The sequence below is a fragment of the Zingiber officinale genome, chromosome 11A (assembly GCF_018446385.1).
Source record: "Zingiber officinale cultivar Zhangliang chromosome 11A, Zo_v1.1, whole genome shotgun sequence".
Classification (NCBI taxonomy): Eukaryota; Viridiplantae; Streptophyta; class Magnoliopsida; order Zingiberales; family Zingiberaceae; genus Zingiber; species Zingiber officinale.
Window position 1 is genome coordinate 47,396,224 of NC_056006.1, and position 72,089 is coordinate 47,468,312.

Here is a 72,089-nt window from a genome sequence, read left to right on the forward strand (position 1 = left end):
AGCTAGGCTCCGAACGAAGTAAACAAACTTGTCTTTTTATATTTTCCGCTGGTTACTCGAATTGTTTTGAAATACAAAAAGAAAATTTTTTAAAAGAGCGCGATATTCACCCCCCTCTATCGCACTTTATCGATCTATCAATTGGTATCAGAGCCTGGTAGATCTGAAATTACTTAACCGTTTTTCGAGCAACTTAAAAAACTTTTTCTTTTGCTTTAAAAGTGTTTTATTTAATTCTTAAGTTTTTTTCTTTCTTTATCTCACACTTCTAATTGTTACGTTCCGCAAGTGTACGAAAAAGTCACAAGTAATATAAAAGATTATCGTATCCACAGGGACTGGAATAAGTATTAGAAATATCTCAAAGCGAATTAGCTAAACAACTAATCAATTCGTTTCAAATACTAAGGATGAAAAACAAATCTATAATGAAAGATTAACAAACAAGAGTTTGGGGTTTGAGTTATGATAAAGGGAGGTTCTAGGAGTTTTGATTTCTTTGTAAGATCTCTTGAATGTATATGGTTTACCAATTCTTATTTCTCAATTGTCTAATATTTGTAGAAAGTTACCGGTTCTCTCTTGCAATAGATAGTTGGCTTAGGACTGAAAAATGTACCTAAATGTGATCAATTAGATATAAACCTACGTTGTTCTTACACAGGATTGCACCTATTACTATGCTTCCCTCGGATATCAACATAGAAGTTCATAGCTTCTTAACCCATAAAAATACAAGGATTGAATCATAAAATCTATCCTACCCTCTTGAATATTCTCATTTCCCCTTCTAGGTTATCTCTCAAACGTCCTTACACGGGCTTGCACCTGTCACGTGGATCCCTCGGAAAATCGAGTGAGAGTTAATCTCTACAAAGTCTATAAGATATCCAAACAATCAATCAAGAATGAGAATTAAGCCCTAATCACAATTAATCATTCAAGATCCAATCGATACAAACTAGGCAACATCATAGAAACAAAGAAATAACAAATCCAAAAGAGTTTACATCAATTTATCTCACAAATACTCCCTACATCCTAGAACAAAAAGATCTACTCCATAAAACGAAGAAAGACAACCAAAGATAAGAAGATTACAAGCATTTCTTCAATCCCAATCCAAGAATAGGAGAGAAAGAAAACTTATCTACAATATAGCTCCATCTTTGGATCCAATCCTCGCTTCCGGAGTCGAATTCGCCAAGATCTCCCTTTAGATCGCCCAAAAATCCTCCCAAGAATGGGAGAAATCTACCAAATCTTGCTTTCTCCCAAAGGGGAGAAAATCTCCTTTCAAATCTTCAAAGAGGCTTTAAATAGAGGGGGCTTTCAGGCGCCACATGGCCCCGAGGCATGGCCGTGTGAGGTTCACACGGCCAAAGCCTTTCCCTTCTCTGCCATCCATACACGACCGTGTGGTGTACACGACCGTGGACAACTCCCATCAAGACCTCCAAGCACGGCCGTGTAGATCCACACGGCCTGGACTGCCCCAACTTCTGGAAACCTGGCACGGCCGTGTGGTGCACACGGCCAGAACACTTTTAAGCGCTGGGAACCCTGCACGACCGCGTGATGCACACAGCCAGGGCCTTCTTGGTCTCTGGAAACCTTACACGACCATGTAGATCCACACGACTATATAAGGATTGAACTCTGATTTGCTTCAAAACTTGGCACGACCATGTGAAGTTCACACGGCCAGGCCAAGTTCCTTGTCTGTGTCTCCTGGTTGACCACACGACCAGAGCACTCCACCCAGGCAGGGTCGTGTGTGGCACACGGCCAAGTGCTTTCTCCAATGCTTAGCTCATAAGTTTGTCCAAGAATGTAGAATCTTCACCAAATTCGACTCTTGTGTACAAAAAATGCACAAAAAGCAGATCTCCGAACAAAAAGAGTAAATATGCTAAAAGAAAAGCTGGAAGTATAAAAATGCATAGATCAAGCAAGCTCAAAGTATGTAAATGTACGTCAAAACATGCATAAAAGTATATAAAACTTACGCACATCACACCCCCAGACTTAATCCTTTGCTTGTCCTCAAGTAAAATGCTACAATCTAAATTCATATGTTCTACAATGCATTCATAAACCCTAATGTACTTTCCTAACTCTATCAAAGAGTTCCAATAACAAGCATAATCATGGAAACAAATCAAGTATGACTCAAGCTTAAGTATCCTGTGCACAGTGTAAAAGTAACTCAAAAACCCTTCAAGTTTCAATCTATGTCCTATTCAAGTCGTCATCAAATTTGAATTCCTAATGTTTCCGGTGAGAGACAAGTAACCAGTGATAGGCACTTACTTGCCACTCACTTGGTTCATATTTCTCAACCAACCCAAGGTCTCAAAGGTGTGCTCAATCTCAAGAGAAGCTAAGCAGTCATTTCCCCAGTAACCTAACTCGGTCTCAAAGGGATGACTTGCTAGATTCCACTCACGATAACTGTTTTTTATATCCCTTATTTTTTATTTTTTTTCATTGCTTTTCTTTTTCAATTTTTTTTCATAAGTATTTGCATTGGGCAAATCTTATTTCACAAGTGTACTTTTAGCACAAATGTTGGGATATTTTGATTTTTCCAAATGAGCTTGCATGAGTTGAGCCTCATCTAGTAACCAAAATGAAGTTTGAAAAATTACCATGGAAACCAAGTACTAAGCAAACAAGATGAATCATGATTATTTCAATGATATCAACCATTCAAGCATCAAGTCAAGGTGTAGTGAAAGTAAGATTCTTAAGGTCAAGCCAAGACTAAAACTCATCTCCATATGATTTTTAGCTTGTTTCATGCTACCCAAAATAGAGAAAAGAAGTACATAAAGCTTATTACTAGCATCATTTACAATATCATGAATCTAGATAATAAACGTGCTAGTATTTTGCATTAAGAAACAAACAATCATGATATGATGAATGATGTAACTAGCAAAAAAAAAAATTTATTATGCAAAAACTAAACTAAATCAAATGCATCTAATGCATCTCCCAGACTTAAACTTTTCATTGTCCCAATGAAAACTAAAAATAATGTGGAGAAGATTTATGAAATTTAGAGAAGTTACCAAGTGATGAGCTCCAAATGGTTGACATTCATGTTTTAAAAATACTCCTCTATCCAATGCTCACATTCCTCCACAACTTTGAATTCTATAAAAATAAGATAGACAAGAAAGATTAAGTAGAGGATACATGTTTATTATAAAGAAAGAACTAAAGACATAAAAGAAAATAAGGAAAATGAACTTGGGTTGCCTCCCAAGAAGCGCTTGTTTAAGGTCATTAGCTCGACCACCTCATTAGATTCATCGAAATCTCGCTCTTGGAGGGGTAAGATATTTTAGAACCCTCCTACCAAGGGCTCTTATTATGAAGAGAGCTTTCATTAAAGGAGCTACAAAGTAAAGTATAACTCTCTCCATCTTCGTCTTCTTGGAAATTTTTTCAAGTGGTCGAAGACGGTTCAAATTGAGCTTCCAATTATTGGCTCATGTGAAATCTGCACATCCAAAAGAAAAACAAATCTCCCACAAGAATGTTATATAGTATAGAGATAGAACCATATCAAGATAAGATGAATACGTAATAAAAACTGAATCACATCCAACAAAGTCAATTATAGGTACCTCCATAAAGTTTTCCAAAAGATCACAAGAAATACTAACCTTACTTTGCTGAGAAATACCTGATATTTCTAAACATGTGGATGTGATCTCCTCTGAATCAAATGATGGTTCTGGCTCTGGCTCAAGTGTTGGCGATATCAAAGATGGTGATTCTTGAGACTCTGCTAGCTCTGCATAAGTCCCTACACATTGTTCCACAACATGATCAATTCTTAAAACCTCTAAGGGTTGTGTTGACAAAGGTGGTGATCCTTGAGATGTTGCTTCCACAACACATCTCCCTACACATTCTTCCATATCATCATCATCAACACATACATCAAAAAATAAACCAACATCTATGTCCTCAATAGGAGAATCAATAACAAGAGGATCAATAACTTCACTTGTAGTTTTAAGTTGATCTACCACATCACCTTCATCATCTGAAAATTCAATGTCACTATAACACCCTATAAAATTTTGAGGTAGATCTGAAAACTTATTTACCACTGCATTATCAATAAAATCCTCATCTGAAAAAACCTCATCTTCATATACATTCAAAAATCTGCACTCAACCATATTAGTGTCACAGGATTTGCCGAAGTCTTTATTTTCATTGACCCCCACTAACCTTTGTGGAAAAGGAACCCTTAGTGAAGGTCCTGGGATAGACTGAACTTCCTTTTTCCCAAATTCCCTTTGAGCTTTTGGAGGAGGTCCAACTTGCTTATCTAGTGTTGGTGTGATTAATCGTTGAGGGAATGGTACTTGTGGCCTTTGGGAACTTCTTAGAGAAATGGAACTGAGTTCTTGTGACCTTTTTATTATTCTTCTCCTCAATTCTAAACATGTCATTCTTTAGAAGTTCTTCATGATTTTTGCCACTTCTCAACCCAACATCATCATACTTTTCATTAGATCTTGACTGTGTAGGAGGGGGATCTTCTTTAAACCATTTTGAAATAATACTATCAAGCTTTGCCCCCAAATGTTTGAAATCCTCACTCTGTGACTTGTGAATTTCAACATTTTTAGGTGGTTGAATTTCATTTTGTTTGACAGGCTCTCTTACATTTATGGCTTGCACTTCTTGAATATCTAAGGGAAATTCCATCTAACTTTTGTTCGACCATTCATGGAGGTTCAATGTCACTTGATCAATTAATGAATAAGCTTCATCTACACTTTTGTCCATAAAAAAACCTCCAGCTGATGAATCTAATAAACTCTTGTCTGAGAAAGAAATTCCCCCATAGAATATGTGCAAAATCAACCATTTTTCAAAACCATGATGAGGGCATTGTCTTTGAAGACTCTTGAATCTATCCCATGCTTCAAATAATGATTCTCCATATGCCTGAGCAAAATTTGTTATGCAATTCCTCATATACACTGTTCTACTTAGAGGGAAAAAATGATTCAGAAATTGCTTCTCCAATTGTTCCCAACTTGTGATGCTTTGAGGACAGAGAGAATATAGCCAAGTCCTTGCTTTATCCTTGATACTGAAAGGAAATGCCATCAATCGAACTGCATCTGCTGATACTCCTTCACATTTCACCAAATCACAAATCTCTAAAAATATTTCAAGATGCAGATAAGGACTTTCTGATACTTCTCCTCCAAATTTGTGACCTTGTATCATGAAAATTATCTCTGGGTCTAGTTGGAAACTTTCTGCTTTAATTTGAGGTTGCATAATGGGAGATAAAAATCTTGTAGAAAAGGGTGTAGAAAAATTTCTCATGGGCCTGCTTGACATATTAGTGCTCATGGATATTCAAGAGAAATGAAGAATCGAAGACAAGAAATAAAATGCAATATGAAAAGAAAGAAAGAAAATGCAGAATTTAAATTGCAAGAAAGAAAGTGCATAATGAAAACAAGAAAGAAAAGATAAAAGGAAAAAGAAAAATGTCTAGAATAATTCATATGCTAAAAATTGCAAGATATGTTTACAAAAGAAAAGAAGAAAGAAACTAGATCAAAAGAGAAAACAGAGAAAAGTTAGATTAGAGTGCTAGAAATCAAGAATGCAAAGTTAGAATTAGAATTAGAATTGCAACAAAAAGAATTGTCAAGAATGTTATTCAAGAAAGGAAAAACTTATGAAAACAGAATTCTAACAATTAGTTATAACTATGCAAATCAAAAGAAAGAAAGAAAAGTTATGTTTAGTCTAACTCAATTGATAATCTCCAATGTTATAGCGCAACCCCCGGCAACGGCGCCAAAAACTTGTTACGTTCCGCAAGTGTACGGAAATGTCATAAGTAATATAAAAGATTATCATATCCATAGGGACTGGAATAAACACTAGAAATATCTCAAAACGAATTAGCTAAACAACTAATCAATTGGTTTCAAATGCTAAGGATGAAAAATAAATGTTGAAAGATTAACAAACAAGAGTTTGGGGTTTGAGTTATGATAAAGGGAGGTTCTAGGAGTTTTGGTTTCTTTGTAAGATCTCTTGAATGTATATGATTTACCAATTCTTATTTCTCAATTTTCTAATATTTGTAGAAGGTTGCCGGTTCTCTCTTGCAATAGATAACCGGCTTAGGACTGAAAAATGTACCTAAATGTGATCAATTAGATATAAACCTACGTTGTCCTTACACAGGATTGCACCTATTACTATGCTTCCCTCGGATATCAACATAGAAGTTCATAGCTTCTTAACCCATAAAGATACAAGGATTGAATCATAAAATCTATCCTACCCTCTTAAATATTCTCATTTCCCCTTCAAGGTTATCCCTCAAACGTCCTTACACGGGCTTGCACCTATCACGCGGATCCCTCGGAAAATCGAGTGAGAGTTAATCTCTACAAAGTCTATAAGATATCCAAACAATCAATCAAGAATGAGAATTAAACCCTAATCATAATTAATCATTCAAGATCCAATCGATACAAACTAGGCAACATCATAGAAACAAAGAAATGGCAAATCCAAAAGAGTTTACATCAATTTATCTCACAAATACTCCCTACATCCTAGAACAAAAAGATCTACTCCATAAAACGAAGAAAGAAAACCAAAGATAAGAAGATTACAAGCATTTCTTCAATCCCAATCCAAGAAGAGGAGAGAAAGAAAACTTATCTACAATATAACTCCATCTTCGGATCCAATCCTCGCTCCCGGAGTCGAATTCGCCAAGATCTCCCTTTAGATCGCCCAAAAATCCTCCCAAGAATGGGAAGAATCCAACAAATCTTGCTGTCTCCCAAAGGGGAGAAGATCCCCTTTCAAATCTTCAAAGAGGCTTTAAATAGAGGGGGCTTTCGGGTGCCACACGGCCCCGAGGCATGGCCATGTGAGGTTCACACGGCCAGAGCCTTTCCCCTCTCTTCCATCCATACACGGCCGTGTGGTGTACACGACCGTGGACAACTCCCATCAAGACCTCCAAGCACGACCGTGTAGATCCGCACGGCCTGGACTGCCCCAGCTTCTGGAAACCTGGCACGGCCACGTGGTGCACACGGCCAGAACACTTTTAAGCATTGGGAACCCTGCATGGCCATGTGATGCACACGGCCAGGGCCTTCTTGGTCTCTGGAAACCTTACACGGCCATATAGATCCACACGACCATGTAAGGATTGAACTCTGATTTGCTTCAAAACTTGGCACGACCGTGTGAAGTTCACATGGCCAGGCTAAGTTCCTTGTCTGTTTCTCCTGGTTGACCACATGGCCAGAGCACTCCACCCAGGCAGGGTCGTGTGTGGCACACAGCTAAGTGCTTTCTCCAATGCTTAGCTCATAAGTTTGTCCAAGAATGTAGAATCTTCACCAAATTCGACTCCTGTGTACAAAAAATGCACAAAAAGCAGATCTCCGAACAAAAAGAGTAAATATGCTAAAAGAAAAGCTGGAAGTATAAAAATGCATAGATCAAGCAAGCTCAAAGTATGTAAATGTGCGTCAAAACATGCATAAAAGTATATAAAACCTACGCACATCACTAATCCCAAGACAAAAGTCTTGGAAATTCTTTTTGTTTCTCAATTTTTGGTGCAAGAACAAATGGCGCAATCCGAGGGATATTCGACCGTGCGTCCTCCACTATTCGATGGAAGCGATTTCTCATACTGGAAAAAAAGAGGATGGAAGTTTTTCTCAAAACAGACATTGATCAATGGCTTATTATCCGATGTGGCTACACATCACCAGTCAATAATCCAGAGGAATGGACAGAAGAAATAAAGAAGAAAGTACAAATTGATTCAAGGGCACTCAACACTCTACAATGTGGATTATCAAAAGAAGAATTCAAACGAGTCGGCCCCTTCGACAATGCAAAAGATTTGTGGGATAAGTTAAGTAAACTACATGAAGGGACAAATGATACAAAGGTAATAAAGCGTGATCTTTTATTAAATTCATTACTAAATATTAAAATGCAAGATGGTGAGTCGGCAAGCCAACTACACATGAGGATTAAAGACATCCTAAACGAACTGCATATCATCGGCCATCAACTTGAGAATTGTGATATCATCAGGTATACACTTAACTCATTCCCTCGAAACTCCTTATGAGCATCTATTATAGATGCTTATAAAGTTGCGAAGGATCTTTCTATTATTAAATTAGACGAACTATTTTGTGAATTAACATTACATGAGCAGACTAACTTGAGTCAAGCCAAGAAAGGGTTAGCTTTGTATGCAGGGCCAAACAAGGAAGCTAAGCCCCGAACAAAACCAGAACCAAAGCACTTGAGTCATATAGCATTTATGGCAAAGACTGAAGAGTCCGAATCCGAGTCTGCAAATGAATATGAGTTAGAGTCTGACGACGAGTCTGAGATAAACCATGGATTTGCATCAGTTTCAAAAGGACACGATAAGGTAACTTTTAATTCGAAATCTGAAATGTTGAAAGTAATTAAATGCTTGTTTAAAAAATTAACAAAATCCGAAAAACAAAATAACTTGCTACTTAAGGAAATAGACCACCTTAAGGAACAAGTTAACTTGAGTAACTCGACTAATCAAGTTCAAGTTAGAACTTTGACTCAAGTTACAAAACTTGAGGAAGAAAATTCCAACTTGAAAAGACAAGTCGAGCAACTCAAGGAAATGTTGGAAAAGTTCGAACTGGGATCCAAGTGTCTAAATATGGTACTTGGGTCGCAACGAGCCGTGTACAACAAATCAGGACTTGGCTACAACCCTAAACAAACAAACAAATCATATTTGTCTTTAATTAGTCAAAAAGTTAGAAGTCAAGTCCAAGCATGGGCCCAAACAAAATTTTTAATCAAATAAATTGAACCAAATCTATACTTGGTCCCTAAGAGTCAAATCCATTACTTAGATAGACCTTATCTAAGCTATGACTCAGGGAGAGTAAGTAGAAAAATAATACAACCAACTTGATTAACCAAACTCAATACGTAGGACTAGGTTTATTTCTGCTTAGAACGGTTAGATGAAAAATGTTTACCAAACCCTATAACATAGCATCGGAATGGATTGGGATGATAGTACGTCAAGGAAGCTTTATCGAAGGCATGTCTAGGCTGAATATGAAATTCTACCTGGTGCACTAGACTTAGTGGATCTGACCGAAGCTACCCCAGTCAAACATGCGCTAGTTAGACCAAAATTTAGTATTAAGTTTTTTAGGCGGGAACAGTTTGGAAAGCCTTCAGCAAGTGGTCTAATGATATCCAAGTAGGCCGTATGCCTCACCACTGAACTGAAAGCTTATCCTTAGGACGTCTGCTTCATTAACCCAAAGCTAAGTTTGAATCTAACATGGGTTCAATAATCTTTCTCGAATAATTAATTATCAAACCTAATTCAAACTTAAATTCATAATTAATTATCAAACTTTAATTCAAACTTAAATTCAAATTTAATTATCAAACCTAATCCAAACTTAAATTCATAATTAATTATCAACTCTAATTCAAACTTAAATTCATAATTAATTATCAAACTTTAATTCAAACTTAAATTCAAAATTAATTATCAAACCTTATTTTTAAAACTTATTAAAATTATTTTAAACTTTTTAAAACTCATTAAAATTTATTAAAAATTATTTTAAAACTTATTAAAAAATTATTTTAAACTTTTTAAAACTTTTTAAAATTTATTAAAAATTATTTTAAAACTTATTAAAAAATTATTTTAAACTTTTTAAAACTTTTTAAAATTTATTAAAAATTATTTTAAAACTTATTAAAAAATTATTTTAAACTTTTTAAATTTTTTTAAAACTTATTAAAAATTATTTTAAAACTTATTAAAATTAATTTAAATTATTTTAAAACTTAATTAAAATGATTTTAAAACTTAATTAAAATTATTTTAGAACTTAATTAAAATGATTTTAAAACTTAATTAAAACTATTTTTAAACTTTATTAAAATTATTTTGAACTTAATTAAAATTATTTTAAAACTTAATTTAAAATTATTTTAAACTTAATTAAAATTATGTTTTCAACTTAATTAAAATTATTTTTAAACTTAATTAAAAGTTATTTTAAAATTATTTAAAATTATTTCAGACTTAACTAAAAACTTAATTAAATTTTTTAAAATCTTAATTAAAACTTAATTAAATTATTTTAAAACTTAATTAAAATTATTTTAAAACTTAATTAAATTTCTTAAAAACTTAATTAAATTTCTTTTAAAACTTTATTAAAACTTATTTTATTTTTTATAGAAATAAAACTTTGTTAAAACTTAATTAAAACTAAAATTAAATTAACATTCAATTAAACTCAAACTAATTTTTGAAATTATAATTAAAACTTGAAATCGTAAACTTAAAGACAAACTAAATCAACTCTAAATTCATAACTAAATCAATTAATTAAACATGAAATCACAAATTAATTAATTAATTTTCTTTAACAATTAATCTTGAAATTTGTAAACTAAAACATAAATTAATAAATAAATTTAATAATAATAATAATAATAAACTTAAAATAATTAAAACTTAACTTAATTTTAATTTATACAATAAATTATAAATTAAATAAATCAATAAATTTTTAATCTCAAACTTAATTTATTTTAATTTAATTAAAACAATAATTAAATCATTAATTAATTTGTAGTTAATTAAATTAACTTTACAAATCTAATTAACACAAAATTCAAAATAATCGATATTTAATTCTCAACTTAATCAATTAATTTATAAATTCTCTAATTTAATACGTAAATTAATTCACGTTTAAATAATCTTAATCTAATCTAATTAAAAATCAACATTAATTAAATTTAATCAATTAATTATTAAGTTGCTTTAATTAATCTAAAATTGATTAACAACTTAAACTAATCACAGTATTTTATTAATTTAAATTTAATCCTAAATTAATTAATCTTAATCAATTCAAAACTAACCTTAATTAAGTTTAACTTAAATAATTAACTAAATTACTCCAAAACGTTTGTCTAACATATATTTTTCATATCTCGCTTGGTCTTTAGATTATTTAATTAAGGGGGAGCATCAACATCATTTCTAAACCAATCTTTCCTAGAATTTTTCAAAATTCATATTTTCAAAACTTATTTCTTTTAGACTTATGGATTTTAAAATATATTTCAAAATTCTCTTTCCAAAATATTTCAAAAATTCTATGCTTATTTTCCTAAAAAAGTATAAATGTTTTTGATTAAAAATATTTTTTTGCTTCAAAGTTTCTTCTTCAAAATTTGACTTAGATTTTTAAAAAAAATGTAAAGACTAATTTAAAAACTTAGTTCACTATTTTCTCTTAAAAAATTTTTTCTAACTTCCAAAGTTTTTCTTAGATAATTTTTCAAAAGTACATTTTCAAATAGTTTTAACTTTATAATTCAAAGCTTAGATATTTTAGGGATTTTTATATATATAAAAAAAACCTTTTTTACTATCGAATAACTTCTAACTTATACTTAGAGAACCTTGATTTCAAAAATTTTCAAATGAGTTTTCTAACTCAAACTTAGTTTTTCTCTTAAACTACTTCAAACATGTTGTTTGGTATTATCCCTATTTTTGATGTGTGTCAAAGGGGGAGAGATAGTAAATTTAGGAGGAGTTATTGAACTCAGGGGGAGAGTTAAATGTTTGTTTACTTAACTCTGCATATTTTAAACTTAACTGTGAACCTTGGTTGCCAAACATCAAAAAGGGGGAGATTGTTGGTGCAAGGTGCACCAGAATCAAACCTGAGTTTTGATGTTGTCAAAGGTTCAAGTTAAGTCTTGTTATGATCTGATGATTTGGCTAAGTGTGCAAGCTATTTACTCAATCAGGAAAGCCCTAGTCATGGCCAGACAGTAAAGTCCAAACAGGTCTGGAGGACCTAACGTTTGGCAGGTAGGTTGAGGTAAATAACTAGAGGAGCAACAGTGTAGTCGGGTTCCTGAAGGGAACAACGTAAGGTCGCTGATCCAACTGAAGAAACTAGGAAGGTTTCCAAGTTGAGATCAAGACAGTCCTAACTGTTATACTCATGCATATTACTATTCATGTATTATAACTGTGCTAACTTTGTTTTGCAGGAATATTATTGTTATATCGAACTAACTTTGTGTTGCAGAATCATATGACCCCTTGGACTTCAAATGGTCATAACTTTTGACTCAGAACTCAGAATCAGGCTCTGTCAGCGGCCACGCGACCAACACTCAGAAACCTTCAATTTACCAAGGGTTCAGTCGACTGAACAGGAGGTTCAGTCGACCGATCAAGGTATTTTATCAGTCGACCAAAAATGAGGTTCGGTCGACCGAACCAATAAAAGCATTAATGGAGCATTAAGTGTGAATCTCGGCGAGAAGGGAAATTCACTGTTCGTTTGATCGAACAAGGTTATCGGTCGACCGAACCATTAAAGATTAGTTAATGCTCGAAGATCAGATCTCAGTGAATCTTAGCACAGAAGGAATGGAGCGGATTCGGTCGACCGAACCCAGGGATCGGTCGACCGAACGTTGACGGTTCTTATAAAAGAGAGCTTGAGGTCCAGGGTTGTATAATACTGTTCGGGTTCGAAGTCAATCTCTATGCTAGCTGCTATTGTTCATGCTACTGCTCTACAACTCTTCTACACGCAAGCAAGTGCCTACCGAGCTTCAACTTTCACATACTGTCGGTATACTTTACTTTTGTATTGCACTTAAACTCATATAAGATAGTAGGCTTGTTACTATCTTATATTATTGTATTTTGTATGCTTTACTTCTTTCCGAGGTTTTCGGGAAGAATCTTAGTTGATTGCTCATTGGTGCAAACAAGGACTGCGAGCCTTCGAGTAGGAGTCGAGGTAGGTTCCGAACGAAGTAAACAAACTTGTATCTTTATATTTTCCGCTGCTTACTCGAATTGTTTTGAAATACAAAAGAAAAGTTTTTAAAAGAGCGCGATATTCACCCCCCTCTATCGCACTTAATCGATCTATCAATTCCTATATGTTTATAAAGGCATTTCTTTATGATTATTATATTTACTTATATTGGTGCCAAATAACTAAGTATAATATCGTCCTTGAGTAGAAGGTTCTTATCTATATCAATCGATTGGTTGAATCGATAGTAAGATGATATAGAGAGCACTACTCTTAATCATTTCTAGTCAAGTATTAACATTTAGGGACAATGTTAATGCGACGAGACTAGCATGTAGGTCAACTCGATGACTTGATCTCACAAGTCATGGATATAGAGATATCAAGTTGACACATGGGTATGAATTGGAGAATGTATACTGAATGATCCGCCATGAGAAAGTATCATGGATCGTTATATGAGTGTCATATACTTTCTCATGTGACTATTAGTATGACTATCAGTCCTTGGATCTGAAGTCACCATGGTTCCCTACATAAGGAGTTACATACTTTGGCTTTGTTAAACGTCACCCGTAACTGGGTGGACTATAAAGGCGATTACTGGGTATGTAACAAATTATGTGGAGGGATGTGAGTGATGTAGATGGGATCTATCCCTCCTATATGACGGGAGTGACATCATCATTCTTGATAGAGTGAGACCACTAACTGCATGACCATGCCCAAATGAGTCAATATGAGATATTGAGCTCATTTGTTTAGAGTGAATCTACTTGGAGTTCAAGATATAAATTGATTAGAGGATGACACGTTCTATGCATCAATTTAATCAATTTAGATGTCAAGGATAGAAGGGCATTATCATATATTGTGAGGGTCACAATTAGTAGTCACAAGGTGATGTTGGATCTCAACATTCTTGTAACTTGGGTAGTAATGATGTGTTGCTAGATACCGCTCATTACTTATGCTTCTAAATGGGTTTAGGAGCATTGCCAACGTTACAAGAACCTATAGGGTCACACAGAAAGGGCAATTAGATGGAGAATGAGTTCATATGATGAACCAAGAGGATAAGTTCATATGATGAACCAAATTAGATTAAGAGTAATCCAAATTAGACTAATTGAGTTAGACTCAATTTGATTCATGTATTGAATGAGTCTAATTTAGATTATGACTCATTGAATCAATTTAATTTAATGGATAGAGATCCACTAAATTAAATTGACTTGAATCAAAGATTGGATTTGATCAACCATGGGAGAATTTAAGTCAAGTTTGACTTGACTTTGACTTGACCAAAGCCACCTCATTTGTGAGTTGGCATAAGGCTGGCCAATGATGATGTGCCACATCATCAAGGCTTCTTTACTTGGTCAAGATTGACTTGACCAAGTGCCACCTCATGAGGGAGAACAAGAGCCATGACTCTTGGTATCCCATGGAGGTTTAAAACCCTCTAAATGTGGCCGGCCACATTATGGTGCTTGAATAGCATTGTGTGCTCATTCAATCCATCTTCTTCCTTCCTCTCTTCTTCTCTTCTCTCCCTCTCATCCTTGCCGAGACTCCTTGGGGTGCTAGCACACTCTAAGGTTTCCTCTCCATCTCTTGTTCGTGTTTAGATATGAACTAACAGTGTCGACCGCCGACTTCCGCCTCTGAGCGTGAACCACCGGATGCCATCTCCGGGCGCTGACTGCCGGTTGCTGCCTCCGGGCACCATCGTCGCCTCTGGGTGTCGTCGCCGGCCACCGCCGTCGCCTCTGGTTGTCGCCTCTGGACACCACCTGCGGGCATCGCCGTCAACTACCACCGCCGACCACTGGCCTCTGCCGCCGACCGCCACCTCCGAGCACCGTTGGCCACCACCGCTGACCACCGGTCACTGCCGCCGGCCACCACCTTCAACTCCGGTTGAGGTGCGGCGGCGACCGCCATCGATGGTCGCCTCCGGCAGAGGTCGCAGGATATTTTTATCATTTTATAATAATATGAATTACATTACTTATAAAAAATACACCAAATAAAAGAATGTAATGACCCTAGTAATCAAAGATTACATATATTACATTACCAAACTTAGTAATGTAATCAAAATTATATTACATTACATTATATTACAAATTAGATTATATTACAAGCTAGATTATATTACGCCTAATCAAACGCAACCTTGATGTATACTTGTTATGTGTTAATAACTTGATGTTTATGTGAAAATCAAGTAGTTGCTAGTATAATGTGATAATTGCATATAAGCGAACAACCTACCGCTATAGATAAGGATGACTTGTTAGCCAAAGTCAAGGTTGTTCTTATCTATGGTGGATATCAACCCACTTGGAGAAAACCTACCATCTCCCGAATTCAAAATAAGGATGTTTGAATTTGATAAATAAGCAGACTTTTATTATTACATGTAAATAGTTTACATAAATAAAAGCATGTCTCTCATACATTCTAGTTTTTATATTTTTAGGTTAATCATTTAATTATGACTTCTATTATGTGTTCAATTTTGAACTCGAACATACTGACTGGAACGAATTTCTTGGATTGGTTTCGATGTTTGAGAATTGTTTTCAAAGTTGAAAACCTAGCTTATGTCCTTGATGAGCCTCTTCCCATAAGTCTTGATGCTGACGTAACTGCGGACTAATTGTTGGCCCATCAGAAACATAAGGAGGATATTGTACTTATAAGTTGCATCATGCTAGCCACTATGACTTCTAAACTACAAAAATAGCATGAGCATTTGGATGCTTATGATATTGTCTCTCATCTTTGTGAGATGTTTGATGAGCAAGCTAGATTTAAAAGGTTCAAGGTCTCTAAGTTTCTCTTTTGCTCCAAGATGCAAGAGGGGTCATCTGAAGTATAATTTGTATGAAAGATGAATGGCTACATAAGGCATTTAGCATCACTCGATTTTGCGATGGATCATGAGTTAAGTATTGACTTAATTCTACATAGTTTGCCAAAAAATTATTCACACTTTGTGATGAATTATTAGATAAACAATTTAGAATCAACTATCCCCAAGATGATTAATATGCTCAAGATTGTAGAGCCTTCTATTAAAGGTGAACAGAAAATTATGATATAGTAGACTCCTCCAAGAAAGGTTCTAAGAGGAAGCCAAAATATCATGCTAAGGGGAAGACCAAAAAGGCCAAGATAGTAGAACCAGCACAAAAGGGTGCATGCCATCATTGTGGCATAATGGGACACTGGAAAATAAACTGTAAGATTTATCTTGAATCCATAAAGAAGAATAAGGCATCTGACGTGCCATCCTCTTCAGATATTTTTGTTATTGATTGTCATGCTATTTTCTCAGATACTTAGAAATTGGATGCTAGGTGTGACTCACATATATGTAATAACATACAGGGGTTAAGGAATAACATAAGACTCATCAAGAGAGAATCAAGTCTGCGAGTTGGGAGTGGAGTAAAGGTTGCTACAATCGCCATCGGACATACTTGTTAAAGCTTCCTAGTGGACTTGTTTTAGAAATGGATAATTGTTATTTTGTTCTTGCATTAATAAAGAATATTGTTTCTAATTCTTACTTAAATAGAAAAGGTTTCTATTTGACTTTTAGTAACAATTATTGTTATATAACTTTGAATGATGTTCTTTGTGGCACTGAAACTTTATGCAGTAACATCAACGCGTTAGATATATCTAGTGATGTATTCAATATCAAAATAAGCAATAAACATGCTCAAATACATAATCAATTAACCTCTTACTCGTAGCATTATCGCCTTGGCAATATAAGCAAGAAACACATATCCGAATTACAAAAGATTATAGTTCTCGAATCATTTGAATTAGATACATTTGATACATGTGATTCATGTTTAAAAGGAAAGATGACAAAGTTACCTTTTTCTGGAAAAGGTGAATGAGTTGATGAGTTACTTGGGTTCATACTATAACGCCCGTCCCTCCTGCTAGTGGAGGCGGGGTTACTTTCTACATACATAACATACGTACATGAATTTCAAAAACAACGGAAGTAATCATTTTTTTTCTTTTACTTTCATTTAAATCACAACTAATCATACGAGCATGCTTATCATAGTTATGAACTTAAAGCGTCATAATATCCATTTCTAACATAAGCATAAGTAAAATGATCATGCAAGTCATCAACATAAATTAAGCATAGTTCATATCAATCCTAAATCAACGTAAGCAGGTCTTTCTTTCTTAGCCAAGCCACCACCACACACATCTCCTGCCCCTCCTGCTGCTCCTTTAGTTTATCCATCCTTTACCTTTATCTGTGGTACAAGGAAAGTAACTATAAGCACACAAGGCTTAGTGAGATTCTTTCCTACTCACAAAAAAAAAACACATGTCATAGCAAAATCATACAACATATAGCATGGACACATAAAACATCTAAACAACATATCATGCAAGAGTATCATATCACATTTTAACATAGCATAAAAGATAACATCATATCATACCATATCATAGCATAAAAGAACATCATGACATATCATATCATAACATAAAAGAAACATCATGTCATATCATATCATAACATAATTGAAAGCATCATGTTATATCATATCATAATGTAAAAGCAAGCATCATGACATATCATATCATAGCATAAAGAACATCATATCATAACATAAGGAGAAACACCATATCATATCATAAACATATATGCAAGATGTCCTTTAAAACATGGGTAATATCATGTGCAAGATGCTTTTAAAAAAAAACATATCATATAATACTTGAACATAATATCATCATGAGGGCCCGGCTTGTACCACATACATACATAAATGCGCGCAATCCCTAGGATAGGGTAGCTAGCCTCGAACCTACTAGGGAACTAGGTCCGTACTACGACCATCGACCTAGGGGCGTACTAAGGAGCCCATCCCTTTTTACTAGACCCGTTCATAGTCCGTCGGCCTAGGGGCGCTTATGGAGCCCACCCTTGGTACAAGCCATACAAAGTAAAATAACATGCCATATAATCATAGTATATCATGTTCATGTCATTCATAGCATATAATGTTCATGTCATTCATAATTCATCATGTTCATGTCATTCATAACTTAACTTAGCATAAAGAGTGCTCTTAGTCCCACTTGATAGGGAAGCAACTCTTAGGCCTTTCACTTAGCATATCATAAAGAGTGCTCTTAGTCCCAACAAATAGGGAAGCAACTCTTAGGCCTTTACTTGTCATTTCATAAGCATACATACTTGAGCATATAGCACATCATAGGAGACATTTTAAATGCATGATTCATAAGCATACATAAATGAGCATATATCATATCATGGGAACATAATCATGCATGGAACATAAGTTAACATCTCCTAATTCATATCATGGCATGTGAAGCACATAAAGAGTCATAATTGGGTCTCACTCATCAACCTATCATAGGTGGCCGAAACATGCAAGGGATCACCTAGGTTGAAAGCAACATACAAGCATATGAACCCTAAACCAATTTCATGACATTTATCATAAGGAACATTATGAGCATATTTAGTTTAGGTTCTAAGCTTCCTAGGTCTACAAATCATGTTGTGGCCGAAACATGCAAAGCCTAAACCTAGGTTACAAATAGCATATCAACATGTGAACCCTAAATCAATTTCATATCATTTATCATAAGGAACATCATGAGCATATTTAGTTTAGGTTCTAAGCTTCCTAGGTCTACAAATCATGTTGTGGCCGAAACATGCAAAGCCTAAACCTAGGTTACAAATAGCATATAAATATGTGAACCCTAAACCAATTTCATATCATTTATCATAAGGAACATCGTGAGCATATTTAGTTTAGGTTCTAAGCTTCCTAGGTCTACAAATCATGATGTGGCCGAAAGTCATGAAGTGTGAAACTAAGTTCTAAACCAAAGACAAGCATAAGAATATCATGTTAACTTCATATCATATCATAGGGAAAAACATGAGCATGTTAGGGTTGAGTTTAAGCTTGCCTAGCCCTTTTTAATCCTATCTTGGCCGAAAGTTCAAAGCATGAGTACCTAGTTCTAACCAACATGAAATCATAAGTACATCAAGTTATCTTCATACCATATCATGAGGAAGATCATAAGTAAGTTGGATTTGTGTTTAAGTTTTCCTAGGCTTTTAAACTTGTCATGGCCGAAACCCTAAGGTAGGGTTCATCTAATTCTAAGTAACATACAAACATGAAACACCAAGGAAATATTCATATCATGTCATAAGAAAGATCATAAACATGTTAGATTTGAGTTTAAGCTTTCCTAGGCATTTAGTCTCCTCATGGCCGAAACCCTAAGGTGGGGTTCATCTAATTCTAAGTAACATACAAGCATGAAACACTAAGGAAACATTCATATCATGTCATAAGAAAGATCATAAACATGTTAGATTTGAGTTTAAGCTTTCCTAGGCATTTAGTCTCCTTATGGCCGAAACCCTAAGGTGGGGTTCATCTAATTCTAAGTAACATACAAGCATGAAACACCAAGGAAATATTCATATCATGTCATAAGAAGATCATAAACATGTTAGATTTGAGTTTAAACTTTCCTAGGCTTTTAAACTTGGCATGGCCGAAAGTTGCAAGAACCTTCCTAGGTTTTTAAGCCATTTAAATTTATGGAAAACCATGAGCTACTTGTACCACAGGTGAGGGAATACTCACATCCTTTCACTTGTGGTTCCTAAAGAAAATGGTACCCTTGTGAGGAGGAAGAAGAGAGCTTCTCCTTCTAGCACTCCCTTTTTCTTCTCTTGCTTGGAAGGGGTAGATCTTGAAGGCTCCTTCTTGTGGATTAGTATTCTTAGGAAGAAAAACCTTAGGTTGATTTTGGAATTAGGAGAGGGAGAGCTTTAGGTTTCGGCAATGGTGAGGAAGAGGAAAAGAAGGAAGAAAAATGAAATCTCTTTCTTTCTTTCCTCCTTATGCTAAGTGGGAGGAAGAAGCAAAGATGAACTTTGCATTCCCTTTCTCCTTAACTCATTTATATTTTTCCCTAATGAGAAATATGTCCCCATTCATCCCCTTAATTCTTATAATCCCATCTCCTCCTTCATCCTCACGAAAATGAAAGGAAGAAAGAAGGGAAAGACAATTTGTCTTTTGCTTGTTCTTTTCTTAATCAAGAGAAGGAGGAAGAAAGTTACTTGATATTTTCTTGTTTCCTTCTCTTAACCATACTCTTACTTTATCTAAAATTTCCATCTCCCTTTCAACAATAATTCATCATGGCCTATTGGTCATTCCATAACTCCTAAAGTTTGCCATTTAATTAAAAGGTTCAAGGTTCAATCCTTGTCCTCACCTCTTTTCTTTTTATATCTTTTTGGTTCTATCTCCCTTTTTATTCTACAAAAAAAAAAAAAAAGGATACTCACATATATATAACTACTAGATTTCGTGGGTGTTACACATACATACCGATGTATGTGGACCAATGCCAACTCACACACTAGGAGGTTATAACGACTCATTGCTTTCATTGATGATCACTCTCATTATGGAAATGCGTATCTAATGAAACACAAGCCTGAAGCCTTCGAAAAGTTTAGATAATTCAGAAGTGAAGTAGAGAAATAACTTGGTAAAAGTATTAAGATACTTCAATCCAATCAAGGTGGTGAGTATTTAAGACAAGAGTTTCAAGATTATTTAAGGGACAATGATATATTATCTCAATAGACTCCACCTTATATGCCACAACATAATGGTATATCAGAAAGGCATAATCGAACCTTGTTGAACATGGTTAGGTCAATAATGGATCATGCAAATCTTCCTAAAATCTTTTGAGCTTATGTACTCATGACAGTTGTTTACTTATTAAACTAAGTCCTGATGAAGGCAATCTCAACTACTCCATATGAGGTATGGACTAGTAAGAAACCTCTCATATCTTATTTGAAGATATGGGGATGTCCTGCTTATGTGAAGAGGACTGTATCAGACAAGTTGGATTCTAAATCTGATAAATGTTTATTTATTGAATATCCTAAGGAAACTAAGGGATATCAATTTTATCACCCCTTGGAACAAAAGGTATTTGTTTCAAGGCATACTGCATTCATAGAGAAAGAATTTCTCTTGCAGGAAGCAAGTGAGAGTATAGTTGAACTTAATAAAGTTCAAGAGACTCCAATAGACACTAATGAGATGCCTCATCAGTAACCATAACTGATTATTGTTGGAGCAATCGACCTATGTTGATCGATATGATCATGGCTTTGATGTGTGTGCCAAAGAGTTTAAGTTAGGATTTCATATGTGTTTGATATGTGTGTTTGAGTCTTGCAGGACTTGGTGAAACACACATGAGAAGCTTGGTGCAGCTAAGCTTGGGAAGCTCATCCTAGGGCTCAGATCCTTGAGTCAGTGAAGGATAGTGTGGAAGACATCCGAGGGACCGCCGGACGAGGAGCAACGGAGTGGAGCCGAGGGAAGCGGACTTCAAGGCAACGTGAAGGATAACACGGAGAGGAGCCACGGGCTCGGGTGCATCTGAGGAACGAAGGCCGAGGAAGAGGACTTCAAGGGTGACTTTGGAGAGGATGAGTGTGAGTGTGTAACAAGTGCAGTCCAGTCGGTTGCAACTTTTAACAGTCAACTGCACCAGTCGATTGCATATTTTAGCAGTCGACTGCACCAGTCGACTGCTAATTTTAGCAGTCGACTGGCTGAGAACAGAAACATTCTATTCGCTCAGCAAACAAGTACCAATCGACTGCTAGTTTTATCAGTCGACTGGTAAATGACCGTTGGCAGACCTTTGGTGCAGCAAAGTAGCCGATGACTACCTACCTCTAACGGTAGTATCAGTCGACTAATGGTTTTGCCAGTCGACTGGTGCCGAGATGAGTTGATATGATGATTAACTCTCTCCTCTTATTTAAGGGAATCATTGGGGCTTGAAGGAGGTTACTGATCATTGTTGAATTATTCCTTAGCATTGCTCAAAGCTTCCAAGACATTCTCTTCCTCCCAATCTAAACTCCATCTTGTAAAGAGGAAGAGATCCTTTATGAGAGGTTGTACTCCACCGAGAAGGAGTAAGAGCTAGCTGGGGATTGATCCACCAAAGGATCAAAGGTTCGTCCACCTCAAGGACACGCCGTGGAGTAGAAGCAAGCAATCTCTGAACCACGTAAAGGAATCCTGTTAGCGTTTGTATTCTTGTTTATATTCATTGTTTTAGTTTTTGTATTTCCGCTATGCACTAATGTCTTGTAGAGAAGAAACGAATTGGGGGTGGCCTAGCTATCCAACCCCCCTTCAAGCCGACCATCGATCCCTTACAAGTGGTATCAGAGCGAGGATGCCCTTAAATCGACTAATCGCCGAGAAGAGCACTTCATCAAAATAGCCGGCTCAAACATTCATCCACCCAAATTCGAAGGGGACTTCTCTTGGTGAAAGAAGAGAATGGAGGTATTTTTTGAAACCAATTTGACATTATGTTAATCATGGAAAATGGTTTCGAAATGCCTAGGGATCAAGACAATAAGATACTTGAGAAAACAAGGTGGAGTAAGAAGCAAAGGGAAGAACATTTAGCGAATTCTAAAGCCATACATCATCTACTAAATGTCCTTCCCCAACAAGAAGTAACAAGGGTTGGAACCTACTCAAGCGCAAAGGAGTTATGGGAAAAGCTAGTGGAGCTTCATGAAAGGACATCAGAAGCGAAATTGGCAAGAAGAGACCTCCTTCGAACTCAACTCACCAATATCAAGCTTGAAAAAGGGGAAAAGGTATCAATTTTACATTCTAGAATTAAGGAAATTTTAAATGGACTAACAAGTATAGGTGAGACACTTACAAATCGAGACATCATAATGAAAGTCATCAATGCTTTCCCAAGAACCTCAACATGGAGCTTCATTCTACATTTCAAAGGATCTAGAGAAGAGCTCGCTAGATGAATTCTTCTCAACTATGGAGCTTCATGAGACACGAGTTGAAGGGCTAGATGGAGAAAGATCAAAAGGAGTAGCCCTTGTGGCAAACAAGGGAAAGGGGAAGAAGAAGAAAGCTCCATCTCCATCATCTTCCGATTCCGAAGAATCAAGCGCTTCAATAGATAGCGACCAAGAGGCATATATGGTAAGAAAAATGAGAAGAGCATTTAAAAAGTTTTCAACTAACAAATCTCATGTTAGGAAAAGCTCAAGAAGCAAAAGTAGAACAAGGAGGATCATTTGCTACAATTTCCAAGGAGAAGGACACATAAGAGATGATTGTCCTCTCTTGAAAAAGAAGGAAGGAAAGAAGAAGGAAGAGAAAAAGACAAAAGAAAAGGGGAAGAAAGTGAAAAATCTAAAGGCTACATGGGATAATGCATCATCATCGGAGGAAGAAGAGCACCATGTAGTCAATTTTGCTCTAATGGGAATTGATGATGTAGCCTCCACCTCATCCGAACAAGATGAAGGAAGGAGCTCAAGTGAAGATGAAGAGGGGAGCTCAAGTGAAGGGGGAGGTCAAACTTCGGATTCGGACTTCTTGGTAAGTGAGGTACATAACCTTCCTCCCCATATTTTAATTAAAATTATTTCAAGTACAAATGATGATTTGTTCAAGGCTAAAAGGAAAAACAAGTCTTTGGAACATGATATTAGCTTGCTTGAGGAAAAATTAGAATCCATGTGCTCTAAGGACAACAATATGCATGCTTCTTCTAATTCTTCAAATGATTCATGTTTAGAAGAAGAAAATAAGAAATTAAGGGAAAAGGTAGAATACCTTACCAATGCCCTTAGGAAATTTGAAATTGGCTCTAAAATCCTAAATATGATCATTGGGAGCCAAAGGGCAAGTTTTAAGAAAAAAGGGTTAGGATACAATGAACCCAACAATGAAAAGACTTACCATTGTCTACTTGCTAGGGGGAAATCAAAAACCAAGACCATAGATAGAAAATCGATCCTCAAAGAATATTTGGTTAACCCAATTAGAAAGAATTTCTATTGGGTGCCAAAATCAATCCTCAAGGGTTAGAGGATTTTAGGTCAAGTCAACCATAGAAATCATAATTCAAATCCTTGAAAAATGGTTGACTTGAGATCTTAAGGGGGAACACTTAGCCTTGATAGAAATTCATGATCAAAAGAGATAAGTAGAGGTTACCTTTATCTCACAATGATTTTCATTATTTTCTAACCATAAATGTGAGATGATAGGATGATACAAATAATTCACTTATGCTTATGACATTTTGATGAGATATGAAATGTATCAATTTTTAGTGATCATATGCCAACTATGGGTAAAACAAATGTTTAATTAATGAACATCTTGCCCATAGATCATAGTTGGATATTTCAAATGTTTGAAGACAATTCTATATTTTATTTACAGTGGATAGTTATTTTAAAACATATGAATTCAAAACTAGGGTTTAATTTGATACAAACTTGAGTGTTTTTCAAAGTATTTTAGTTTTTATTAAAACTTCAAAAATATGATGAATTTTCATGAAAACATATTTTTCTTGTTAAAGAACATTATAAGAAATATATGTTCAAAATTTCATGATTTTTTGACTTTTCTGAAATTTTTTATGCATTTTTGAAATTGGCCTCAGAATGTTGAAAATCAATTTGGGTTTGTGCCAGTCGACTGGTGGCTCTTTTTCAGCACCTTCAAGAGCTGGTTTTGGTTAATTTTATGTCCACATTGATACCTTGGTATGTGTACATGTTTGGTACAATTTTTGATGGTGTCAAAGGGGGAGAAATGGGAAGGGTTAAGTCAGAAACCTACTTGTGTGCAAACTTGAAACTTAAGGTTGAGAGCATATGTTAAGGGGGAGCTCGGGTATTATGCTTCATGTTTACATATTGCTCTTCATTTTCATGTTGTTATTTATGCCTAACTTAAACATATTCCCACACATCAAAAAGGAAGAGATTGTTGGTGTAATCGAGCTATGCTTGATCGGTACGATCATGGTTTTGATGTGTGTGTCAAAGAGTTTAAGTTAGGCTTTCATATGTGTTTGATATGTGTGTTTGAGTCTTGCAGGACTTGGTGAAACACACATGAGAAGCTTGGTGTAGCTAAGCTTGGGAAGCTCATCCTAGGGCTCGGATCCTTGAGTCGGTGAAGGATGGTGTGGAAGACATCCGAGGGACCGCCGGACGAGGAGGAACAGAGTGGAGCCGAGGGAAGTGGACTTCAAGGCAATGTGAAGGATGACACGGAGAGGAGCCGCAGGCTCGAGTGCATCTTAGGGATGAAGGCCGAGGAAGAGGACTTCAAGGGTGACTTTGGAGAGGATGAGTGTGAGTGTGTAACAAGGTACAGTATGATAGATCGAATGCTAGCGATAGAGGGGGGGGGGGTGAATATCGCTTCTTTAAAACTTTTCTTTTCCTTTTTGAAATCAGAAATGTGTAGCGGAAAGTAAAGAGAGAGACACATTTGTTTACTTCGTTCGGAGCCTAGCTCGACTCCTACTCGAAGGCCCGCGGTCCTTGACCGCACCGATGGGCAAAACACTAAAACCCTTCTTTTTGAAATCCTTCGGAAAGAAGCAGATCATACAGATACATAGATATAAGATAGTAACAACCTTACTATCATATATGAATTTAAGTGCAATACAAAATATACTGACAGTAGTAAATGAAGGTTGAGGCTCAGTCGGTGCTTTTGGATGAAGTAGCTTGCTGAGCTGATGAAGACTTGTAGCACGAGTAGCAAGACAGAAACGAACTTGAGTCAATCAGAATTTTTTTTGTGAGCTTCTGACTTCGAGCACTTTTTATAGGTGTACTGGAGGTTCGGTCGACCGATCCCACTGTTCGGTCGACCGAACCCACTCCCTTCCTTCCTGGCTGAAGTCCGAAGCTGGCTCGATCTTTTGTATTTACTGGTCTTTAATGGTTCGGTCGACCGAACCATCTTTTCGATCGACCAAACCATCTTTTCGATCGACCGAACAAGCCTTTTCCTTGTTCGTCAAAATCTGCAAGAGATCTTCTTTTAATGCTGTTTAATGGTGATTAGATCGGTCGACCGATCCCTGGTTCGATCGACCGATCAAACTTCGATCGGACTGTGCTTCGCATTGGTCTGAACTGATCTCTGGTCTGAGTCAAGCTGGTTCGGTCGATCGATCCTCCTGTTTGGTCGACCGATCTAGCCAAATCTGCAAAATAGAGTTAAATAGTATTCCTGCAAAACAAAGGTTAGCACAGTAATATAATGCATGAGTAATATAGACAGTAGAACTGTCTTGATCTCAACTTGGAAACATTTTCGATTTCTTCAGTTGGATCAGTGACCTAAGATTGTTCCCTTTAGGAACCCGACCTCACTATCACTCCTCCAGTTGTATACCTCAACTTATCTGCCAAACATTGGTCCTCCAGACCTGTTTGGACTTTTGCCTGCTCAGTGTCTGATCGCCCGATCCACTAAGACTTTTTCTGCAATACTACATTAGCCAACAACAATAATAGTAATATAGAATACAATGCTAAACCTAAACCTAGATTTACTGAGATCCGTTGGTCCGGTCGACCGCGCATGGTCGACCGGAAACCATCCAATCAACCTTGCTTGGAGTTCACTCCTCCAAGACTTCTCGTTACCTAAGGTTACCATCCTCTAGGATTTTCTCCACTTGGCGTCACTCACCAAGACTCAGTATTCGGCTACCCAGGGATCAAGTCCTCCAGACCTATCCACCTGACTTCCACGATACACTGAGATTTTCCTTACCTAGCCTACAACTAGGACTCAGTATTAGGCTACCCAGGGATCAAGTCCTCCAGACCTATCCACCTCACTTCCACGATATACCGAGATTTCTCTCCTTGCCTAGCCTCCAACTAGGACTTCCCTTGCCTAGCCTACAACTAGGACTTCCCTAGATCAAGCTCCATACTTAAACATACTTAAACATATTTGTCTGACATTAAAATCTTGGAGGTCGATTGCACCAACACAGTCCAGTTGGTTGCAACTTTTAGCAGTCAACTACACCAGTCGACTGCATGTTTAGCATTCGATTGCACCAGTCAACTGCTAGTTTTAGCAGTTGACTAGCTGAGAATAGAAACATTCTGTTCGCTCAGCAAACAGGTACCAATCGACTGCTAGTTTTATCAGTCGACTGGTAATTGATCGTTGGCAGACCGTTAGTGCTGCAAAGTAGCCGTTGGCTACCTCCAACGGTAGCACAGTCGACTGATGGTTTTGCTAGTCGACTGGTGCTGAGATGAGTTGAGATGATGATTAACTCTCTCCTCTTATTTAAGGGAATCTTGTTCGCTCTCCGCAAGTAATATAAAAGATTATCGTATCCACAGGGACTGGAATAAGCACTAGAAATGTTTCAACACGAATTAGCTAAACAACTAATCATTGGTTTCCGAAAGCTAAATGTAACTAATGAAAAGTAAATATAGAAATGAAAGATCAACAAACAAGATTATGGGCTATGATAAAGGAATGTTCTAGGAGTTTTGGTTTCTTTGTAAGATTCCTCAATGTAAATGATCTACCAAATCCTATTTCTCAATTGTCCAATATTTATAGAAGGTTGCCGGTTCTCTCTTGAAATAGACAACTGGCCTAGGACTGAAATCTATACCTAAATGTGATCGATTAGATATGAACTTATGTTGTCCTTACACAGGCATGTTCCTGTCACGAAGATCCTTCAGAAAATCAACACAAAGATCATACTTCTCAACCCATAAGATATAAAGATTAATTCCTAATTCTATCCTACCCTCTTGAATTACCCTATTTTTCCCTAAATCTTATCCCTCAAACATCCTTACACGGGCTTGCACCTTTCGCGTGCTTCCCTCGAAAAATCGAGTAGGAGATAATCTTTATAAGATCCATAGGACATTCAAACAATCAATCTAAAATGAGAATTAGATCCACAACACAACAATTCATTCAAGATTGAATTGATACAAACAATACAATATCATAGAAGCAAGAAAATGGCAAATCCACAAGAGTTTACATCAATTCATCATACAAATACTCCCTTATCCTAAAACAAAGATATCTACTCCATGAATCGAAGAGAGGAATCCGAAAATACAAAGATTACAAGCATTTCTTGATCCCCAATCCAAGAAGAGGAGAGAAGGAAACCTTATCTAAGATGAAGCTCGGTCTTCGGATCCAATCCACGCTCCCGGAGTCAAATCCGTTGAAGATCCTCCTTAGATCGCCCAGAAATCCTCCCAAGATTAGAAGGAAAGACCCAAATCTCGCTCTCTCCCAAGAGGGAGAAGATCCCCTTTCATATCTTGAAGAAGGGTTTAAATAGAGGTGAAGTTTGGGCGCCACACGGCCCCGTGGCACGGCCGTGTGAGGTTCACACGACCCTGCCCACTCTCCTCTCTGCCAACCTTGCACGGCCGTGTGTGAGATATGACCGTGGCAAACATCCGCCAATGGCCCCTTTACATGGTCGTGTAGATCTACACGGCCTGAACTGCCTTAGCCTCTGGAAATCTGGCACGGCCGTGTGATGCACACGACCTGCTTCCTTCCCTGCCACTGAGAACCTCACACGGCCGTGTGAGACACACGACTGAGGCTTCTCCTGTCTCTGGAAAACTCACATGGTCGTGTGATCCACACGGCTTAGGCTTCTTCTCATGTCTGGGTTCTTCAGATCCTTGCACGGCCGTGTGAGGTTCACACGGCCATGACCACTTCATTTCTTGCTACAGCCTTCTGGCCCGTGATCTCCACACGGCCTGGGCAACCCCCCAGAGCAGGGCAGTGCGTGGTTTAGGTAGGGCACCTTCCTCCCTTGCTTTGCTCACAGATTTGGCTTCGAACACGAAATCTTCACCAATTTCAACTCCTGTGTACAAAAAATGCACAAAAGCAGATCTCTGAACAAAGAGAGTAAATATGCTAAAAAGGAAAGCTGAAAGTACAAAAATGCATAGATCAAGCATGCTCAAAGTATGTGAATGTGCGTCAAAACATGCCAATAAGTGTATACAATCTACGCACATCAAATCTTTGGGGCTTGAAGGAGGTTACTGATCATTGTTGAATTACTCCTTAGCATTGCTCAAAGCTTCCAAGACATTATCTTCCTCCCAATCTAAACTCCATCTTGTAAAGAGGAAGAGATCCTTTGTGAGAGGTTGTACTCCACCGAGAAGGAGTAAGAGCTAGCCAGAGATTGCCGGGGATTGATCCACCGACGGATCAAGGGTTCATCCACCTCAAGGACATGCCATGGAGTAGGAGCAAGCAATCTCCGAACCACGTAAAAGAATCGTGTTAGCGTTTGTATTCTTGTTTATATTCATTGTTTTAGTTTTCGTATTTCCGCTACACACTAACATCTTGTAGAGAAGAAAGGAATTGGGGGTGGCCTAGCTATCCAACCCCCCTTCACAGACCACTGATCCCTTACAAGATTATGACTCAACCTCCTCATAGATCAGGTAGGACATGCAATATTTCTGAGAGATATGAATCTTTTGTAAGAGAATCGAATGGCATGTTACTCATTGAGGATGAAGAACCTACTGATTATAAAAAAGCTTTGAATAGTTCAGAGAAGGACAAGTGCGCTGCAACCATGAAGTTGGGAATAGATTCCATGTAAGAAAACCAAATTTGGAATTTAGTAGACCCATCTGAAGGCATTACTCCTATAGGATGCGAGTGGATTTTCATGAAGAAAACTGACATGGATGGAAATGTAATTACCTATAAGGCATGGTTGGTGGTGAAAGACTATCGTTAAAGGTAAGACATTGACTATGATGAAACCTTCTCACCTGTAGCCATGCTTAAATCAATTCAGATACTCCTGGCCATATCAGCTCATCATGATTATGAGATATGACTAATGAATGTGAAAACATCTTTCCTTAATAGAAACATGCTCGAGGACGTGTATATGATATAGCCCAAAAGCTTCACATCTGTTAACAAGAATAAAGTACGCAAGCTTCAACGATCTATTTATGGACTAAAGTAAGCATTTAGGAGTTGAAATATCTATTTTGATGAGGTGGTCAGAAAGTTTAATTTCTCATAAAATATAGATGAACCTTGTGTGTCTCAAAAGATTAGTGGGAGTGTGGTCATATTCCTAATATTATATGTTGATGACATATACTTATAGGAAACTATGTGTTAGTTCTACAATCAGTTAAAGTTTGGTTGTCCACAACATTCTCCATGAAAGACATGGGAGAAGCAACTTACATCTAAGGGATGAAGATCTATAGAGATAAACTGAAAAGGTTTCTTGGTCTTTCACAGTTGACATATATAGACAGAGTGCTAAAACAGTTTAGTATGTATGAATCCAAGAAAGGTTTCATACCTATGAGGCATGGAATTCACCTTTCGAAGTCTTTGTGCCACGTATAAAAGATGAGAGAATTTACATAGATAAGATTCTTTATGCATCCGCAATAGGATCTATCATGTATGATATGTTATGTACAAGGTCCGATGTATCATATGCTCTGAGTGTTATAAGCAGATACTAGTCAGATCTAGAAATGAATCATTGGCTAACTGTCAAGATAATCCTTAAATACTTGAGAAGAACTAAGGATATGTTCTTGGTATATGAAGATGGTGATACGATCATACGTAGGTATACGAATGCAGTTTCCAAACGGACAAGGATGACTGATGTACGTAGATATTATGAACATTTATGCATCTTTTAACGCACATTCACTTTCTTAATTTGCATATATTCTTTACACGATCATCTCTCCTATTGTTTATTCTACATTAATTACTCTTTTGTCGGAGATCTGCTCTTTGTTTGGTTTTGTGTTGACAAGGATAACTTTTGGAGTGAAAACAACGATTGTCGAAACATCGGAATAAAGCAGGGAGCCACTTGACACCAGCCGTGCAACCCTGCACAACCGTGTGGCCATTCCCGAGAGAGAGCAGCACACGACCGTGCAATCTCGCATGGTCATGCCTCACGACCAGTAGCCAAGAAGCACACAGCCGTGTGAACCTTACATGGTTGTGCAATGTAGACCTGAGTTGAAGGAAGAGACGACCGTGCGGATCTCGCACGACCATGCCACTCAGCCTGAAGGGAAGAGGAAGTTGGCCATGCGGATCTCACACGACCGTACCACTCCACCCGAAGAGAGGGAGGAGCTGGCCTTGCGGATCTCGCACGGTCGTGGCACGGGCCGTGTGGCGCCCGTGCCCTAGCCTATAAAAAGGGCCTTTAACCCTTCTCCGAAGGAGGGGGGAGGGCGAGCCATCAAAGAGAGATATACCTTGGTGTCGTTACACGCCGTCCCAGACCTCCGTTCGACGATCCAAGATCACCTCCATCACTGCATCAACTCCAGAAGCAAAGGGTTGGATTCGAAGATCACTGGACGACATTAAATAAGCATCTCTTTTCCCTCTCTCCTTGTTTGGGAGTATATGTCTAATTGTACTATGCCTTCGGGGTTTTCTCCCACGTATATGGAGTAGATTCTTTGTTCTAGGATTAGGGAGTAGTTGTGGATAGATATTGATGTAAGACTCATGTTTATGCCTTTTTCTCATTGAATGATTTCACTTGTCTTGTTTTTATTTGATATGCATGAAACTTGCAGATTATCATGTCGTATTAATTGATTGTGTAGGAATTACTAATTTCGTAAAGATAGGATCTTAGATCATATACCAGAGGGGCCCTAGTGACAGGGGTAACCCGTTCACGGACATCTAGGATACTCCCTTGAAAGGAGATGTAATTTCTCACAAGGAAGTAGGAAACCAAACCAAACCCCTATCTCTATCCTTAATGATACTGATCAGATTCACATTCTTGTGATCTACCGAGGTGCCCTAGTGATAGGGGTTAATCGTAAAAGGATTTTATAAAAATCATCTCTATTTAGTGCTTAAGGGTAGTAACTTGAACTTTCGATGAGTACGTGTTGATTGACAATGAGGAAATGATAGAACATGAAAATCAACTACCACCACAACGAAACCGAATTCCTAGAGCTCTTCCCAAGCTGAGTAAAACTCTCTCTTTCTCTCTCACTAGTTCTCACATTTACTTCCCAAGTTCTTTTCTTCTTAAGAAATAGATCACCTACAACCATCGGTAGTTTAACTAATTCTACGTGAACAATCGCTAGTGCTTATAAGCAGTCCTCGTGGGATCGATAATCTTTTATTACTGATGACGTATCCGTGCATTTACGGAAGCGTAACAAGTTTTTGGCGCCGTTGTCGGGAGTTGCGTCTATAACATTAGTGATAATCATATTGGATTAGACTAGACTTTGTTTTTTTTTTCGCTTTACTTTCTGCATTCTTATTAAAACATAAAAAAATACATAATTTTTTTTTAACTCTTTCTTTTACTTTATACTTGGATTATTCAATACTTGTTCTTGCATGCGAAGAGCTAATCTTTTAGGAAAACTATTGTCGTTCGATCCGGAAATTGATAGAACTTACCTGAGGAGAAGAAACTTGCAAAAACTCCAAACAGAACAAGAAACTTCCAAAATGGCTGATAATCTTTTGAAGGACTACGCAGCACCTTATGCACGAGGGCTTCGGTCTAGTATCACCCGACCACTAATTGAAGCCAACAATTTTGAAATTAATCCTGCAGTAACTCACATGGTCCAGCAAAATCAATTTGGAGGAGGACCACACGATGATCCAAATCATCACTTGGAGCTTTTCTATGAGATTTGTAGCACTATGAAAGTGAATGGGGTCCCGCCAGAAACAGTAAGGTTACTTCTTTTTGGATTTTCCCTGAAAGATAGAGTCAAGAAGTGGCTTAATTCATTACCAGCAAACAACATTACATCTTGGGAGCAGTGTGAGCAGAAATTTCTGGACAAATTCTACCCACCGAGTAAAAATGCGCACATGAGGAATTTAATTGCAAGCTTCAAATAGATTGACCTGGAATCATTGTTCGAAGCATGAGATAGATTCAAGAGTATGCTGAGACAGTGCCCCCATCATGACCTCGAGAAGTGGTTGGAGCTACACACATTCTACAATGGAATCAACTATTATACGAAGGTGCCCCTCGATTCTGCAGCAGGAGGGGCGTTGATGAACAAGAGCCTTGATGAAGCTGAAGAGATAATAGAGAATATGGCCCAGAACCATCATTAGTGGGCAACCGAGAGATTTGGAGGTTCCTTCACTAGGTATCCAGTCAAGGCATCAGGAAAATTTGACGTAGATGTAGTCACGCTCATGTCTGCAAAGCTAGATGCTCTGACCAAGAAGTTTGAGACCATGGGGAACAACAAAGCCAATGCAATAGTGTGTGTATGCGAAACTTGTGGAAGTTCAGATCATGCTCAAGATACTTGCCCCCTAGGGCCAATACAAGCACAAATAAACCAACTTGAGCAATGCGATGCGATAGTCGGATATAACCAAAGACAAAACAATTCCTACTCCAACAATCCTGGGTGGAGGAACCATCCAAAATTTTCTTACCAGGACAATCAAGATCAAGGACCAACAAAGCCAAGCTACCAACCTAGGCAACAAAGCTAACAATCTGGACAACAGACTCATCAACAACAACAATCCTCTCAACTATCCAGAATTGAAAAGATGCTTGAAGAAGCTCTCTTGGAGTAAAAAGAAATGAAGAATTAAATTAAGCAATTGAATCAAAGAATGGAGAATTCTGAAAAGCATCAAAAGATGCAAGATAGCCAGATCGCCCAGTCCTTTTCAAGAACACCAGGTGCATTTTCGGGAAAGCCCAACATAAACCCGGTGGAACATTGCAACCGCATTGAGCTAAGGAGCGGATGGACTTTGGGAGATCTCCAGATGACTGCCCAGAAAGGAATTGAATTAGAAGAAGAGCCCTCTCCTCTTATCCCTAATTTGGTCCAGAACAAGGATAGGGGGGAGATTACCAAGAAAGTTGAAGGGACTCTTCCACTTCCCCCACAAAACCAGACGATTCCTTTCCCCCAAAAGCTAATAACATCCCAAAAAGATGAAGAGTTCCATCGATTCCTTAGGAAGATTAAAGAAATTTGCATTGAAGTACCTCTGATAGACGCACTACACCAAATGTTGAAGTTCGCCAAATTTTTAAAAGGTATTCTATCTAACAGAAGACAAAAGGGTCACTTTGAGACTATAACATTGACGGAGAAGTGCAGAGCTCTACTCACGGCAGACATTCCCCCGAAACTCCAGGACCCAGGAAGTTTTTCTATATCGTGTAAAATAGGCTCTGAGCTCATACATAGGGCTTTCTGTGACTTGGGAGCGAGTGTTAGCCTACTTCCATACTCGTTATGGGTGGATGCATCATTCCCACAGATTTTGTTGTCCTGGATATGGAGGAGGATCCCAAGATCCCAATCATCCTTGGAAGGCCATTCCTTGCCACCGCTGGAGCCCTCATTGATGTGAAAAGTCACAAATTATCCCTGGTGATCGATAAAGAAAGGTTAAAATTTGATTTATCTAATTCTCCTAACTGCATCTCGTCTTCTCAAGGAAATTCCAACAAATCGAATATACACAAAGCTGAGGAATGCAGTTTCCATGGGAGGCCGCCGGACATGATGCGTGATTTGGCATAGCTTGAGAGATTGCCTTCAACAAGCAATGAGAAGTATATTTGTCCTGCATGAGCGAAACTAAAGGAGCAAACTCAAGCATTAACCCTAGGAGGAGAGACGTGCCTCCATGGGTTTAGTCCACATTAACTGATACGGGGTCGAGCTAAAGACCTAAAACAAGCGCTTCTTGGGAGGCAACCCAAGGGTTTCATTTTAATTCGTTATCCAATTGTCCTTCTATTTTTTTTTAGTTAGTTCAATCGAGTATTTTTATTGTTATGTCTTTGTTTTCAGGGTGTGCATTAGCCTCCACAAGCTGGCCGTGATCGTTTCATGGGTGTGGGGGCGTCGGAGGGGTCAAAAAGGAGAAAGGCGAGGCACTACACGTGCAAGGGAATCGACCGTGTGATTCTACACGGCCGTACGAAGCCACCCGAGGAGAAGAATGCACGGGCCATGTCGATTGACACTACTGTGCGTTCTTAGCCGAGAGTAACAAAGGAGGGGTCATGCCAACTGGCACGATCGTGTGAAGCCACTTGAGGAGAAGAATGCATGGGTTGTGTCGATTGACACGACCATGCGATCTCGGCTGAGAGGAGAAAAGAAGGGGTCGTGCCAACCAGCATGACCGTGCGACGACCCAGTCACCAGACCTTGTCTTAAAGCACACGACCGTTCCTTACCCGTGTGCGCCGACAACCACCTTAAAAAGCCCTAATTCCCATCTCTTCCTCTTACAAAAACCTTTCTTTCCCCACTACGCCTCATCAATCTTCATTACCTACATCTAAGACTCATCTTTACCAAGATCTAGATCTAGATCTAAGTTTCTTCGAACCCCAAATCCGAAAAGAGAGGAACAATTCCACTATTCTTCTTCTTTCTCCTTCTCCATCTTCAAGATTCACCTCCTCTATCCCCAAGATCGACCTCCACCCAATTCACCATGCATATCATGTCTCAAATCCTGAAGAGACTCCAATGAGGAAGCGACGGATCTAGAGAAGGAGATGCGCCGGGAGGAGATAAAGGTATGGGAAAGGCTTCTTCTTCCAAGGGCAAAGGCAAAAGGGTGGCACACAATGAAGGTAACGACAACGAATTTAATATTATTTTTAGAAATCGAGAACATAAAGCTAGATATGATATTCTTGTTGTTAGAAAAATCGTGTGCACTAGATATATGGATCCAACTACCATGGATAGGTTAGGAATTATGGATGACATAGATTGGATGATCAACTCCTTAGAATGGAATGACATTATGTACACACATTTACCAACTTACCCCCGCCTAGTCCTTGAGTTTTTAAGTTCAATTGATGTTAAATTTTCTTTTGAGGATGGCTACATAGGGGTCATAACTTTTAGGTTGATGAACAAAGAAATTCAGTGGATGTTTAGTGATTTTACTACCTGTTTTGGTTTACCTACTGGTGGTGCCCGTGGATTTGATAGTAATATTAACTAGAATGAATTTTGGACTTCAATCATTGGATCAAAGAACCCTTATGAACCCTCTAGAGCAAAGGTATTCCGCATGCAAAACCCCACTTTTAGATTTCTTCACCGTGTAATGAGCAAAACAATCTTTGGCCGAGGTGAGAGTGATGGGGTTGTTAGGAAAGTGGAGCTTTATTCTCTTTGGGCGATGCTAAATAAAATCAACTTTGATTCTGGGTTTCATTTCATACAAAACTTGTTGAGGGCAGGTAAAACATCTTCGGGGATGATAGTGTTTGGCGGTTTAATCACTCAAATAACAATAAATCTGGGTTGTGAGCTTGATAGGCTGGAGGTCATTCATGGTAATGATAAGATCGACATCGATTCTTGCCTTGCAATGAAGATGATCTGTCGGGATGAGAATGAGTTTGCTTTTCCTAGGAATGATGGTTTCCCATTACTCCTTCCTTGTCCTGAGTGCACTTAAGTTCGTAACCCCGCGAACTGGGTGATCGTTGATTCAGAACCCGAGTTTGTTCCCTCATAGGAAATACTGAGAACCACCAAGAGCCCTCGTCATCAGGACTCCCACAACCCTCCAGATATCCGGAACCCAATAGGCACTCTTTTACCTATGGTACGGGACCTTCCAGATTTGATTTTTCTGATTTTCCTATTTTCCTACCTCCTTAGACTCACTTCATGAGAAGCACACTACCCAACTGTTGGGTTCGTCGGGCCGCGAAAACCGCTTTTTCGCGTCGCGGAAACCCCGAGTAACCCAAAGCCATATCTCGTGCAAAGATTCGTAAACAAAACTTTTCGAAAAACCTTTTTTCTTGTACGAGTTTGTAAAAACTTTAGATCTACACTAAAGTTAAGATCATTACCCTTGTAGCGAAGCCCTTCGTGTTCCCGCTCGTCCAAGAAGTTGCCGGATCTCTAGACCGTCAAGCGTCGGTCCTCTAGAAGTATCCACACGAACAATTCTTGATGGAGAAAACCTAAACAAAGGTGTGCTAGCACCTTGATAGGTCACGGCAAGGAAGAGGAGGGAGAGCAAGGAGAGAACACAAGGAAGAAGAAGGAGTTACACCACTTGAATGAAAAATGAAATCCACACTCATCACAAAGTGGCCGGCCACTCTACCTTGTAAAACTCCCAAATTAATTGCATTAATTGCAATTAATATGAAGTTATTATGAAAATGGCTTTGTAACTTCCATGAGGTGGCACCCATGATGATGTGGAACATCATTATTGGTCCACCTAATGCCAACTCACCAATGAGGTGGCAAAAAGTCAAGTCAAAATTGACCTTTGGTCTTCCTTCTCAAGTCAAGTCAAACTTGAACCAATCTCTACCATGGTTGATCTAATCTAACCATTTGATTCGAGCCAACTTAATATAATGAATCTAAATCATTAAATTAAATTGATTCAATGAGTCAAAATCTAAATTAGACTCATTGAACACATGAATCAACTTGAGTTGAACTCAAGTTAGCCCAATTAGGATTACTCTTAATCCAATTTGATTCATCAAATGAATCTAATCCTCTTGGTTCATCATATGAACCTAATCTCCATCTAATTGTCCTAAGTGTGTGACCCTATAGGTTCTTGTAACGTTGGCAATGCCCTAAACCCATTTAGGAGCATAAGTAATGAGCGGTATCTAGCAACACATCATTACTACCCAAGTTACAAGAATGTCGAGATCCGACATCACCTTGTGACTACTAATTGTGACTCCTCACAATATGTGACATTGTCCTTCTATCCTAGACATCTAGATTGATCAATATGAGGCATAGACCGTGCTATCCTCTAATCAATCTAAATCTTGAACTCCAAGTAGACTCACTCGATCAAATGAGCTCAACATCTAATGTTGACTCATTTGGGCATGGCCATGCACTTAGTGGTCTCAATCTATCAAGAATACCGATGTCACTCCCGTCATATGGGAGGGATAGATCCCATCTACATCACTCACATCCCTCTACATAATTCGTTATATACCCAGTAATCGCCTTTATAGTCCACCCAGTTACGGGTGACGTTTGACGAAACCAAAGTACATAACTCCTTATGTAGGGATCCATGGTGACTTCAGGTCAAAGGACTAATAGTCATACTAATAGCCACATGAGAAAGTATATGACACTCATATAACGATCCATGATACTTTCTCATGACGGGTCATTCAGTATACATTCTCCAATGTATACCCATGTGTTAGCTTAATATCTCTATATCCATGACTTGTGAGATCAAGTCATCGAGCTGACCTACATGCTAGTCTTATTGCATTAACATTGTCCCTGAATGTTAATACTCGACTAGGAATGATTTAGAGTAGTGTTCCCTATATCATCTCACTATCGATTCAACTAATCGATTGATATAGGTATGAACCTTCTACTCAAGGACGCTATTATACTTAGTCTATTTGGCACTAATATAAATAAGTATAATAACCAAACAAATGCCTTTATTAATATACAAGAATATGATACAATGAGTCCATACAATCATCAAATGATTGGCTCTAGGGCTCTAACTAACACCAACAACAATTGTTGGAGGGTCGCTTCAAGTTATCGGACGACCAGTTTAGGGAGGTACAGGACCATTTTCAGTTTACTAGGGACTTTTATAGCTAGGTGACAGGATTTGTTCAGGATTATGAGGTTGACCAGGAAAGAATGAGGAATTTCTTGGATAATATGAATATTACTAGAAAACAAGTAGATGCTCTTTACCAATATCATCAGTACATTGGTTACCTCCTTGGTATGCCTAGATTTCCCTCCAACACACGACGAGGACCCCCTTATCCCCCTCCCCCGCCACCATTTTGACTTTCATTGGGATGATGAAAGTCTAACTCTGGGGGGGTGTTGTGTTTGCACAACCTGAGTTGAGTTGAGTCCTTTTCTTTTTCTTTTTGTATATTTATCTAGTATGCTTTATCTACTTGCATTTCATTTTATCTTTCAGTCTCATATTGCATGTTCTTTTCTTACTTGTAGTTTTTCATTGTGTTTATTTTGAAAAAAATGAATGAAAAAATAGTTTTGAGGCATATTTGAGAGCATCAAACCTTCTACTTTTTCTGTTGACTTGTCCGATAACAAAATGACTAGCATGTGTATTTTCTTAGTTCATGTGTTGTACAGATAGTGTTAGTATATTTGGTGTATCTCCTTTCTCTATCTTTAGTAGCATGAAATAAGTTAAATATTATATGGAGTTTAATATAAGTCTTGGACTAACATTAAGGATCTTACTTTCACTTCACTTAAGCTTGAATAGTGGAAATATTTGTTGGTGCAACGGAGGCCGGCAAGAGGAGGGTGAATTGCCTGCAAAATTAAACTATACCCTCCTCAAAGCTTTCAACTCAAAAATACAGCGACAATAATAAAATTAAAACATAAATAAAAGAGGAGACCGAAGTTTAACTTGGTTACAACTAAGACGGTTGTTAATCCAAGGTAGTCGAAGATCGCACTAGCAAAGTCTCCTTCACTGTAGGCGGAGAAGCCATTTTACACACTTAGAATGCTCACAAGTTGCTAGGAATTGATTACAGAGTTGAATATTGAGTTGATGTTTAATTCCTATCTTCAGGGGCCTTTATATAGCCTCTGGAAAATCCATCTCGAGGGTTTAAGGCGCCTCTAATAGGGGTCAAAGGCGCCTCCATCGAGTGGGTGGATAAAAATTTATCCGAAAGCTCAATGACCATTTTGGCCTAGTCCAAGACACCTCCAACAGGCATTGAAGGCACCTTCAAGGTGAAGGCGCCTTCAATGCCCAATGAGGGCACCTTGAGCTTGAACTCCAGCACACTTCTTCCTTCGCTTTGACTTCTGAAGCTCCATTCTTTTGGGTGATTCCGTTCAACTGAAATAGGGCTCACCCGAACCCAATTTCCAGCCTTCTCCCTGAGCAGTCTTTCTCCCTGGCTTAACATCCCTCGAACGCCGTGCACGTTCTTCTCACCCACCGGTGTACTCTTCCGCAGCTCTCTCATCCTTCAGATGCACCGAGCCCGTCGGCTCCCTTCCTGTGTCATCCTTCTCGCTAGCTGTGCCTTTCGCTCGACTTCCTGTGCTCCTAAGCTCTTGCACACTCAGACACAGGGATTAAATACAAAGTAGGACCTAATCAACTTGGTTGATCACATCAAAACAACCATAGGGTTCAACAATATTTTGAAATAGTTATGATTCATCCAATTTGTTTAGTACTTGTGTTCCCATGGGGATTCCTTAGTTACATTTTGGTTACTAGATGTCCTCGGATCATGGAAGCTCATTCAGAAAAATCTAAATCCCAACATTTGCATCATGCATTTGTGATTAGTGCTACACTTCTATGGCGCTTAAAAAAAAGAGTTGAATAAGGGATAAAAAATAGTTATCGTGAGTGGAAACTAACAATTTACCCCTTTGAGATCGAGTTAGGTTACTGGGGAAATAAATGTTATGTTTCTCTTTATTCCGAGTAGTATTCTTTGAGACCTTGTGTAATTTAAGGAAAATGAACCAAGTGTGTGGCAGGTAAGTGCTGATCACCGGGAACATTAGGAACTCAATTGTATGATGACTTGACTAGGACAAAAATTAAAACTTGAAGAGTTTGAGTCACTTATTGCACCGAGCACAAAGAACTTATGCTTAGGCCATACTTGGGTTACTCCACAATCATGCTAATCAATGAAACTAATTGATAGAGTTAGGCGAATACACTAGAGATTATGATACACTATAGGAACTCATGGACATAGATTGCAACATTTTTCTTGAGGACAAGCAAAGGTTCAAGTTTGGGGGTGTGATGTGCGTAGATATTATGATCATTTATGCATGTTTTAACACACATTCACTTACTTAATTTGCATATATTCTTTACACAATCATCTCTCCTATTTTTTATTCTACATTAATTACTCTTTTGTTGGAGATCTGCTCTTTGTTTGGTTTTGTGTCGATAGGGATAACTTTTGGAGCAAAAACAGTGATTGTCGACACATCGGAGCAAAGCAGGGAGCCACTTGACACCGACCGTGCAACCCTATACAGCCGTGTGACCATTCCAGAGAGAGAGCAGCACACGACCGTGCCTCACGACCAGTAGCCAAGAAGCACACGGTCATGTGAACCTCACACGGCTGTGCAATGCAGACCCGAGCTGAAGGAAGACACGGCCGTGCGGATCTTGCACGACCGTGCCACTCAACCTGAAGGGAAGAGGAAGTTGGTTGTGCGGATCTCGCACGGCCGTGCCACTCCACCAGAAGAGAGGGAGGAGCTGGCCGTGCGGATCTCGCACGACCGTGGCATGGGCTGTGTGGCGCCCGTGCCTTAGTCTATAAAAAGGGCCTTTAACCCTTCTCCGAAGTAGGGAGGGGGGGGGGGGGTGAGCCGTCAGAGAGAGATATACCTTGGTACCGTTCCACACCATCCCGGACCTTCGTTCGATGATCCTAGATCACCTCCATCACCGCATCAACTCTAGAAGCAAAGGATTGGATTCGAAGATCACTGGACGACATTGAATAAGCATCTCTTTTCCCTCTCTTTTGTTGTTTGGGATTATATGTCTAATTATACTATGTCTTCGGGGTTTTCTCCCGCGTCCTTGGAGTAGATTCTTTGTTCTAGGATTAGGGAGTAGTTGTGGATAGGTATTGATATAAGACTCATATTTATGCCTTTTTCTCATTGAATGATTTCACTTATCTTGTTTCTATTTGATATGCATGAAACTTGCAGATTATCATGTCGTATTAATTGATTGTGTAGAAATTGTTAATTTCATAAAGATAGGTTCTTAGATTATATACCCGAGGGGCCCTAGTGACAAGGATAACCCATTTACGGATATCTAGGATACTCCCTTGAAAGGAGAGGCAATTCCTCACAAGAAAGTAGGAAATTAAACCAAACCCCTATCTCTATCCTTAATGATACTGATTAGATTCGCATTCTTGTGATCTACCGATGTGCCCTAGTGATAGGGGTTAACCATAACAAGATTTCACAAGAATCATCTTTGTTTAGTGCTTAAGGGTAGAAACTTGAACTTCCGACGAGTACGTGTTAATTGACAATGAGGAAATGATAGAACATGATACATCAACTACCACCACAATGAAACCGAACTCCTAGAACTCTTCCCAAGCCGAGTAAAACTCTCTCTTTCTCTCTCACTAGTTCTCACATCTACTTCCCAAGTTCTTTTCTTCTTAAGAAATATTTCACCTACAACCATCGGTAATTTAGCTAATTCTACGTGAACAATCGCTAGTGCTTATAAGCAGTCCTCGTGGGATTGATAATCTTTTATTACTCACGATGTATCCGTGCACTTGAGGAAGTGTAACAATGACTTCAAATCCTAATCTGAATTTATATTCATATTAAATAGAGGCACAATTAGTTGGAAGTGTTCCAAGCAAGATACTATTGTAGATTCTACTTGTGAGATAGAATACATTGCAGCTTTGGAAGCAGCAAAGGAAGCAGTTTGGATCAAGAAGTTCATTATTGAACTTGGTGTGGTTTCATTGACTGTTGAAGCATTACCTATTTGTTGTGACAACACTAGAGTCATTGTGTAAGCAAAGGAACCTAGGTCTCATTAGCGATCCAAACACATGCTTCGCCGCTATCATCCAATCAGGGAGATCATTAGTAGGAAAAATGCAACTCGAGAAAATTCTCGCTAAAAGGAACCTAACGGATCCTTTGACAAAGGCTCTACCATAATGCAAGTTTAAGAGTCACGTTCATGTGCATAGTTTAGGACACTGTGGTGATTGACATTAGGCCAAGTGGGAGTGTTAGATTTTTAGGGATGCCCTAAAATAATCACCTTATGATTTTACTATTTATTTGATAAATATAGATTCACTATTTGAGTACATATTATATGTTTAAATAGTCTTAAATTTATTTACTGAATATTTGTAATATAATTCATAGCATGAGAGAATTTGTAATTAGATCACAACTTATGATTATCTCTACATGTGCAATTATATTGAGAGAATGGAGTGACAATCCTTTCAGGAGAACTATCACTAGCTATCACCTTCCCCATTCTCTTTTCCTTTATAGGGGTTTCTCCAGAGGATTCTTGAAGGGTTGCTCTGCGTCCACCTTGTTCCAAAGGTGTTTAAAATTAAGCTTTAGGACGACGAGTGGGAGAGAGAGGAGCAGAGAACAGATGAGCTGGATCTCTTCCTTTAATCTCCCTTTCTCAATGGTGGGAAGTCACTGACATCGCCGAAGGTGGCACCACAGGTAACGTGCCACTAGTATTCACTTGTTGTTACTGTTGGTATAGTATCTTCTGTGCTCTGGTGTTGATGAGCAACTCCAGATCATCTTGCGATATAGTGATGGTGTTGGGTTTACCAGCTTCCTCCATCTTCGTAGTCTCAGATCTAGGTGAATAGTTCCCACATACGGTGCCAAATTTGATCCTATCTGAGATCTGCAAGGATGAACACTAGTTCTGATGAATGATGATGACCTCCAATGAAGATGAACTCCGATGATTTGAAGAAACTCCTCCTCCTACGCACAATGAGATGGGCCAACAAAGCGTTAGCTATCTAAGAGCAGGGTGGGGATCCCTGGCTAGGCCCTCTGATGCTCAAGTCAGTTCCTCTCAAAGATGGAAGAAGAAGAAGAAGAACAGTAATTGAAGTGAAAACAGAGTTCAGATTCTAGAACTTGCGTACCTGCTAACTGAGAAGATCCCCCTTTTTATACCACCTCACGTGACCTCTGTAGTCATGAGGTGGCCTCCGGTTCATTAGAGTTTGTTTAGGAGATGAATTCATCTTCTATACTTTGTGAAATAATCCTTTAAGGAATCTTTTCTGTACCCTAGATGTACTCATTTTGTCGTTTATGATTAATATTAATAATGAGGGCTCATCATCATAATTGAAGAAGCTTTTAGAAGATATTTCCCGCCAAATAATCTATTAAGCACGTTTCGTTCGGTCGTTTAGGTCGGCCGCATATACTGTTAGGAATGCCTTTTGCTAAATATATTTTAGCCAATTGTTTAAGTCGGTCGTATATACTGTTCAGATCACCTCCTGCTGAATATACTTCAACCAGTCATTCAAGCTGGTCGTATATACTGTTTAGATTACTTTCTATTGAATATGCTTCGGCCGGTCGTTTAAGTCAGTCGTATATACTATTCAGATTACTTTCTGTTGAATATGCTTCGACCGGTCGTTCAAGCCAGTCGTATATACTGTTCAGATTACTTTCTGCTGAATATGCTTCGATCGGTCGTTCAAGTCAATCATATATACTGTTCAGATTACCTTCTATGAAATATGTCTCGGCTGATCGTTCAAGCCGGCTGTATATACTGTTAATAATACCTTCCATTGATCCTTTCCTTATACTCGGGTGGGCTTTGCCCGACTGAGCATATATGGGCGCGAGGGAGCTCGCTCGGCCTATGGTCAGCTGGTAAGATGATAAGAATATTATATAGGGCTAAATGTCTTTATGCCCAGGCGGACTTCGCCCGGCCGAGCATATATGGGCACATGGGTGCTCGCTCGGCCTGTGATCGGCTAGTAAGATTATGGGAATATTATATAAGGCTAAATGTCTTTATGCTAGGGCAGATTTTGCCCGGTCGAGCATATATGAGCGCGGGGGCACTCACTCGACCTACTGCCGGCCAGTAAGATATTGAGGATATTATACAAGGCTAAGTGCCTTTATGCTCGGGCGAGCTTTGCCTAGTCGAGCATATATGAGTGCGAGGGTGCTTACTCGGCCTGCTATTGGCCGATAAGATAATGAGAATATTATATAAGGCTAAATGCCTTAATTCTCGGGCGAGCTTTACCCGATCGAGCATATATGAGCGCGAGGGTGCTTACTCGGCCTGCAGTCGGCCGGTACTAGGCTGAGAATATTATATAAGGCTAAATACCTTTATGCTCAGGCGGGCTTTGCCCGGTCGAGCATATATGAGCGCAGGGGGGGGGGGCGCTCACTCGACCTACTATCGATCGAGCATAAAGGCCGAGTGAGCGCCCCCGTGCTCATATATGCTCGACCGGGCAAAGCCCGCCCGAGCATAAAAGTATTTAGCCTTATATAATATTCTCAGCCTAGTACCGGCCGACCGCTGGCTGAGTAAGCACCCTCGCACTCATATATGCTCGGCCAGGCAAAGATCGCCCGAGCATTAAGGCATTTAGCCTTATATAATATTCTCATCATCTTATCGGCCAATAGCAGGCCGAGCAAGCACCCTCGCGCTCATATATGCTCGACCGAGAAAAGCTCGCCCGAGCATAAAGACACTTAGCCTTATATAATATCGTCAATATCTTATCGGCCGATAGTAGGCCGAGTGAGTGCTCCCGCGCTCATATATGCTCGATCGGGCAAAGCCTGCCCGTACATAAAGACATTTAGCCTTATATAATATTCTCATCATCTTACCAGCCGATCACAGGCCGAGCGAGCACCCATGTGCTCATATATGCTCGGCTAAGCGAAGTCCGCCCGAGCATAAAGACATTTAGCCCTATATAATATTCTTATCATCTTACCGGCTGACCATAGGCCGAGCTCCCTCCCTCCCACTCATATATGCTCAGCCGGGCAAAGCCCGCCCGAGTATAAGGAAAGGATCAATGGAAGGTATTCTTTACAGTATATACAACCGGCTTGAACGATCGACCGAGACATATTTCACAGAAGGAAATCTGAACAGTATATATGATCCACTTGAATGATCGGTTGAAGCATATTCAGTAGAAAGTAATCTGAACAGTATATATGACCGGCTTAAACGACTGGTCGAAGCATATTCAACAGAAAGTAATTTGAAAGTATATACGGCCAACTTGAACGACCGGTCGAAGCATATTCAACAGAAAGTAATCTAAACAGTATATACGACCAGCTTGAATGACTGGTCGAAGCATATTTAGCAGGAGGTGATCTGAACAGTATATATGACCGGCTTAAACAATTGGCTGAAATATATTTAGCGAAAGGCATTCCTAATAGTATATGCGGTCGACCTAAACGACCGACCGAAACATGCTTAATAGATTATTTGACAGAAAATATCTTCTAGAAACTTCTTCAATTATGATAACGAGTCCTCATTATTAATACGAATCATAAACGACAAAACGAGTACATCTAGGGTACAGAAAAGATTCCTTAAAGGATTATTGAACGAAGTATAGAAGATGAATTCATCTCCTAAACAAACTCTAATGAACCGGAGACCACCTAACGACTACAGAGGTCATGCGAGGTGGTATAAAAAGGGGGATATTCTCCGTTAGCAAGGTACGCAAGTTCTAGCATTTGAACTCTGTTTCACTTCAATTACTGTTCTTCTTCTTCTTCTACCATCTTTGAGAGGAATTGACTTGAGCATCAGAGGGTCTAGCCAGGGATCTCCACCCTGATCTTAGATAGCTAATGCTTTGTTGGCTCATCTCATTGTGCATAGGAGGAGGAGTTTCTTCAAATCGTCGGAGTTCGTCTTCATTGGAGGTCATCATCATTCATTAGAACCAGTGCTCATCCTTGCAGATCTCAGATAGGATCAAATCTGGCGTCGTCTGTGGGAACTATTCACCTAAATATGAGACTACGAAGATGGAGGAAGCTGGTAAACCCAACACCATCACTATATCGCAAGATGATCTGGAGTTGCTCATCAACACCAGAGTACAAAAGATACTATAGCAACACTAACAACAAGTGAATACTGGTGGCAAGCTTCCTGTGGTGCCACCTTCGGCGATGTCAGCGACTTCCCACCATTGAGAAAGGGAAATTAAAGGAGGAGGTCCAGCTCATCTGTTCTCTGCTCCTCTATCTCCCACTCATCATCCTAAAGCTTACTTTCGAACACCTTTAGAACAAGGTGGACGCAAATAAGCCCTTCAGGAATCCTCTGGAGAAACCCCTGTAAAGGAAAAGAGAAAGGGGAAGGTGATAGCTAGTGATAGTTCTCCTGAAAGGATTGTCACTCCATTCTCTCAATGGGTGTTAGATGATCCGCTGCCAAAACATTATCAGAACTTAAATGTCAAAGAATATTCGGGGGCAACTGATCCTGAAGATCATCTTCTCAAGTTTGAGCATGCAGCGCTTCTCCAACAATTCACTGATGGAGTCAAATGTCAAATGTTTCTTACTACTTTTAGAGGAGCAGCTCAGAGATGGTTTAAGCGACTGCCGGAGAATTCTATTTGTCGATTCAAGGATTTTTGCAAGGTATTCTTGCATCATTTTTCTAGCAATCGAAGGTGCCACAAAATTCTATGGAGTCTCTTTTCTATCAAGCAAGGTTCTAAAGAGTCTATCAGGGCTTATATTAAGAGATTTAATCAAGTGGCTATTAATGTTCCATCGACCACTATAGAGATCATGGTAAGCACCTTCTCTCAGGGGTTTAATGATAATGACTTTTTCAAGGATTTGGTTAGGAATCCTCCTACTAATTTTGATATATTAATTGAACGAGCTTCAAAATTTATCAATGTGGAAGAAGCTCAAGCTCCCGCAGGAAAGAGGTTAATGCGCCTGTACCGGTTCCAGTAGTAGCTCGCCTGGGAGGACCAGCTCAGCCTCCTAAAGGACCTCGGGTGGACCTGCCCCATCGTCATCTCGAGCCACAACCCTAAGCAGTGCAACACGTGCGAGTTCCTCAACATTTTCCTCAAAGATGATGTACATATCATCTGACTAATACTCATGATTTAGAGAATTATTTCACTTTGAAGAATCAGCTGTTGGACCGCTGGGGCTGGCTAGAAGGGGGGTTGAATAGCTTGAAAAAATAAAAATAACCCTTCTCAAACTTTCGACAGAATAACACTTGCATAAAATAAATTAACTAAATAGAACAGAAAGAAGAGGCAAGAGGATTTTTACTTGGTTACAACAGGGGAGGTTGTTAATCCAAGAAAAGTGCAGCACTAAATATCTCCTTCAGGTGGAGAAGCTTCTTATAGCAGTGAAGTGCAAAAACAAAGAAGCAAATCTAGAAATAAAGCGTACAAGTATTGGAAATGAATTGCTTGAGTTGATTAAAAGCTTATGGACCAAGGCTGTATTTATAGCCTTGGTCGGGGCGCCCCGAAGGGTTCCAGGCGCCCTGGGGGGATAAAATTTTATCCCCTATATGGATCATGGTTTGACCGTTATCTGGATAAAGTCCAACTCTGGGCGCCCCGGACTGTTCCTGGCGCCCTGGGTGGAAAAGTCAACCTCATTGACTTTTTCAGCCCGGGTCTTCTGCTCCGGCTCCATTCGCCTCAGTCCGGGTCTTTTGCTTGGGTTTCAATCGCTTGGGTGATATCTGCCATCCGGAATAGGGCTCACCCGAACCCAACTTTCAATCTTCTCGAGTGGGCTTCCGCTCTGGCTTCTCGTCCCTTGGAATCGTCGTATGCTTCCTTCTCGTCCGCCAGCGTTCTCATTGTTGGAGTGTATACTAAAAGCCTAGCTTTTGTAAACATTTATTTTTGAAATAAAAGAATCACATTGGTCAATATCTACATTTATTTGTTAAATGTAATTGTTTAATTAATTTATATAGTAGACAACATGGTGTGTGGTGTCACACACAGTAGATCATATTGACGGTTCTTTATAAATTATAAACAGTTGCTCATCACTAAGATGGAAAGGAACAAACCATCGGAATAGTTGTAGTGTAATTAAGTATTAGTTTATCTTAAATAATAAATTACACTGGTACACTGTAAGTGTATTGAGTAGGACCATTTTAGGTAAGTTCTTTTTGTACTGACTTAATAAAAGAACTAGACCTTAGTTATTATGAAAGTGTGTGCTCTTAATTCTAATATAATAACAAGCACATATATTTAATATTTATTTCTTTGACTTATCAAAGGGTGAGGTTTAGCTCGATAAATCAATATACCCGATAAGTTGGGAAATGATATTACTTATAGTGTGTGTTGTTGATTGTAGAAGGAATCTGTGTCCTAGTTATCTAGGTTGAGAATGCCCCCAAGAGGAGCTCATAAGGATTGTCATGTTAAACCCTGTAGGTGGACTTAGTCCAATATGACAATGAAGTTGAGTGGTACTACTCTTGGAGCTAGATATTAATTAAGTGAGTTGTCAGTAACTTATTTAATTAATGGACATTCGTAATCTTAAACACAGGGAGACTAACACACTCATGATAAGAAGGAGCTCATAATGTAATTTGGGATTGGTGCGGTAGTGCGATAATAACTCTCTAGTGGAATGAGTTATTATCGATGAACTTGAGTTGTGTGTTTGGGGCGAACACGGGATACTCAAGCTCATCGGAAGGCCAAAACCAATTTCTCCTCTAGGTCCTTGTCGTAGCCTCATTATAGCTTCAAGTCCATCCAAATGTAAGGCTCTTCTTGGTGTCCAAGAAGTAGGCCGATCCAATGCTTGATGACCAAGCAAGGGCCGGCCACATCCTCTTCTATAGGGGCCGGCCTTTTGCTTGGTGACCAAGCATGACGGGGCCGTCCACAATAATTTAAAAAGGGAGGGTTGTTTTGAATTTTTAAAATCTTCTCTTTGTAGAAAACTATAAGTTTTAAAAGAGAGATTTTAATTTTTAAAACTTTCCTTATTTGAATTAGGCCACATATTTTAATAGAGAGTTTTAAAAGTTTTAAAACTTTCCTTTTTTAACCATCCTCATGGTTTAAAAAAAAGGAAGATAAGTTTTAAAATTAAAATTTTCTATCATCATGTTAAAAAAGGAAATTTTATAAGAGAAGTTCTAAATTTTAAAACATGGTTTTAATTTTTAGAAACTTTCCTTTTTTAACTCCCACTTTAGGAAATTAGGAGAGAGCTTGTAAAATTTTATAATGGCTTACAAAATTTTATTAAAATTTTATTTTTTTATCTTTTCTCTTGATGAGGTGGCTGACCACCTTGCTTGGTGCCCAAGCAAGGGGCCGACCATAATTAAATTAAAAAAATCATCACAAAATTAATGTTGGTGATTGATTTAATCAAGAGGAAAGAAAAGGAAAAATAAAAAGGAAAAGGAAAAACTAGAGGATGATTTTATTTTTTGTAAAAAGTTTTTCCTTATTTACCTTGGGCAAGTAATATAAAAGAAGGGGTGAGGAGGCCTCATGAGATATAACTCTTATTCTCTTGCTTGGAGACTCTCTTGGTGTGGCCGACCCTCTCCCTTCTCTTTTCCCTTTTGCTCTCTTCTCCTTGGTGGTGGTGGTGGTCGGATTTTAGAAGAAGAGGAAGAAGCTTTTGGGTGGTGTTCATCTTGGAGGATCGTCACCCACACGACGTCCAAGGCGAGGCGAGGAATACGGCAGAAGATCTCAAGGTCATTAGCTTACAAAGAGAAGGTATAACTAGTAATTTTCTTACGCATCATACTAGTTATTTTCTTTGTGAGAATTCTAAATACAAGAGGCAATTAGATCTAGTTTATCGAATTTATTTTTCGAGTTTGTGTTTTCTTCTTTTTTGAATTTGTGATTCGATTGTTCTTTTTGGTTAACCTAGAGTTATTTAAGGAAATTAAATATTAGCTTTCCTTAAAAGGCTTTGTCTAAGCAGTGGTGGTTGCTCCCATATCCAAGAAGGCCATGTGCCTCGCCATGCAGTCCTGGAAGCCAATTTTAGAAATTAATATTTAATGGAATTAATAACATAGGTGGATTTGAATCAATAGTGTTAAGTTCTGCTTGCGATTTAAATCTAAACCATTAAGAACAGATAAGTTAAATTTGGAATCAATGATGTTAAGTTCCGTCTGTGATTCCTAATTTAACTTCTAAAGAACACAATAGGTTATTTAAGGAAAGGTTCGACACTTGTACAAAAATTTTTGTACAGTGGAACCGGTACGTTTTCCTAGGACTAACCAACAATTGGTATCAGAGCTAGGGTTTGCCTTTGTGTGTTTAGAATTCAAATAGATTATGCACATGTCATACATAATTTAGGCAGGATAATAGTAGGATGTGCTAACTCTTTGGTTGCAGGCTCTAACTATTATGGCTTATAGATGTTGTGTGTGATTGGACCCTTGGACATGTCAAGGGCAATATTTTGTGTGTACATGATTGTATGTAACTAATACATCAGGAGCTGTATTAGCCCTAGGATTTTGTAATTTTATTTTTGATTTAGATTACATGTACATTCCCTCGTGTAATATAGGATCGATATATGTAAAATTCTATTTTTTTGTTGCGGATCAGATTCTTGCGAGGCATGGTACTATTGGAGCACCAAAGGCGCAGCGGAATAAGAAGCAAGATGGATGCGACAAATCGACCCGATGGCAGTGGCTAAAGATGGCAGCCGCTAGGGTTGAAGCACATGGAGGATAATAACAGAAAAAGGCCATAATAGTTGGAAAATAATTTCCATATTTATTGCTTTTATTTACTGTGAGGTGTGTATATGCATGTGATGTATGCTAAGGATAGTTTAAAATTCCTCACTTTAAATAACTAATGGGAGAGGGATTTATTTTAATAAATTCCACGGTCTCCATTACTGGTTTGTAAGTGATGCAAACAAACTTGCGCGTTGGCTCTGAGTGCCTTCCTCCATATCGGATGAGTTTATTTGCGGATCACTAGATCAAACTTCTATTTTGGATGACTATAGGAAATTAATTAAGAGCGTGTGATCTTCCCCATCGGAAGGGGCACAATCTTATTAATGGACTTAGTGTCAAGTAATGGTATACACTTAGTCACGTCTAATAGTATCCTCCCCATCGGAGTCACTGCTATTATTTGTGTGACCGAAGGAAACCAACTATTAATTTTATTTGTCAAAAAGTTAGGTTGACAAGATAATAAAATTAATGGGTTACACCCTCCTTTTACAAATGTTGAATTTGTATACATTCACACTATCGTGGCATACAAAATTCACGGTGTTTTGAGGTGTTGGTTAATTTAAAATAGTATTATTTGAGGAATCAATATTATTCTAAATTTAGAGTCCTGACCAAAGTTATTTTTGTGATTCTTATGATGACTTTCAACCCACTGGCCATTATACTAAAAGAGAACAAACTTACTGGTCCCAACTACATAGATTGGAAAAGAAACCTGGACATTGTCCTTACTGCTGAAAGCTATAAGTTTGTACTGACTGAGGCTTGCCTTGATGCACCTGACGGTGACTCTACCCCAGAGGAGATTGAGTATCATAAGAAATGGGTAAAAGCTGATGAGATGACGCGGTGTTACATTTTGGCATCAATGTCAAATGTATTGCAACATCAGCATCAATATTTACCAACAGCTTATGATATAATGAACAATCTCAAAGAACTCTTTGGGCACCAGAGTCGGACTGCTAGGCAAGAGGCAATGAGAAAGCTAATGACAGCCACCATATCTGAGGGGACACCCGTAAGGGATCATATCCTCAAAATGATGGCCTATCTGAACGAAATACAAGTTCTTGGAGGAGAAATCGATAGGGAAACCCAAGTCGATATAATTCTCCAAACGCTACCCAGAAGTTTTGAGCAGTTCCGCCTGAACTATAACATGAACAAAAGAAAGTATACGTTGGCGGAACTTCTGACAGAACTACAGGCAGTAGAAGGTATATTTTGTCAAAGTTCTTAGATTCACTATGCTGAAAATGGTTCTACTTCTATGCCGAAAGGCAAGAAGAAGAAGAAACAGGTCTTTTCAGCAAAGAAGGTGAATAAACCTCAGAGTACAGGATAAAAAGCTGGAATAAAGAAGTCGAAAGGCAAGTGTTTCATCTGTAAGCAAACAGGGCATTGGAAGGCGGACTGTCCTCGTAGGAATCAGAACAATAAAGGTATATCTCATGCTCTAGTTGTTGAAACATGTTTAGCAGTGTTATCTACCAGCACCTGGTGTGTAGATACGGGAGCCACTGATCATGTCTGCAATTCCTTGCAGGGGTTCCAGGAAACCCGACGACTATCTAAAGGAGAGATTACCGTCTACATGGGCAATGCTACTAAGGTGGCGGCTGTTGCAGTGGGAGACGTCTACTTATTTTTTGATAGGAATAGAAAATTGGTTTTAAGAAATTATCTTTATGTACCTAGTTTTAGAAAGAATTTAATTTCAGTTTCTAAACTGTATTTGGATGGATATTCTATTTCCTTTAATAACAATGTGGTTATAAAGAGAAATATGGTTATTATCTGTTTTGGTGCATTGGTTGGTAATTTATATACTTTAAATCCAATTTCTCCCACAAAGCAACAATTGGAAATTAATAACACATCTTCTAATTCCAATAAGAGAAAAGAACCTTCGGAGATGAACCAAGCATATCTTTGGCATTTAAGGCTTGGTCATATTAACTTAAGTAGGATTCAAAGGCTTATAGCTGATGAACTCTTGGGTTCATTAGAGTTGGAAAATTTTCCAACTTGTGAATCTTGCTTGGAAGGTAAAATGACCAAGAGGCCTTTTAAGGCCAAGGGGTATAGAGCCAAAGAAGCGTTAGAATTGATTCATTCTGATTTGTGTGGTCCTATGTCTATCCAGGCTAGAGGTGGTTTTGAATATTTTGTCTCTTTTATAGACGATTATTCAAGATATGGATACATTTACTTGATGCGCCGCAAGTCTGAGTGCTTTGATAAATTCAAAGAGTACAAAGCTGATGTGGAGAAACGTCTAGGTAAAAGTATTCGTGGTGGCAAATACCTTTTAGGAGAGTTTAGGAATTACTTATCAGAGGCCGGGATTCAATCCCAATTGTCCGCACTTGGTACACCACAACAGAATGGTGTGGTAGAATGAAGGAATAGGACTCTTATGGAGATGGTTAGATCGATGATGAGTTATTCAGAATTACCAAATTTGTTTTGGGGATACGCTCTGGAAACGGCAGCGCACATTCTGAATTTAGTACCTTCTAAATCAGTATCTTCTACTCCCATAGAATTTTGGAATGGGCGAAAGCCCAATCTAAGACATATTCGGATTTGGGGTAGTATAGCACATGTGCTGAAACCAGATGCTGATAAGTTAGAATCTCGTACAAAAGTTTGTGTGTTTGTGGGTTATCCCAGAGGAACGAAAAGTGATTTATTTTATAGTCCTAAAGACCAGAAGGTCATTGTTAGCACCAATACCTAGTTTTTAGAAGAAGACTATATAATGGATCACAAGCCCAGTAGCAAAATTGTTCTAGAAGAACATAGAGAGGACATGTCTACTTCAGTAACAACAGTACAAGATGAAGTACCACAAGAGACTGCAACACGTGTCACACATGATACACAACCACAGACGGTGTCTCGTCGTAGTAGGAGGGTTGTAAGGCAGAAGATTCATGTTTTTGGGAAAGCCTTTGGACTTGATCCTGGGTAAACATGAACCTGATCCCTGGACATATGATGAAGCACTCCAAGATATAGATGCAGTATCTTGGCAAAAGGCAATGAATTCTAAAATAGAGTCTATGCACTCTAATAAGGTCTGGGAGCTTATAGAACCACCTGATGGTGTAAAAGCCGTTGGATGCAAGTTGATCTACAAAAGGAAAAGAGGGACAGATGGGAAGGTAGAAAACTTCAAAGCAAGGCTTGTTGCGAAAGGGTACACTCAGAAAGAGGGAATCGATTATGAGGAGACTTTTTCGCCGGTATCTATGCTTAAGTCTATCCGGATACTCTTATCCATTGCCGCTCATATGAATTATGAGATTTGGCAAATGGATGTCAAGACAACTTTCCTTAACGGAAGTCTTGAAGAAAACATCCATATGAAGCAACCAGAAGGGTTCATTGAAAAGGGCTAAGAGCATCTAGGTTGAAAGCTCAATCGGTCCATTTATGGACTGAAGCATGGTTCAAGGTCTTGGAACATCCAGTTTAATGAAGTAATCCAATCATATGGATTTATTCAGTGTCCAGATGAGTCTTCTGTATACAAGAAGTGTAACCAAAACATGGTGGTATTTCTTGTACTATACGTAGATGATATTTTATTAATTGGCAACAATGTCTAGGTATTATCGGACGTAAGGGTATGGTTGTCCAAACAATTTGATATGAAGAACTTAGGAGAATGTGCATACATTCTTGGGATCAAAGTCATAAGGGATCGCAAGAAAAGAATGTTGTGCCTATCTCAAGCTTCATATATAGATACGATCCTTGCTCGTTTTAGCATGAAGAACTCCAAGAAAGAGAAAAGGTCAGACTTATGCTGAAGATGCTCAGACCCGAGATAGCTCTGAATGTGGTCGGCGGAGTTAATAGACCGCAGACTGTCGAAGAGCTAATCAGCAGTGCCCTGATCACCGAACACTATCTGAAGGCGCTGAATGAGGGCAAGAGTCAAGCCTAGTCAGGAGGGCAGAAATCTCAAAGCACCAAAACCAGCTGGAAAGGAAACCACAGTGGCAAGAGAAAGCAATGGAACAACTCTAAGGGTGGTCCAGCAAGCAAGCAACCTACGTTCCCTCAGTGTACCACATGTGGGAAGAAGCATCCAGGAATATGCCGTATAGGCACAAATAGGTGCTACAACTGTGGATTGGAAGGACATATGGCAAGAAACTGTCCTACCCAGATTCAGACACCTCCTCAATAGTATGTCCAGAACAGAGGTGTCCCCCACAGCTACACCAGATGCAGGCTGCTATAGAAGGGACTTTGATAAGCCAAGAGAGACTGGAAGCTCTGCCAGTTACGATGAATGCCAGGATCTTCTCCCTCACCAAAGAAGATGTGGCGAATGCTTCTACCATGGTCACAGGTCAGATATTTATTTTCAGTCAGCATGCTACTGTATTATTTGATACTGGGGCAACACACTTGTTCGTCTCTACACCTTTCACAAGGAAGATAGACATGCCACCACAAGCCTTAGATCGCAAGTTCTTAACTACCCTACTTTCGGGAGAAGTGATGCCATCTACTCATATGCTATGAGCCGCACCCATCAGAATCACAGACAGAGAACTCTACTGTGATCTGATAGTGCTTGACATGCAGGATTATGATATTATATTGGGCATGGATTTCCTGAGCAAGTACAGTGCTTCGATAGAGTGCCGTAAGAGAAAAGTGGTTTTCCGGCTTGAAGCAGAACCGATGTTTGAATTTATTGGGAAGCTGAGAGAAATTATGTGCTACGGGGTCGAAAATATGTCTGGACAGCTCTCTACCCTGATTATAGCACCGACGCTGTTCGGCGATATATTGGGGAAGCAAACCTGCGACCCAAGTATCCAAAGGATCAAGCAAGAGGTCTTAGAAGGAAAGAATGATGGATTCCATATCGCTGACAGTGGAATATTATACCTCAGGGATCGCTTATGTATTCCCGAGGATCCAGAGTTGCGAAAGAAGATACTGGAAGAAGCCCATGTAACACCCTATGCGATGCATCCTGGATCCACCAAGATGTACCAAGACCTGAAAAAGAAATTCTGGTGGTTCGGTATGAAAAGAGATGTGGCTCAGTACGTTGGCACCTGCCTGACCTGCCAGAGAGTTAAAGCAGAACACTAGAGACTTGGAGGAGTACTGCAACCAATCCAAATTCTAGAATGAAAATGGGAGGATATTTCTATGGATTTCATCTTGGGACTACCAAGACGATGAACGACTACGATGCCATATGGGTAATCGTGGATAGATTGACAAAATCCGCCCACTTCCTAACAATCAAGATGACCTATTCGATTGAGCAACTGGCTCAATTATATGTCAAGGAAATTATTAGATTACATGGGTTTCCTAAGACCATTATTTCTGACAGAGATGGTCGCTTTATTTCATATTTCTGGGAATGTGTTCAGAAGGCTCTTGGCACAAAGCTATTGTTCAGTACTACCTTCCACCCTCAGACCGACGGACAAACAGAAAGGGTGAACCAAGTACTAGAAGATATGTTACGAGCTTGCACCTTAGACTTCAAGGGGAGCTGGTGCCCATATCTATGCTTAGCGGAATTCGCCTACAATAATAGCTACCAAGCTACTATTGGAATGGTGCCTTATGAGGCTTTGTACGGGAGGAAATGTAGATCCCCTATATGCTGGTACGAAGGTGGTGAAAAGAAGGAGATGGGTTTCCGAACAGATTTTATTGACAACACCACTCGTGCGATACAGAACATCAGCCAAAGAATAGAGACTGCTCAAAGTCGGCAAAAGAACTATGCAAATAAGCGGCGTAGGCCATTTGAATTCAGTGTTGGAGATTCAGTATTCCTCAAAGTAGCTCCTATGAAAGGAGTGATGAGGTTCGGAAAGAAGGAAAGCTAAGCCCGCGCTACATGGGACCATATCAAATTCTGAAAAGAGTTGTCAAGGTAGCTTACGAGATAGAGCTGCCTCAAGAGATGTCAGCTATTCACAACATCTTCCATGTTTCGATGCTGAAGAAATGTATTCCTAGCACAGAACAAGTGATCGAGCCACAGACAGTGCAAGTCCAAGTGGACCTAAGTTATGAGAGCCGACCGGTCTAGATATTAGACCGAGATATCAAAAGACTAAGGAGCAAAGAGGTGCCCTTAGTAAAGGTCGTGTGGCAAAATCAACGGTTCGAAGAAGCCACTTGGGAACGCGAAGACGATATGAAACAAAAGTACTCAGAGCTATTTTAAGTTCGAAGATGAACTTTTATGAGGTATGGGGGACTGTAACACCTATAGGATCCCTAAGTCATTTTATGAGAATTGATGCATGATTAGAATAGGCCTTATGTGAATATTTCCAAAAATAAAAGAAAAATAGAACTAAAAAGAGGCATAACCAAGGTTTGAACCTTGGACCTCTTGTTAGATGCACGAATGTCATAACCAGTAGCCCTAGCAGGGGTGTGCTGTTAGGAAGGAAAGGGACAAGATAGTTAAAGGTAAGGAAAGTGAAGGCTCTCTTCACTAAGAAGGAAAAGTTCAAGTTTTCTTCTTCTTCTTCCAATGAGAAGTTGGTTTTGCCTTCTTCCTTCATTGAGAATAAATAAGAAACTGAGAAGGAAAACTTTATTTTTGCTCTCTCTTCCTCCTCCCTCCTCTCCACCGAAACCTAAACTCTCTCCTCTTCATCCTTGCCGAATTCAAGCCAAGAATTTCTCTCTAGGAAAAGCTCCACAAGCAAGGGTATTCTCTTAGGAAATCAAGCGAGAGGAAGTAAGTATCCTCCTCACCTGCAGTACAAGTAGTTCCGAATGTTTTCATGTGTTTATAATGTTAAAAAAAAAAAGAAATCTAGGATTAGGTTATTGTATGGTTCGGCCAAGAAGGAATAAAAGCTTTAGAGGAAGTTTAAGACCTCAACTATGCTTGGTTATTGGTCCTCATGATATGTAATCTATCATATGATGTTAATATAAAGTTTTCATGTTATATGTTGCTTAGAAATTTAAGAACATGCTTTTAGGGTTTCGGCCAAGAAGGGATAAAGAGATTAGAGGAAGTTTAAGACCTCAACTATGCTTGGTTATTGGTCCTCATGATATGTAATCTATCATATGATGTTAATATAAAGTTTTCATGTTATATGTTGCTTAGAAATTTAAGAACATGCTTTTAGGGTTTCGGCCAAGAAGGGATAAAGAGATTAGAGGAAGTTTAAGACCTCAACTATGCTTGGTTATTGGTCCTTATGATATGTAATCTATCATATGATGTTAATATAAAGTTTTCATGTTATATGTTGCTTAGAAATTTAAGAACATGCTTTTAGGGTTTCGGCCAAGAAGGGATAAAGAGATTAGAGGAAGTTTAAGGCCTCAACTATGCTTGGTTATTGGTCCTCATGATATGTAATCTATCATATGATGTTAATATAAGTTTCCATGTTTTATGTTGCTTAGAAATTTAAGAACATGCTTTTAGGGTTTCGGCCAAGAAGGGATAAAGAGATTATAGGAAGTTTAAGACCTCAACTATGCTTGATTATTAGTCCTCATGACATGAAATCCCTTATATGATGTTAGTATAAAGTTTTCCATGTGATATGTTGATTAGAAACTTAAGAACATGCTCTTTAGGTTTCGGCCAAAGAAAATATAAAGGCTTAGAGAAAGATTTTAGACCTAAACTATGTTTGTTTATGCTTTCTCATGATGTATGATTTCCTATACAATGTTAGGTTAAGTTCCATGCTTTATGTTGCATTGAAAAATTTAGAACCATGCTTTTTGATGTTTCGGCCAAGGTTGAACATTAAGGTTAGAACCTCACTTATGTTTACTAAAGGTCTCACTTGTTATGCTATCTTTCATTATATGACAAGAACATGCTATGCTTCATTATATGACAAGAACATGATATGCTATGATATGACAAGAACATGCTATGCTTCATGATATGCTAAGAACATGCTATGTTTCATGATATAACAAGAACATGCTATGTTACATGATATGACAAGAACATGATATGTTTATGAAAGGCTTATGTAAGATGAAAAGCCTAAGAGATGCTTCCCTTAAGTTGGGATCAAGAGCACTCTTCATGATATGACAAGAACATGATATGCCATGATATGTAAGATATGATAAGAAACATGATATGCTATTTTACTTTTGTATGGCTTGTACCAAGGGTGGGCTCCATAAGCGCCCCTAGGTCGATGGTCTATGAAACGGGCCTAGTAAAAGGGATGGGCTCCTAAGTTGCCCCTAGGTGGATGGTCTATGAAACGGGCCTAGTTCCTAGTAGGTTCAAGATTAGCTACCTTGGATCTATTTATGATGCACGCATTTATGTATGTATGTGGTACAAGCCGGACCCTCATGTTGAGATTATGTTTAAGTATGTATATGATATATGTTTTCAAAATGACATCTTGCATATATTCATTTCATGATACATGTTTTCAAAAGAACATCTTGCATCTACAAGTTCATGTTATATGGTTTCCTTATGTTTATTTAAGATGCTCTTGAAAATATGTCTATGATGTTTATATGATCATGTTACTACTTTATGTTTATGCTCTCACATGCTATGTTACTACTTTATGTTTATGCTCTCACATGCTATCTTACTACTTTATGTTTATGCTCTCACATGCTATGATATGATTTTATGTTTATGCTCTCACATGATATGATATGATTTTATGTTTATGTTCTCACATGCTATGATATGATTTTATGTTTATGCATGAGTTATGGTTTTTGTGAGTAGGAAAAAGGAACTTACTAAGCCTATGTGCTTATATAGTTCATGTTTCCTTGTATTGCAGAAAAAAGAAAAGAATGGCTAAACTAAAAGGAGCAGCAGGAAGGGCAAGAATGTGTGTGGAAGTGGCATGGTTGAATAAATCCCTTTGTATTTCAGAACTTATATATATGTCTTGACCTTTTATGTGAACCATGTTTAACTATATGCTTGATAACTACTTGAACTAGCATGGATAGATTATGCTCTTATGTTTTATTGTTTCATGTTGGTATGCTTATGATATCATGAATCATGTTTTAAGTAGTTGATGATAAATCAAGTTACATGTTATGTTTGAAGGATTAGTATGTTAAGCATGTTTACTATGTTATATGATTATATGGTTCACATGTCATGTTTAGTCCATATGCATATGATCAAATTAAATTTTAGACAACCCATTTCGGCTGCCATGATTTCATATGCATATACATGTATGTATGTTTTAAGTAAGTGACCCCATCCCTTCTTTAGTAGTAGTAGAGGGGCGGGCGTTACACTTGGTGCCCAAGCAAGGGACCGACCATAATTAAATTAAAAAAATCATCACAAAATTAATGTTGGTGATTGATTCAATCAAGAGGAAAGAAAAGGAAAAATAAAAAGGGAAAAGGAAAAACTAGAGGATGATTTTATTTTTTGTAAAAAGTTTGTCCTTATTTGCCTTGGGCAAGTAATATAAAAGAAGGGGTGAGGAGGCCTCATGAGATACAACTCTTATTCTCTTGCTTGGAGACTCTCTTGGTGTGGCTGACCCTCTCCCTTCTCTTTTCTCTTTTGCTCTCTTCTCCTTGGTGGTGGTGGTGGCCGGATTTTAGAAGAAGAGGAAGAAGCTTTTCGGTGGTGTTCATCTTGGAGGATCGTCGCCCACATGACGTCCAAGGTGAGGCGAGGAATACGACAGAAGATCTCGAGGTCATTAGCTTACAAAGAGAAGGTATAACTAGTAATTTTCTTCCGCATCATACTAGTTATTTTCTTTATAAGAATTCTAAATACAAGAGGCAATTAGATCTAGTTTATCGAATTTATTTTTCGAGTTTGTGTTTTCTTCTTTTTTGAATTTGTGATTTAATTGTACTTTTTGGTTAACCTAGAGTTATTTAAGGAAATTAAATATTAGCTTTCCTTAAAAGGCTTTGTCTAGGCGGTGGTTGTTGCTCCCATATCGAAGAAGGCCATGTGCCTCGCCATGTAGTCCTGGAAGCCAATTTTGAAAATTAATATTTAATGGAATTAATAACATAGGTGGATATGAATCAATAGTGTTAAGTTCCGCTTGCGATTCAAATCTAAACCATTAAGAACAGATAAGTTAAATTTGGAATCAATGATGTTAAGTTCCGTCTACGATTTCTAATTTAACTTCTAAATAACACAATAGGTTATTTAAGGAAAGGTTCGACACTTGTACAAAAATTTTTGTACAGTAGAACCGGTACATTTTCCTAGGACTAACCAACACTCATCCGCAGTCTTCGTCCCTCGGTCGCACCCCGTGCCGACCTTCTCACTAGCTGCGTCTCTTTCTCCCCGAGCAGTCTTCCGCTTTGGCTTCTCGTCCCTCGGAACCACCGCACGCTTCCTTCTCGTCTGCCGGTGTACTCTTCTGCAGTGCCTCGTCCCTCGGATACACCGCGTGTCATCCTTCTCACTAGCTGTCTTCCGCTCGACTACCTATGCTCCTAAGTTCCTACACACTTAGACACAAGGTTAAAAATACACAGGACCTAACTTAACTTGTTGATCACACTAAAACAACCTTGGGATTCCAACAATCTCTCCCTTTTTGATGTGAGCAACCCAAGTTAAGCTAGAGTACATAGACATAAAAATAAACTAATTAATTTTGCAATAAAGTACAAAAAAGATAGAAAATTAAAATTAATTTTGGTCTACCTTCCCCTAGACTTATACTTTTCCTTCTCCCCCTTTGATCACATAAAAAATGGGGTTCCAAGAAAAAAATCTAAGGGTTAAAACTTAGAAAATGTTGAAAACTTTTCAATGAATTTTTTGAAGATATATCTAAGTAAACAAAATTTCTAAAAAAAATATTTAGCAATAATTTTTCTAAGTTTTTTTTGCAAGAAAAAATTATTTTTGAAAAAAAAATTGAAGGACTTTCTAAAGTATTTTTAAATTTTTACTTTAATGCTTTATCAGAAAGTTAATTAAACATTTCATTTCTATATTTGGCTTCCAAGCAGTGACGAGGCACTAGGCCTTCTTGGTTATTGGATCAACAACCACTTTCTAGTGAAATCCTCATAAGGAAATTTAACATTTAATTTTCTCGCTGAAAGCGCTAAGTCTAAAGTTTTAATTTAGATCAAATTCTCTAATTTTTTTTTTTACATTGTGATATTTAATTTCCACTTTAGTTTATCATAATTTCTCAAATCACAATTTTTCAAATTTGAAGCAAAAAAATATTGAGCATGCAGAAAATTGTATCATTTTCCTTATCATGTTATTTTCTATTGTTAGTTTGTCGAAATTCTTTGATCGACAAGATGTTGCATGAGTTTTCTTTAACCCACTATTCTTTAATAATTTTTTGGGTTTTAATTCGCAAAATCCTTTCGATAAAATAATTTCTAATTTGTAAAAATCTTTTGATAATATATTTTCTAATTCAAAAAAATCTTTTGACAATTTTTTAATTGAATCAAACAATAGATCAGGAGGTAGAGACCATACCTGACTTACCTTATCGGCTGTTAATTCTCCCCCTGTTGAGCTGCTTTCTCCCGATGTTGCTCCCCCTTCATCGATACTCTCGATGCTTATTGAGGAAGGGCTGATTGCATCTTCTGGTAGATACTCGACATTGAGTGATGTTCTGACAATTTCCTTCGTCTTGGATTCTTCTGACGGTGGTTCGATGTCCATCGAGGAGTTGGATTTGACTTCCAGTGGTTCTTCGTAGAGCTTCAAGAACTTTTCCCAAAGTTCTTTTGCACTTTTGTATTTTCCGACTATGTCGAGATCCTGGGCAGGTAATACACTCAAAAGACAAGACTCAACCTTACCATTTGTTATGAATTCGTCACACTGCTCATCAGTTCATTGATGCTCCTCAAGTTCTTCTCCATCTTTGCTTTTGGGCACTTCAAAACCATATTTCATAATTAATAAAATACTAAAATCAGTTTTAAAATAAACCTGCATTTGTCGCTTCCAAAAAGCGAACTCCCCCTCGAAAGTTGGTGGGTAGATGTTAGCTCCGACCATCTCATTGCTTCAGTCGGCGGTTAGTCCTCCTGAGGCGTACTCGGCTTTGATACCACTTGTTGGACCGCTGGGGCCGGCTAGAAGGGGGGTTGAATAGCCTAAAAAATAAAAACAACCCTTCTCAAACTTTTAATAAAATAACACTTGCATAAAATAAATTAACTAAACAGAACAGAAAGAACATGCAAAAGGATTTTTACTTGGTTACAACCAGGGAGGTTGTTAATCCAAGGAAAGTGTAGCACTAAATATCTGTTTCAGACGGAGAAGCCTCTTACAGCAGTGAAGCACAAAAACAAAGAAGCTAATCTAGAAATGAAGCATACAAGTGTTGAAAATGAATTGCTTGAGTTGATTGAAAGCTTCTGGACCAAGACTGTATTTATAGCCTTGGTTGGGGTGCCCCAAAGGGTTCCAGGTGCCCTGGGAGGATAAAATTTTATCCTCTATGCACGGATCGCAGTTTGACCACGATCTGGATAAAGTCCAATTCCAGGCGCCCCGAATTGTTCCGGGTGCCTTGGACTGTTCCGGACGCCCCGGACAGTTCCAAGCGACTTGGGTGGAAAAGTCAACCTCATTGACTTTTTCAGCCCGAATCTTCTGCTCTGGCTTCATTCGCCTTGGTCCGGGTCTTCTGCTTCGGTTCTGCTCGCTTGGGTGATCTCTGCCATCTAGAATAGGGCTCACCCAAACCTAACTTCCAGTCTTCTCGAGTAGGCTTCCGCTCCAGCTTCTCATCCCTCAGAATCGTCGTGTGCTTCCTTCTCGTCCACCAGCGTACTCATCTACAATCTTCGTCCCTCGGTCGCACCCCATGTCGATCTTCTCACTAGCTACGTCTTTTGCTCCCCGAGCAGTCTTCCGCTCCGGCTTCTCTTCCCTCGGAACCACCGCACACTTCCTTCTCGTCCGCTGGTGTACTCTTTCGTAGCGCCTTGTCCCTCGGACACACCGCGTGCCGTCCTTTCAGCTAGCTGCATCTTCCGCTCGACTACCTATGCTCCTAAGCTCCTGCCCACTTAGACACAAGGTTAAAAACACACAGGACCTAACTTAACTTGTTGATTATACCAAAACAACCTTGGGGTTTTAACATCAGCAAGCAGGCAACAATTGATACTGTCGGCGTTCGCCAATCCCAAATCATCGGTGATATCCTAGATAGGATAGACCGCTCAAGATCGAATATCAACCGAGTGGATCACAAGTGGGAATATTACTTCTCCCTGTGGTACAAGCTCAAGCGCCCATCTAGGCACAATCAGAGCCATCATCGGCTCGACGGGAAGAAAACCGCAGTAACACCGCTAGGGGAAACATTAGCATGATAGCAGGAGGGTCCACTAATGGCGACTCTAATCAGGCGAGTAAGTCGAACACTCGGTGATTAACAATTCATGTCGTCGGATGTAGTGCTAAAATGGCGGCCGGACCGGAGATCAGTTTTAGACCCAAAGATTTGGTGGGGGTAGAAGCACCCCATGATGATGCGTTGATAATCAAGGCTGTTATAGCCAATTATAATATTTCACATACTTTTATTGATACTGGTAGCTCTATTAATATCATCTTAAAGCAAGCTTTTGACTAGTTATAGATTGACCCAAGCGAGCTTCAACCAATGGTCACTCAATTGTATGGGTTCACAGGTAATGAAGTACAACCATTGGGTCAGATAAAATTGGCCATATCTTTAGGAGAAGAGCCTCTTATGCGGACTCGCCGATCGATCTTCATAGTGGTGGATGCTCTATTAGCCTATAATGTTGTCCTAGGTTGACCGACATTGAATGAATTCAGGGCGGTCATTTCTATCTTCTGTCAGAAGATAAAATTTCCTATGGATGATCAAGTAGGGGAAGTCAAGGAAGATCAAATAACAGCGCGTAAGTGTTATGTGGAGATTGTCAGGGCGGAAGCTAATACTGCCCGAAAAACTCAGAGGATAGATATCAATGCCATTCATGAAAAGTTGTCCACTCTTATATATGAAGAGAATGAGGAAGTGCAAATACAGCCTGACCGACCAGAATCTACCACACATATTGCTTCCGAATTGGATCCTGATCTCAGAGACGATCTAATAAAATGTCTGATAAAGAATAGAGATGTGTTCACTTGGACGCCTAAGGAAGTGAAGGGTGTCACGCCAACAGTCATGGAGCATGCTCTTCATGTATACCGAGGCACTCGGTCGGTCAAACAAAAAAAGAGGGACTTCGGGGTCGACCAGAATAGATTATCAAAGAAGAAGTAGACAAGCTACTGGAGGTGGGATACATTCGGGAAGTACAATTCCCAAGATAGTTGGCTAATGTGGTTATGGTTTCTAAACCAGGGAACAAGTGGCAAGTGTGTATCGACTTCAGGGATCTCAACAAGGCTTGTCTGAAAGATTATTATCCTCTGCCTTATATAGATCAATTGGTGGATTCTATGGTTAGTTGTGAGTTTATCAGTATGCTGAATGACTATCAAGGGTATCATCAAATTCCACTTGCTAAGGTCGATCAGGAAAAGATTAGCTTTATAACCACTGAAGGTACTTATTGTTATAATGTTATATCTTTTGGTCTCAAGAATGTAGGGGCTACTTATCAACGACTTATAAACAAAGTTTTTCAAAAGTAGTTTGGAAGAAATATGGAAGTTTATGTGGATGATATTCTTATTAAAACTATACGGGCTTCTAGTTTATGTACTGATATTGAAGAAACTTGTAGGACTCTAAGAAGGTATGGGCTCAAGCTCAATCCTAACAAAGTTTATTCGGGGCCAAGAGTGGGAAGTTCCTGGGATACATGGTGATCGAGTAAGGAATAGAGGCCAATCCTAGCAAGGTGAAAGTATTACAGGACATGGCTCCCCCGAAGAACCTGAAGGAGGCTCAGAGGTTAACAGGGAGGATTGCCGCCCTGTCTCGCTTTATCTCTCGGTCAGTCGATTGGAGTCTCCCTTTCTTCAAGGTACTCCGACGAGCGACTAAGTTTCAATGGGATGAGCATTGCAGCAAGGCGTTCAAGGAGTTAAAAGAATACTTGTCAACTCTTCTTGTATTAGCTAAACTAATAGTAGGAGAAACTTTGTGGACATGCTTATCTACTAACGAGCATGCTGTTGGTTCTGTATTAGTAAAGCAGGAAGAGAAAGAATAATTACCTGTATATTTTTTGAGTCATTTATTAAAAGGGGCAGAGTGTCAATATATGACACTCGAGAAGTTAGCTTATTGATGGGTTTTAGCAACTCGGAGGTTACGCCCTTATTTTCTGTCACATCCAATTATAGTATTAACTAATAGCACTCTCGGTCGGGTGCTTGTTAACCCAGAAGCCCAGAAGATTGATTAAGTGGATGACCAAGCTCAGTGAGTATGATATACAGTATCAGCCTCTGGTGGCCATCAAATCCCAAGCTTTAGCGGATTTTATAACAAAAATACCAAATCCTGAAATAGAGGAAACCTAGATTATCTATGTGGATGGGTCTTCTACTCGACAAGGTAGTGGAATTGGATTTCTCCTTATATCTCCTAGGGAAGATTGAATACAATTATTTGTAAGACTGAATTACAGAGCTACCAAACATGAAGTTGAATATAAAGCATTGATAGCAGGTTAACAAGCTGCTAAGCATATGGGAGCTGCTAGAGTGGTAATTCATACTGATTCCGAATTGGTAGCGTAACAATTGATGGGTTGCTTTGGGATTAGTAGTGAAAGATTTAAGCTATATGCAGAGGCTTTTGACAATTTGAAAGTTGAATTTCAGGAGGTAAGTATAAAGAAAATCCCTCAAATAGACAATTAAGTAACAGATGAGTTAGCTAAATTGACTTATACTATTATGCCATGGAATTTGGATAAGCCAGTGGAACAAACATTATTAGTATCTTGTGTGTAACAACAGGCTAATCTGGAAATTCAAGGTGATTAGAGAACACCAATCATTATATTTTTACAACCAGAAATTCTACCCATTGATGCAGAGCAAGTTAGGGTATTCAAGAAAAGGGCAAGCCAATATACTATGATTAGAGATCACTTATATAAAAGAGACTTCTCCAGTCCTCTACTAAAATGTGTGGGATCAGATGACATTCAATATATTCTATAAGAGGTGCATCAAGGTTCTTGTGGTAGTCATATGGGAGGTAGGTCTCTTGCTAGGAAGATATTATCAGTTGGATATTTTTGGCCTACTTTACAAGCAGATGCTACTCAATTGATGAGAACTTGTTTGTCTTGTCAAAAAACCAGAATATTCCTCATCATCCTACTGAATTATTGAAGACTTCTATAAATTCTTGTCCTTTTGATCAATGGGGCATGGACATAGTTGGCCTTTCCCTCTTGCGCTTGCCCAGAGAAGGTTCTTATTGATGGCAGTGGATTATTTCTCTAAATGAGTGAAAGCAGAATCATTGGCTAGAATTACTGAACACGCAGTTATCAAATTTCTATAGAAGTATATTATTTGCAGATTTGGTATTCCACACAAAATAATTTCTAATAATGGAAGGCAATTTCAGGGGAGGAAATTAAGAAATAGTTTCTGATTACGGCATTATACAAGCTTTTACCTCTGTGGCATATCCACAGAGTAATGGACAAGCTGAGGTAACCAATAGGGAAATTATCAGAGGACTCAAAACCAAGTTGGATCATGTTGGTGGCAGTTGGGTAGATGAATTACCCAATATATTATGGGCATATCGTACTACTCCTCGAGAAGCTACGAGAATCACTCCTTTTCATTTGGTTTATGGTGGTGAAGTAGTAATTCCAATTGAGGTCGGAGTGGAGTCCTATCGGAGAAGGCTTTATGATGACAACAATGCAGATCGACGTCTTATGGAGCTTGATTTAATAGAAAAAGCGCGGGACAAAGTAGCAACCCAACTTATTTCTTATCGGCAATGAATGAGGCAAAATTATAACAAGAGAGCTATCCCAAGGTTCTTTCATGTAGGTGATTTGGTATGGAAGTGTATCAAGCCCGTAGGAGTTGTCAACAAGTTAGAACCTCAATGGGGAGGACCTTATAAAATCATACAAAAACTTGTATTGGGCACTTATTACCTTCAGGATGCAGAAGGGAGAAAACTTGAGCAGCCTTGGAGTGCTAATCATTTGCAGCCATATAGAACTTAACAAATATGCTTGTAAGTCATTTATGTATTTTGTTCGAACATTTCTTATATAAATGATAGATAAAATGCAGGCAACAATATTTGGGAGAGACATACATTCTTCTTTAAACCTCCATCTAGTCGATCGGGGATCCTAAGGAGTGACCGACCTGACTTCCTTAGGGAAAATCAGAGACTTTAAACCTCCATAATAGTTGATCGGGGACCATAAGGAGTGACCGGTCTCGCTTCCTTAGGGGGAATTGGAGACTTTAAACCTTCATAACAGTCAAACGGGGGCCCTAAGGAGTTACCGGCCTGGCTTCCTTAGGGGAAACTGGAGACTTTAAACATCCATAACAGTCGATCGGGAACCCTAAAGAGTGACTAGCCTGGCTTCCTTAGGGGGAACCAGAGACTTTAAACCTCCATCTAGTCGATCGAGGACCCTAAGGAGTGACCGACCTGCCTTTCTTATAGGGAACCGGAGACTTTAAACCTCCATCTAGTCGATCGGGGACCCTAAGGAGTCACCGGCCTGGCTTCTATAGGGGAAACCAGACACTTTAAACCTCCGTATAGTCAATCGGGGACCCTAAGGAGTGACCGACCTAGCTTCCTTAGGGGGAACCAGAGACTTTAAACCTTCGTCTAGTCGATCGGGCACCTTAAGGAATCACTGACCTGGCTTCCTTAAGGGGAACTGGAGACTTTAAACCTTCTCTAAGATCAATCATGAGTTTTAACATAAACAGTACTTGAGTATATATTTAATTTCACTCAGGCGAACAGATCCAACCGATTTTCTCTACATTTGGGAGAGCCTGAAGGAACATTTATACAACATATATCCAATTTGGCTCGGGCGAACATACCCAATCAATTTTCTATGCAGTCGAGAAATCCCGAAGGAACATTTATATAGCATATTTTCAATTTTGTTTAGGCGTGCTAATCCGACCGGTTTTCTATACAGTCAGGAAAGCCCAAAGGAACACACATATAGCAGATAATTAATCTCGCCCAGGTATATAAATCCGACCGGTTGATATGGTAAGCCAGGAGTACCTCATATCTGGGCAAGACACTTAATTTATCATATGAACCTGAAGAACATCAGGAAATAAGTTCATTCATCATCACATATTATTCAGAAGATAACTAGGGGATCTACTTCCTTTGATATAATCTTTTCATGGGATTTTTCTACATATGGTCAACATATTAGAAAAAGCAATTTATACAAACACTTGGGTGGTTCTAAAGAAAAGCAAATCACATAAGGAAAAGTAAGTAAGTATGAACTTTCAGTAACATTTTCTAAATAGCAAATGGTATACATTAGTTATAAAGTTGTGATAAAATGCAAATACAAAATTCCAAGCCTACTCAAATTCTCTCAAAAGGTCTTTTGGGAGTTCTTGGTTGAGTCATCAACGATCTATGAACAAGGGAGGAGGGACTTTAGATAAACAACCCACCTCTTTCAGTTGCTGGATTACTCCGTCAACTGAGTGAGTGAGAGTTCCTACAATACGTCTAGCATACTCCTCACAAAATTCAGGGGAAGTTAAATAGGCTTTGCATCTGCTTTGCCATCACGCTCCCTCACCTGCTTTGTATGCTTGTAATTTGGATTGTAGGTTATCTCTCTCCCCTTGTAAAGTAGTCTTCTCTGCCTTAGCATCCTCTAGTTCTTTTAGGAGCAATCTTATTTGTAGATCTTGGGCTTGTAATTTTTCCTATTGTTGGAACAAGGCAAAGTCTTTAGAAGTCAATGCTGGGGCTAACTTGAAAGATCCTGAACCATGTGATTGTTATAACTGGTTCAACATATTGGTTTGTAAGGAATTAGTTGCGCTAAACACGCAAACGCGCAGTGGAAAATACTAGTTCCTCCAGAAGATCCATGCGAAGGGAAATAAAATTATATATTAAGTTCACTAAGAGCATGAGAGATTATACCTTTGATGCATGCTCACGGACTCCCGACAGCTCGGATCACAGCACAATCTCGCGTTTGCGCCTCTATGGTATCCACATGAACAAGCGTTCGTTTGTCTCACAAACTCACAAAAGGAGAAAGGTTCTGCTAGCAACCTTGAAAGTGGATTTCGGCCAAGAGGAGAGGAGCAAGGAGAATGAAGAGAATTCATCCCAAAAATGAAGAGCAAAAAGCTTAAGTATTTTCATACAATGAAAATACTTAATTAACATTAATAGCCTTAATGAGCATTTACACTCCATTAAGGACCAAACTTGTAATTCCTCATTTCAAATGAGTGTAACTCTTCATTTCAAATTTAATTTCGAAAATTGAATGAAATGAATAATTGAATTTCGAAATTCAATAATTATCTTCATTAAATCTCACTTGAGTCTAACTCAAGTCTTCTCACTTGAGTCTAACTCAAGTCTAATTCATTTGAGTCTGACTCAAGTCTAATTCAATCAAGTCTTACTCAATTAATCTTCATGCAATTCAAATTCAATGAATCACTATTTCATTAATTCAAATTGACTCCTTAATTCAATTAGATCCAATTGAGTCCAACTCAATAAGTCCAATTTGGATTAGACTTAATCTAATGATTCATCATATGAACCTATCTTCAAATCTACTTGTTCTTTGTGTGTGACTCAATAGGTTCTTGTAACGTTGGCAATGCACCCAAATCAACATTTAGATACATAAGCAATGAGTGACATCTAGCAAGGTATCATTGCTACCTAAGTGACGAGAAGGTCAAGATCCGACCTAACCTGTCCGTGGCTATTATCTTGTATGACTTGGTCCCTCTATCCTTGATATCTAGATTGATCAATGAGGCATAGACCGTGTCATCCTCTTATCAACCTTTGTGTTTCTTGATCTCTAAGTAGACACATTCAATCAAATAAGCTCAATATCTCATGTTGACTCATTTGCACATGGCTATGCTTTCTTGTGTCCTACTAATCAAGGGGCCCACTGATATCACTTTCGTCATATGGAAGGGATAGATCCCATCTACATCACTCACATCCCTTCGCATAATTCATTGCATACCCAGTGATCGACTTTATTATCCACCTTGTTACAGGTGACGTTTGCCGATACCAAAGTACATAATACCTTATGTAAGGAACGGTAGTGACTTCAGGTCTAAGGACTATTCATACTAATAGTCACATGAGAATGTTTATGACACTCATATAATGATCCATGAACATTCTCATGGTGGGTTATTCAGTATATATTCTCTAATATATACTCATGTGTCAACTTGATATATCATATCCATGACTTGTGAGATCAAGTCATCCGTTGACCTACATGCTAGTCTCAACGTATTAATATTGCCCTTGTATATTAATGCTCGACTAGGAACAGTTAAGAGTAGTGTTCTCTACAATATCTCACTATCAATTCAACCAATTGATATATTGTAGATATGAACCTACTACCCAAGGACATTATTATA

General features: G+C 38.6%; 2 non-coding genes across 2 annotated transcripts; one reads left to right on the forward strand and one right to left on the reverse strand.

Moving 5' to 3' along the window:
* The first annotated feature begins 4,906 nt into the window (after window positions 1-4,906).
* On the forward strand, window positions 4,907-5,012 carry LOC122033067. Its single transcript, XR_006126331.1, has one exon. It is a non-coding gene; the product is annotated as a small nucleolar RNA R71 (small nucleolar RNA).
* A 27,858-nt stretch (window positions 5,013-32,870) lies between these two features.
* LOC122033203 lies at window positions 32,871-32,976 on the reverse strand. The gene has a single exon (XR_006126443.1). It is a non-coding gene; the product is annotated as a small nucleolar RNA R71 (small nucleolar RNA).
* Window positions 32,977-72,089: the final 39,113 nt, after the last annotated feature.